The sequence below is a fragment of the Poecilia mexicana genome, unplaced genomic scaffold (assembly GCF_051168715.1).
Source record: "Poecilia mexicana isolate PSO_F unplaced genomic scaffold, ASM5116871v1 scaffold_17, whole genome shotgun sequence".
Taxonomy (NCBI): Eukaryota; Metazoa; Chordata; class Actinopteri; order Cyprinodontiformes; family Poeciliidae; genus Poecilia; species Poecilia mexicana.
In genome coordinates, this window is record NW_028263386.1 from 2,054,151 (window position 1) to 2,126,239 (window position 72,089).

General features: G+C 42.4%; 1 protein-coding gene across 1 annotated transcript; it reads left to right on the plus strand.

The window, feature by feature from the left end:
* Positions 1 to 22,185: 22,185 nt before the first annotated feature.
* adcy8 (adenylate cyclase 8 (brain)) lies at positions 22,186 to 58,498 on the plus strand. Its single transcript, XM_088014775.1, has 13 exons — positions 22,186 to 22,310; positions 24,408 to 24,678; positions 32,045 to 32,242; positions 34,875 to 34,975; positions 36,348 to 36,549; positions 37,738 to 37,827; positions 40,015 to 40,187; positions 42,657 to 42,735; positions 50,363 to 50,521; positions 53,431 to 53,577; positions 54,648 to 54,740; positions 55,458 to 55,572; positions 56,768 to 58,498. Exons 1-13 carry the CDS (start codon positions 22,186 to 22,188, stop codon positions 57,265 to 57,267), a joined length of 2,253 nt encoding a protein of 750 aa, XP_087870901.1. The 3' UTR covers positions 57,268 to 58,498.
* Positions 58,499 to 72,089: the final 13,591 nt, after the last annotated feature.

A 72,089-nucleotide genomic window follows, 5' to 3' on the forward strand; every position in this document is an offset into this window, starting at 1 on the left:
CTGGTATCAGGAGACCCGTTCTTTCATAAAGGTCTGTAGGTGCTGGATGTGATCACCTCTCTGCATGGAAGGCATCCTAACACTTGATTCAGCCACCAGACTCATTGGATCTGGATCTGTTGGAGCGTAAAATAAAACTGACCCATTAAAAACAGCTCATCTTCTGATTAGCTGAGAGGTCTTTAATTACATTTTTAAGAATAATAAGAAGGATTCTGTGGAAGTAAAGCTGAGTGTTTTTATTAAATTAGGACCATAGTGGCGCCATGATGACTGTTTTGTGCTGAATATGACGTTTACTGTTGGTGAGGTATTTGTGTGATTTCTGTCCTGTGATGTTTCGGACCGGGACGCAGGGCTGAAATGAGCGAGGCGTTGTTCACGATTGGCTGCGCTGCGTTCACATTCTGTAAATCTGATTTATGATCTGATCTAATCTGCAGCAGTCATCATCACACCGTGCCGGTCTGCTAATCACCGCGTTGCTCCTGACAACACATTGAGAACATATTGCTGAACATGTCACCTCTGATGGACGGCGATCTGAAGCTGCAGCCGCAGCCAGGCGGCCGTCCTGGCAGCGCCGGCCGCGCAGAAAACTGTCAGACTGGGGGAGAAAAGTGTGACGGTTCTCCTGCCAAGTGGCTCCGTGTGTCAGGAACGCCGCTTCCTCTGAACAGATTACTGTAGCAAACATATAGAACAGATTTCTGATCTGGTTCCGTTTCTGCTGACAGCGCTGAAATGGTTTCTGGTTATGCCGTAAAAATCGCTGATCGATACCAGAGATTTAAAATGAAATAATACTGAATAAATCAGGTTCCACATTCACACAGAAGTTAAATCCAACCCATATGTGATGAATATCCGTCAAACTGGTCTAACTCTGATCTGTTCCACTTTCCATATAGAACTAAATAATACCGACATGTCGCATTTTATCCGACTTTTACGTCATTGGCGTGAGACATGCATCATAATTCTGCACCATCAGAAGCCAGACGGTAAATCTGACTGTAGAAATGGCTGGAAATGATAATAATGGGGTGATGAAAGCAGTTTGAGTCAGTGAACCTCCCCAGTCTTAGCTGCTCTCCTTCTGCGCGTCGCTTTGGGGCCGCAAACCGTTCACACTGAAGTCTGGTTGCGGTTGTATTTAATTATTAATATTAACGATCACATAGACGTATTTAGATCCTCCATTATTCTAATACATTGTCTGGGAGCGCTCTCTTCAATAATATGGAAAACGTTTAAAGGGCTTTAATACTTTGTCAGCGGACTGCAGGATATTTTAAAGCAGATTATTGAATGTTTGTCACGTCTTCTGCTCACTAATTAAAGTTTTTTTTTGTTTTTTGCTGAGGATGGGATGTGAGACTAACGAGCGTTAATCGGGCTGATAACAGGAAGTGGATCTGATGCTCTGTGTGTTTCTGGCTGCTGGAACATTTTGTTTTAACGCCGCTAATTACTGAAACCCGATGCTGTGTAAAGCTCGTCCTGGCAGCAGCCCGCTGGTTCTGCATGTCACTGGACCCGTTCAGAGGCGGACCGGGTCGGGATGGAAAACAAAAACCAACAAGTAAAAACTGAAGACAGCAAACAACTCGATGAGCTTCAGCCGCTTCAAAGTGTCTGCAAACATCCCAGGTGATGAGGTACTGTCGTCATGTTGGGTTCCAGCAGCGGCCCGGTCCGCTGAGGTCCAGTTAATCAGTCCCTGTCCTCTGCTGCTCCGAGCCGCAGAACAAATCCTCCGTTTGGCAGCGCAGAGGCTTCCTGCTCCTCCCGGCCTCACATGTTTCTATAGAGCTGTAATCAGACTCTAACCGCAGCTTCAGCCGGCGGCCTCGGCCTCTTCCTCCGGAGTTCATCCATAAAACATGGGAACAGCCGCCGAGCAGAAGGGTCACTGATAGAGATGAAATATTTACTGAACTCACCCAGCGCCTGTTTCACACCAGATCTCTGATTCTTGATCTCATTATCCTGCAGGTGTGACTTCACACCTTTAAATCATTATGACACAATAACAAATAATCTGAACGTGGAGGAAATTTCTGGATTAATTTCTCATATTTACGAGAAAAACATTGGATATTCTCTGCTGCCGAAAGTTGAAAATAAAGAAGATAAATAATTTTTCATGGTTAAAGGCATAAATGTACTAAATTACCACAAAGTTTTTCTGAGAGTCAGATGATGGCAACTCTGCTGCCTTGTAGCAGGAAGGTCCAGGGTTCAAATCCCAGCCTGAGGTCTTTCTGTTCTCCTGTTCATGCATTGGATCTCTCCTGGTACTCCAACTTCCTCCCATGTTCAACTACTAGTTTGGAGCTGCAGGGATGAGCGGGTTTAGACGATTAATGGAGGGACGTTCTCTGACAGTAAAAGTCAGAAATTTCCATGAAAAAAACATTTTATTTGTTACTAAAAACACTAGAAGTCTTCTCAGACTGAAGTGGTAGATTTACTTTGTTTCCACAAGGCAACAGTGCTAACCACTGCACCTCTTTAAATCCTAGTTTTAAAACAGTAACTCAACCCCAAATCATTTCCTGCATATAAAAATTTAAATTATTTTTATGAACAAATTGTGACATTTTCATCTAAAGTTTAATTGTGAATTATTTGTCTCAAAACTGTCTCAGGGCTGCCCCCTTTGGGTTGAAAGCAGCTAATGCAGCTGAATTTTCCTGTTTACAGCGATACGGTTAGCGTTTATTCTCCCCTTCAGGAATAAAACCTTCTCACTCAGTTAGTTACTCTTTAAGAAGAGTGATGGTGGATCTGCTTTCATTTCCAAACCACAGCTGCTTTTTCCCAATCAGGAACCGGCAGAATGGTGCGCAGCATTGAGCCGCAGCAACAGGTGTGGGAGGGGAAATGCTGTGCTACCTTATGTGAAGTCACTCTTGTGCTTTCTGTTGTCTTAACGGGAGTTTAAACCTCAGGACCTATGAATCTGGAAACCAAAGAAGAAGAAGTGCAACCATTGCTCTGAGAGGCTTTCGTCAGACTTCATGTCCAGTGCAAAGCAGCTCCAGATGCTGCAGCTGCGTCTGCATGCAGCCATGGAGGATGACGATGCTCCTCCTGGGTTTTCCTTTCACAGGCGGCCATCTTCCCCTGAGCCCGGAGCGCTGCATTACGGTGTGCTACTGTGTCGTTGTGGCTCCCTGGACGCCGTCAGCGCTGACTTAATTTCTGAGGCCCCCCTCCTCCCCTGAAGGCCTGCGCTCCTCCCACGGCGACAGAAATGAAAGCCTCTAAGCTGCGGCAGCTGTGGCGGCATCCGTGATGTTTTGGAAAAGATCAGCGGCGGTTGGCCATAAAGGGCATCAGCATGGAGACCGCCGGTGCGCTCATTAGGGGAAATGCCAGTGATGTGAATGTTTTTAACAAGGCCTCATTAAAGGCGCTAAGCCAGGAAGAGGCTTGTCAACAGCTGCATGGAAAATAATTAGCAAGGGTTAATAATAGTAATTATTATGCTGCTGCTTTCAATTCAAACCAGGCTCGCTTAGCGGCACACTGCGGGACAGAATATAGCAGCTTTATTCGTTTGGTGACGTCATTTTCAAAGTTAAAATACAACTGATTGGTACTTTATTTTGATGAATATAGAATATATGTGCAAATCATGAATAACTTAGTTTCTATAACAATCATTTCTAAATAACTACCTATATCAAGAAAAATGATAGAAAACAAGGGAATAAGCATAAAAAACACTAAATGAAAAGTTTTAAATGAAAAACTATATTTATATTTCAAAAAAGTCTTAAGTTCATGTATCTAAAAGTAAAGCCTTAAAGTGGTTTACATCCATTAAAAAATGTAAGTTGGCCTTAAATATGTTAATGATATATTTATTTAATGGACTTTTGTCAGGCAAACATCTGAGTTGCACTCGGACATCTTCATTCTGTTCTGTTCCATTGAGGCTACCCCTAACTAGCTGCTAATAGACCCTCACTAGCTAGCTAGCTTTTTCTGTCTGTCATGGATCAATGTAAATTTATCAACAGTTGGCTCACTTTTGTAGCTTTATGCAGTTTTCTTTTGTACATTTCTGTCGTCAAACAAGCTGCAGAAATCCTGCATTATCCACATTTGTTAATTTCTGGGATTTTCTCCCCATAAAGTGATTTGTTGCAGGATCAGGAATCTCCTCCTTCAGAGAGTTTTACTGACTTCTGATTACTTCAACTGGAAAAATGTTCCCTGATTTCAAAACTTTGACTGAAGTTGCTTGTAAGTCCTGTATCCAGTGTGATAACTGAGTAAAATCAAAACTTTGAGATTTAATCACAAGCAGGTGAACATTTCAGTGCATTTCAGGAGGAAGTTGAGGCTTTAGGCCGCTGCAGGTGAATCATTTGATTTTATTGTTTATTTGTTGGGTTCACAGCCAGGGGTTTTTGTCAATGCAGAGAAAAAGTTACATGTATTCTCTGTTCAGCTTGTTGAATATGAATTAAACTAAACGAATATTAAATGCAATTAAATATATAATTGATATCATTTTAATAACTGATGGGTAAAAACTGATTATCATGGGATTTTTTGACTTTCAGTCAAAAGTCTGGAATTTCTGATACAAACGCAATAAAGTTGAACCAATCAGACATTCAGAATTACAGGCTGACCAATCAGAATCCAAGGAGATGATGTTTGCTGATTGGTTCAACCAATAACCTCTGGACTGAACTATTTACATTTAAATAGGAGATGATGTCGTATGTAACAGCGATAGGGATAAAGAGGTTTAATTAATTATACTAAAGGAAGGTCATTAATTAAAAGACGACATGAAATGTGTCTGATGTGAACTGAAGATTTCTAGTTTGTTTTGTTTGTGCAGTGAAAACACCAGACTCTGTTATTAACGTGGTATTTTCATATCTACCGCTGTGCTGCTGATCGGGTCTCAGTCGGTGTTTCTGGATGTTTGTGTCCAGCAGGTACCTTTGTGTGCTGCGCTGCAACCAGCTGCGGGAAAAGCCGGTAATAAAATGTCAACCCGCGCTCCGTGAAGCATCATCATGCTGTTGAGAGCAGCAGAAATCAGAGAATCCCTCTTCATGCTCCATTTTTCCCACTCCAAATGTGCTCTTAGTGCGGCGGTTTGACTGCAGAGGAAAACACTGGAGAGCTCCTCGCTCTCTGATGGAGGACACGACTGTCTGTTTGAGGTTTTTATCTGCTGTGACACCATTCTGCCTCCAGTCCAAAAGCACTTTCTCCTTCCTGGAAAAAAACAGAAAATAAAATCAGAGAGCGCCAGCAGGGGAGCAACGAAACCCTGTTTGATCAACATCACTTTGATCTGATTCATGCTAATCAGCCTCATGTAGGAAACACCCAGCCTGGAATCTCACCGTTAGCAGATTGATTTTGATGGGATAAATAAAATCCGCCTCTCATATTCAAGGTGATTAAACTCAGATAATAACTTGTTTATGATGTTGTAGCTTGCCTTATATTTTGCCTTGTTACATGCATGTTTTAGAAATCCTTTAATCTCCATGGCAACCATTCAGCTGTGCAAAACGCCTGGGTGGACATAGCCCCGCCTTTGAGGCGCAGCTCCTCCCCCATGACTTCAGCCTCTCAGCTCCTTCAGACTAGCCAGCAGCAATTAGCAAACAGCTGGTGGAACTGCTGAGCTCATTATAGGAGCTGCTACTTTTAGAGCATCGCTGGTAAAAACGTTAAAGGGTTAATAGAGGAGCCATGTTGGGATGACTTCCTGGAGGCGGAGCTTCAGGAAGAGCAGGAGCTTTTAAAGAGGCAGAGGCCCAATTTCAATTAAATGATTATTTTAATTATTAAATTACAAAGTCAAATTTATTTTAAGTCATATTTGTTATATAGCATTTTTACAACTGAAGGTAACATAGTTCCTTGACTGTGTTATAAAACGGCACTTTGTGCCTGGAAAACACATAACTAATGTGTGCAGCCATTAGAAAATATTTTATGCATAGTATTATCTGTAACTAATAATGTAAACTATGAAGCAATAACTCTGTGTTGGTGGTTGGAGCATCCACCACAGTTTTCACCCCGTTCACAACTCAATTCGCTTTGCACTAATTGATAAAAGTTATCTTTACTTTTCTGGCATTAAATAACTATTTTAGCTCATTGGAGCAGAAAGAAATAACAGATATGTGGTCCAGTTCTGAACCTTCTTACAGCACCAGCAGCCCCATCAGAACCACCAGCAGTCCCATCAGAACCCTGATTGGTCCAAACGTTTCCTCCTGGGTTCCTGCGCTTCGTGCAGAAAAATAAAAACAATCCTTTTATAGAAACAAACGGAGGGCAGATGCTCTGGACCTGTTCAGACTCGTCCCTGACTCCTTGCCCTCCCCTGAACAGGGACGTTGTTCCTCAGGGTGGGGCGTTTCGGTGCTGCAGGTCATCTGAGCGCCGCGGTGTGTGACTGAAGCGCCAACTCACCTGCTCTAAGGTTTGCATCATGTGAAGCTGCGGCAGGCAGGAAGTCCCTCCTGTTGCAGGGCGTTGCATCATCTCGCCTCCCTCTGGAGGCTGCTCCTCACTGAGCGCGCTCAGATGAAAGCCCTCCGTCATGTTTCAAAGCAGCGAGGCGTGCGGCCTTGCTTTCTGACTCACTCTGTGTTTTATTTAAATGTGACACACGCGTTTCCTTCAGAGGTATCTGACAGTCACATCTCACTTCTTATTTACACAAGAAAACAAGTTTCACATCCTTTGATTCAGCGACATATTGTTCCACTTCTGCTGCTCTATTAGACTCATTTCCATCACCCTCAGTCAACAAGAAGGTTTAACTCAAACACAAATCATAAAACAGCATTTGTTGGAACGCTCCTTTCTCCTCTGACCTGCTTGTTCTTCCTGACGTCAGATCTGCTTTCAGGCCGCATTCCCGACGCGGCTCGGCTGGCCGCTGGCGTTTTATTACCACCTGTTGGCCCAACGGACACGCGTTCAGGTCTACAACTGCAATGGGGATCTCTCTCTCCACCTGAAGCCAACTGTTGAACCACAGAACCGGCCCGAGGTTCTGCTCCTGCTCCCAGAACAGAATCACATCATGAGTCTCTGAATAATTCAGATTTAGCTGCAGGAAGTCGGACAGATGAGTCGTTGTGGAGTAAAACCAGAGCTGACAGTTAGCAGGACGTCAGAGTGATGAGTCCTGTCCACCTGACAGAATGTCTGACGGAGCGCTGCCGAACAGGGGTGCGTTCACACTGCAGCCTGAAGTGACCCAATTCCGATTCTTTTGCCGGGCCGTTCACACTGCAGGTAAATGCGACCTATATGCGTTCTGCAGTCTGAACAGGCAAAAGACCTGAAAGTGTTCCGCATGCGCACTAGAGGGCGCAATAGCATCAGCGTTCTCAGTGTTCTGTCAACTGCCATAAAAAGAAGAAGTGCTCAGTGTTTGTGGAAGTAAATATGGAGGCTAACGGTGGAGCTTAGCTTACATATTTGAAGTTGTTGTCCAACCGGAGCAGCATATTAACAACTTAATCCTCATATATTCCGTCATGGTTGTTGTTTTTCTTCCCACTTGCGCGTATCAGGACGCAGAATAGTGAGATTTGTTGAGAATCAGTGACGTTCAGTTCGGATGAATGCGACCTGAACGTTAGGTCACATTTGAATCGGATACGTATCGGATATGGGTCACAGTCGAAAAAGAATCCGACCTGTGCTGTTCACACTGCCGTGAAAAAGTCGGATACAGGTCACATTACGCCAAAAAAAATCGGAATTGGGTCACTTCAGGCTGCAGTGTGAACGCAGCCTAAATACGCTAAATACAGAAGATTCAGCAGCTGTGATACAACCTGGATGAACTCTAAGTGATTCTCTTCATACTGCAGAATGACAGATATTATTTTGTTCCACATCTGGAAGTGGAACAAATCTGATTTTTGGGTTGAAAAGATTAGAATGGCTGTGAAAAAGATTCAGGTCGGATTTCACTGCTACGTGAACGTAGCTTCACATCCTCTGGTCACTTTAAGGACTCCGCTGCTTCTCCGCTGTTGCTATGAATTTGAAAAATGGCGGCGATTACTTCCTGCTTGCTCAGCTCATACCTCCGACCGCACAGCCAATCAGAGAACAGCAAAGGAAACGCTGAGCGCTACAACACACCTGAATCAAATGAATGAATGAATGAATTACCTGAGCTGAGTGACTGAATGATGAGTGGCTGAATGATGATGAGTGGCTGAATGATGATGAGTGGCTGAATGATGATGAGTGGCTGAATGATGATGAGTAGCTGAACAATGAGTGACTGAATGATGATGAGTGGCTGAATGATGATGAATGGCTGAATGCAGATGAGTAGCTGAACAATGAGTGGCTGAATGCAGATGAGTAGCTGAACAACGAGTGGCTGAATGATGAATGGCTGAATGGGACGGGATGGCCTTAACAGTCCTGGTGTTTGGCGCTCCGTCCTGTACGATGATAACATTGCAGAAGCGTTTTTAACGTGACTTCCTGTGTTTCAGGTGGCGGCTCAGGCCGTGCTCTTCATGTGCATGAACACCGCTGGCATCTTCATCAGCTACCTGTCCGACCGGGCCCAGCGCCAGGCTTTCCTCGAGACGCGGCGCTGCATCGAAGCTCGCCTCAGACTCGAGACTGAGAACCAGAGACAGGTCAGTGTGTGTGGACGCTTCGACTGAAACCTGCTGACACGACGCTGAAACCGCCTCTGAGGTGAAAACATGAAATAAATCAGTCCTGAACATCCAGAACCAGCGTGAAGGAATGAAACTCCCAATGAGAAGAGAAGCAGAGCAGAGGAACCTGCACAGAAACGCAGACTGGATCACAAAGCTAAATGCAGGAAGTCAGATTGAATCCAGACAGGAAGTCAGACTGAATCCAGGCAGGAAGTCAGACTGAATCCAGGCAGGAAGTCAGACTGAATCCAGGCAGGAAGTCAGAGTGAATCCAGACAGGAAGTCAGAGTGAATCCAGGCAGGAAGTCAGACTGAATCCAGGCAGGAAGTCAGACTGAATCCAGGCAGGAAGTCAGACTGAATCCAGGCAGGAAGTCAGAGTGAATCCAGACAGGAAGTCAGACTGAATCCAGACAGGAAGTCAGACTGAATCCAGGCAGGAAGTCAGACTGAATCCAGGCAGGAAGTCAGAGTGAATCCAGACAGGAAGTCAGACTGAATCCAGGCAGGAAGTCAGACTGAATCCAGGCAGGAAGTCAGACTGAATCCAGGCAGGAAGTCAGACTGAATCCAGGCAGGAAGTCAGACTGAATCCAGGCAGGAAGTCAGACTGAATCCAGGCAGGAAGTCAGAGTGAATCCAGACAGGAAGTCAGACTGAATCCAGGCAGGAAGTCAGACTGAATCCAGGCAGGAAGTCAGACTGAATCCAGACAGGAAGTCAGACTGAATCCAGGCAGGAAGTCAGACTGAATCCAGGCAGGAAGTCAGACTGAATCCAGGCAGGAAGTCAGACTGAATCCAGACAGGAAGTCAGACTGAATCCAGGCAGGAAGTCAGACTGAATCCAGACAGGAAGTCAGACTGAATCCAGGCAGGAAGTCAGACTGAATCCAGGCAGGAAGTCAGACTGAATCCAGGCAGGAAGTCAGACTGAATCCAGACAGGAAGTCAGACTGAATCTAGATCATACAGAGTTTACCAGCACTGACTGGGTCCAGTTAGAATAAACTGGCAATGAGTGAAAGTCAGGAAAACCAGAATAACCAGTATAACCAGATAAAGGTACTCCAACCCTCACACCTCATCCCTGGTGCTCCTCATAAACTCACCAACGGACTGAAATACCTTTGATTTTTACTAATAAGGTATATAATAGTCTATACTGAGATCTGCTCATGAAAAAGCTTTTTGGTAAATGAGAAACATTCATATTCAGATTTATTCACGTGACTTTGTGTTGCTTTATGTCAGCGCCGGTTCTGGACACTTTCATGAAATCATTTCACCTCCCAGAAGTCTGAATTCACTTCCAGAACTAAATCATATCTGATCGTTTTCAAAGCATCTGCAGTCTGAACGGTCATGTCACATTTATCCAACTTTTACATGGTTGGTGTCAAACGTGCCTCATAAGTCTGGAACAGAAGAATCCAGACGGTGAACCTGGATATGAGCAATGGCTGAGAGTTGTAATTATGGGCTGATGAAGGCAGTCTGAATGCATCACAGCCCTGAGTCCTGATTTGACTCCACTTCTAATCAGACTCTTCTGATTGGATGTGAACAATCACAAACAAAACATCAAAGAATCTGAGCTGATCATGAAGAGCGGCTGAGTGAACGCAGCCTGATGAGCTGCTGGAGTCGTTTCGGTAGATCAGTCATTTCTCTGCAGGTTCATCTCTTCTGATTCCTCTCTGTGGTTTTCTGGAGCTCAGAAGTTTCAGAAATGGTTCAGTTCCGTTTCCAAATTGATCGATGTTATTGAGTATTTGAATTTCTTTTGATCTGGACATGAAATGTTGCTGTTTGAGTTTCTCAGTGTTTTATTTTGCTGTTTGACTTGTTTGCTAATTTGATCAAATTGCTGAATTTGCCTGAATTGATGATTTTTACCACTGTGGCTCATTACAGCAGAGCAGACTGAAAACTGAAAGTCTAGATGCTAACCAGTTTAACATGCTAGGCTACATGAGGCATTTTTTCCTCCATGGTTATTAATCATTAGGCTATTAGCTTCTCCATAATTAAATATTTGATTGGGTCTTATTAATCTTATTTATGAAGTATATCACCGTTAATCTTCTTCTTGTAAAAAGGTAAGCTGCAAACTCGTGAATACACCAGTGCCAGTCCTTACGATTAATGGCTGCTATCCGTCACCGTCTGCTTTCCAGATTAGATCTTTGGTTTGCATTCTTGCCCTTTTTTCAGGAAAATCAATTAAATAAAAGTGACATGAGGCAACAAACTGTTTTTAGCAGGTCTGCAGGCGTTAATGGGCTTGTTGGTTGGTTTGACATCCGTCATGGCGGAGTGCGGCGCTTTCTGAAGAGCAAAGAGACAAAGATTGGATGTGCCTCCAAAATGGTTTTTAATGGGACTGTATTTATCCCTGTCTGACTGGAAGAAACGGTAAACACTGGCCTCCGTGTACCGGACATGTTTCTACTTCCTGTTGTTGTGTGTGAGGGTCGGTTTGGGCGTTAAAAGAAGCAAAGCGGCTGGAGTGTTTCAGCGGCAGGACGGAGAGACTTCCAGGAGGAGAAAAACACGAACGCATCATCGATACGAAGCTGTCAGGGACACTTAGCATCTGACCAATAACACCACACACACACACACACACACACACACACACACACACACACACACACACACAGTCTGAGTGACACCAGCAAACACACACACACGGCTAATAGTGAGCTTTGTTTACCGCGGCTGTGAGGCGGCGGCGCAGAAAGCTTTTAGCGGCCTCATGTTTCCTGGAAGGCCGGGCTGTGATGAGCCGGGGCGCCGCCTGCAGCACAACACCTCCACATGGACCAATCAGAGCCCAGCATCCCTGACTGCCAGCGGCTTGTTTTCAGGCCAGATCTGAGGTCTGACTGAGCTCCTCTTCTTTGTTTTTCTTCTTCTGCTTTGTTTTCTTCTTCTTTGTTTTCTTCTTCTTTGTTTTTTTCCCTCTTCTTTGTTTTTTCTTCTTTGTTTTTCTTCTTTGTTTTTCTTCTTCTTCTTTGTTTTTCTTTGTTTTTCTTCTTCTTTGTTTTTCTTTGTTTTTCTTCTTTGTTTTTCTTCTTTGTTTTTCTTCTTCTGCTTTGATTTTCTTCTTCTTCTTTGTTTTTCTTCTTTGTTTTTCTTCTTCTTCTTTGTTTTTCTTCTTCTTTGTTTTTCTTCTTTGTTTTTCTGGCGCTGTGGGAGCTTACTGAGCTTCAGGAGGAGGAAACGCCGCAGCTTTACCGGATCATCTGCTAAATCAGCTTCCTGTCAGCGCTGTCATGGCTTTACATTCACTTTGTTAGCAGAGTTTTACTTTTTATCTTCATGTCACCAGCTCAGAGTGAAAACTTACAGTTAATAAAAATAAATGCAGAAGAAAAAGACCAGATGCCATGAAGAGAGCAGGTTGACTTCTCCTACTGCTTACAGGTTGCTATGGCAATAGACATCCGTCCGTCCGTCCGTCCATCCATCCATCGTGGATGTTATCTTATATTATTTTGGGAGGAGTCAGAGGTAAAAGTTCAAAGCAAAAAAACAAACAAACAAAAAAAACAACAAAACTTTTCCTAGCTTGTGAAGCACGGTGGTAGCAGCATCATTCTGTGGGATTTTACTTACCTGAGAACGGCCTAATCAAAGCTCTGATCTGAACCTGATTGGTTGTTTTTCACTGGATCTGCACCAGGCTGGTACATTAAGAGCACTGCAAAGCAGTGGCAGCATCATGCTGTGGATTCCCAGTTTTAGTTTTATTCAGAGCAAACAGGTTTTCATTTAAGCAGATATTAGTGAGGATATACAGTTTATATTTGAGCCTAAAGCCACAATAAATTAAACTTATGCACATAACCCCTGTTTATAATAACGATAATCATTCCACCCTCATTTAATAACAAAGTCGGTTTAAAACTCAAAGTCGGTTTAAAGCTCGGCCTGCTGCGTTCCCCAGCAGCCAGACGTCCAGCGGTCAGCGATCTGCTGGAGTTAATGCTGCCATGATTTGTTTTGTTTATAGAAATAGATTTAGATTCTGCAGCAGCTCAGCTCCTCCATCTGTGTGAAATAAAAAACTGTAAATTAAAGTGCCAGAGACTCAGCGGGTCCATAGAAATAAGAAACGCAAATAAAATTTAAATGAGCCTGGAAAACACAGTGAGTGTGAATAATGCAGCGCCGGGCCCAGATTTGATCAGAGACGATATCTATGATTTATTCCATCATGGTCAAAGTTTATGCAAAGCCATATTCAGACCTCTAGTTCACTGCAGGAGCTGCCAATATAACCTCTGCTGAGTCATAACAGTATATTATAAAAATATACAGTTTCACACTTTCTTAATTAATAAAACATATCTGAATTCAATCAAAATGAAAGACAAACACAGTGAGACTGACGTTACACAGGAGCCAGGATGTTTTGTTGAGAAGGAAACCGATGAACTGAACTCTTTAAAGGTCAAATGTTAAAGGTTAAATGTTGACTGTAATGTGTAGCTCAGTAAAAATGGCAGAAATAATTCTTAGGGAGTTTTAACTGTTAGTTGTGCCATTCTGTGCTTAGCCTTCAGTCTTCCAGGGATTGTTAGAAAAGAAAAGAAATAAAGCTGCAGATTTTAAACTCTGTGATGAAACAAAAGTCCTTATTGATGGTTTTCAGTACGAGAAAAAGAGTAACTGGTGTAATCAAATCACGATATCCAGACACAGCAGATGTGTTTCCATTAACCACAGAAATGTACAAATTGATTTTATGAAAATCAATTTGCTTAATGGGAACAGATGTATTTTCCAAAACTGCAGAGGAGACACTTTTATTGCATCAAACGAGTCACATGATCATAAGCTGGATATTACTACTGGTGGAAACGTCGAAGAAGACGACAGGAAGTGGTCAGATGATGGTTTGTTTTTGATGTTTCTGCCTCCATCAGAAAAATCACAGCATCTCAGTTCAGAAAAAGATGTTTCACTCCAACATGTGGAACCCAAAGCTCTAAAATAAAATGGCCAACTACAGTTTCCCCAAACCGCAGCATACGTAGCCGCTCCCAAGTAGGCGGGGCTTGTAACTCCAACGCCTGAATAAGACGCCAGCGTCTCCTCTGATTGGCTGACAGATGAGCGCCACCATGACTGAAATATTAATATATCTCAAACTGTTTACATCTGTCACTGCCATGATTTTAAAGATTTACTGCGTGAACAAACTTATTCACGTGGGATTTTAATCCAATCTCTTATTTAATGGAAATACAACAATTTTGGAATTGTGTTTGCAGAATAAAATCAAAAACTTGCTCACATTTGCAATGGAAATGCAGCTACTGTAATGAAGATATGTCCATCACAAAAAGACAACATTACCTTCAGGATCTTAAAGTTTTTAATATGAAACATTCACTTACTGCTTTGAATCCTCAGCAGTGCCGGATGTTTTGTGCTGCACCTCCTGCACAGCGGGAGGGAAATGTGTGCTGTCAGAGATGTGCTGCAGGCCTTCATCCCTCAGCTAAAATCAAGCTGCGCTAATGATCATCTGAGCTAATCTGACACTGAGTCCGCTGGCTCTCAGCTGTCCAAACCGGGGACAGCGTCCGCTGGAGCAAACACGCCATTAAGGCTCCACACTGCAAGAAGTGACCAGCTGGGAAAGTCAAGTCCTCTACTGGCAAAAAACCAGCAAAGTTCCTGCAGCGGGTTCAGACCTGCTCAGTTTTCATGTGGAAACCTACAGATTTACCAAAACTCTCATCCAAAAGGATCCAGATCTTCACTGCAAAAACACAAAGTCTCACCAAGTACTTTTATTTATAATCAAATATCTTATTTTACTTCAAATAAGACAAAACTGACTTACAGGGAACTTTTCAGCAATAAATAAGAGACTGTTTTAGGTAAATAATTCATTCTAGTTCCAATGGCAGATTATTAATGTACAACATGACATTTTTCCCATGTTGTAATAGAAATAATGTAGTTTTTAAAATATTCTTCTAAAGTTTAGTTAGCTTTTCATTTATGTCTGAACTTTGGGCTACATTTTGATTAGCCTGAAATTAAAGTAAATGTTGCCGTTTCCTTTAACCCAGATGTTCTCGGTTCTGATAAACCAGGATAATAATGTAGATATTTGGTTAGCTGTGCGCCGTAAACCTGGGCGGCGGCTGGACGTCTCCTGTGGGTCGGCTTCAGGAGGAATCCTCATTTCTTGCAGTGAAGCCGGGCCGGCCCCGAGGCGTCGGGTTGTGATTCAGCAGCCGAGGCGTTATTAACGCTCCGCTGGAATATCTGACTGTCTGAGCCTTCGTCTGAGGATTCTTCACTGTTTTCAGCTCAGAAGAAAACCAGGAACCTGCTCTTCCTCTGATGGTTGAACATTCAGGCCTTTGCAGCTTCCACATTTTCAGCTGAATTACTCCTTTAGAAGATAAACTGAGGAAAATGTTTGTGTTTGGTAACAACAGGAGCTTTGCTAATTCTTTCTTTAGGGCTTCTGTCACTTTTTTGGATTTGTAAAATTTTACAGTAAAATGCAGAAAATTTAAAATAAATCTGAATGGGGCAACATGCAGATAATATCATAATGATGGGAAAAGTAAATCATCCTTCAGTTTATGGAACCATCTTGTTTTTTGTTCTCATCACTCAGATGAGAACAGATTGAGGTCTGGACTTTGACTGGACCGTTTCCTGTCCTGCTTCCTTTCAGCCTCTGTGTTGTAGGTTTGCTGCTGGGTTTGGGGTCGTTGTCCCGGTGATGACCCGGTTTGGTTCAGGCTTCATCTGTCCCAACCAATCCAGACATTTTTCTACTGCACCATCCAGCCAGATGAGACTTTTACAGTCTGAAGTTAAAGTTTCGGTTTCTTAGTGTTAGACATCCACTCTTTGGAAGACTGACACTAATGTATTTCATTTGCTAATAATCTTTTTATGCCTGATTTATTAATATGAATTAATTTCAAATGATTCTTTTATTAAACACAGACATAAATGTACTAAATTACTAATTTATTTGATGACTCTACACAAGAACAGCACAATTAAATACGCCTATAGCTTCACAAGCTAAAAACAACCTTCATTTGTTCAGTAGGTGTAATTAGGAAAAAAGAAACCGAAGCTGACTAAAACACAAGGTTGACTAAATGTGGAAGTAAACAGCAGCAAACATTTCAAATGCTTCAGAAAGTCCATTTAAATAAATATAAATAAAAATAAAGCTCAGACTACAAAACAGAATTAGACTGAATAGATCTGCCCTGATGGATCAGTCACTGATGGCAGATCTAGAATCTTTTTCAATATCGGCACCAATACAGATATTAATATCTGTATTAAGTTCCAGGAAGTTTGAATTTGAAGACTTCCTGAGAGATTTCAGGAAAGTTTGGAAGGAAAAACTCAAGACTTTTGCACATTACTGTTTGTTGGATGTTGAGAGAAGTAAAGTAGTTCAGAGTTTCTTCTCTAGTAGAATATATCTGAAAATCACCCAGACTAGCCGTAGAACAGAACTAAAATATTCCCACTTCTTGAACTGCTAAATGAAATAAAGCTGATGGGACAGAATAAGAAATATTTTCAGTTTGTTTCGTGTGTTAAGAGTCGGGGGGGAATCTGATAATCTTCTTCTAAATTTCTCTTTTTTAAGTGACAGAAGCAGAGAAGCGCTCTGAAATGGAGGCAGCGTCTGGAGATGAGTTATAAAACTAGTTTATTAGGGACTAATCTGTCCCAACGCTGCAGCAGAATATTAAAGGAAGGAATCATTCTGGCTGTAAAAGCGAAGCTGGCCCGTTTGGATCTTTATGTTTCATATTGAGTATTTTAGGAGAGCGGTGGCTTGGATTTGATGCAGATCTCCTGAGAGATGCTCCCACACTAAATCTGTTCCTGGATCTGCAGAGCGGCGCTGCCTCGTTTAGACCAATAAAAGCAAATCTTGTTTTCCTGCTTTTTATTTTTTCTCTGCAGGCCTTGAGGCTTTTTTTAGGATGCTGCTTGCGGCCCCGGGCTGGCAGAGTTAATGTCGTTTATTTGTTTTTACGGGCTTCATCTCTGCCATGCTGTCCTGTTTCTTGTTTTCGTGTCGCGTCAGGACAAAAGCAGAGCTTGTTTTTTGACGTTGTCTTAACTTGATGTTCGGTTAGGAAGAAATATGCAGAAACTATCAAGATAAATTTGGCAGATGGTTGTTGGGAAGGCAGCAGCCTGGGGAGAGGAACCAGCTCACAGTTACTGGGTTTGGACTACGCGCTTCCCAGAACTCCACTTTTCATTTGTTCGTCCATTTAAATTCATTTTCATATCTATTACTCTACATATGGCACAGTCAGTTTTCCTTGCTCCATTAATCATCTGAATCTGATGCTTTCTGTGTATGTTGGCATATTGTGGTCATTTTGATAAAATATTTATTTTCTAATCAACAAAGAGTCATAATTATACATACTAGCTCAAATTTGGTTAGATGTCCATAAAGTAGTTGGACCTGAACTTGATTGTTGATTGTTTGTATCAACTATATAATGGCCTCAGTCAAACTGGAGTTTGACTCATGTCCAGTTCAGTCCGCTTCGGTCCGACTCCAGTCCGGTTCGTTGGTTCAGGTGTGAATGCTAACCGAACCTGGTCTGGGTTCGTTTGAAGTGAACTCTGGTTTGGTTTTAATGCCTCTGTGAATGCCAAGCAGACCGGAGACCGCTCCAAAAACAGGAAGTAGACTACAGCGCAGGGCATTCTGGGTAAATTCAACCAAAACAAAGAGCTAGCCTTGTGCTAGCTGAAGAAATAGCTCATGGTTTTTAGCCAGAGACAAAACAGAAAAGACTTATTCACCTGATTTAGTTTATTGTCAAACTTATTGATCCATTTCTTGCTTTTACGAAGCAAAGAAAGTTTGAAGCTCAGTAACTTTGTGGACCACGTCACCGTCCCGAACCGCAGTCAGGTTCTGCTCATCGCGCCTCTTTTCCTGCCTCTCTCCAGGAACGGCTGGTGTTATCCGTGCTGCCACGTTTTGTAGTTTTGGAAATGATCAACGACATGACAAATGTAGAGGACGAACACCTCCAGCATCAGTTCCACAGAATTTACATCCACCGCTACGAGAATGTCAGGTGAGCCGCTTCCGCGTTCGGTTCAGGATTCAGGAATCCTCATCAGATCAGCGTCTCTTACTGAGACACATTTCCTTTCAGTTTGATGATCCTCACAGTCAGAGAAACACAGCTTAGAGCATGATCAGTATTTCTATCTAACCTGGATCTGAAAGTGACATTTCCGTATTTTATTCAGCATTCTTTTCGCAGATGTTAAAGGATTCACGAACCTTTCCACCACGCTGTCCGCCCAGGAGCTGGTACGAATGTTGAATGAACTCTTTGCACGTTTCGACCGCCTGGCTCACGTAAGTACACAAACAGGGAAATATTAGGAGATAATTGGGTAAAGGTAACATAAAAATCTGCTAAAAACGGAGATTATTCTCAGAGTTTTGTAAAGTTTCACATGTATTCCTTTCTCTCTGTGTTTGGGTTCAGTGGTCTGGTTTTGTAAAAATAATCTGTTTTTCTGTCCCAGGAGCATCACTGTCTGCGAATCAAGATCCTGGGAGACTGTTACTACTGCGTGTCTGGTCTACCTGAGCCCAGACCGGACCACGCCCACTGCTGCGTGGAGATGGGACTGAGCATGCTCAAAACCATCAGGTGAGCCGTACCTGAGATCAGCTGTTCAGCCTGACTGGTTCTGGATTCACTGTTTATGATGGGATGGAGGAAGACGCTGCAGATCTGAGGAGGATGACGATGAAGGGTTTAGGATGGAGCAGATAAAAAAGAGAAGTGGATTTTTTACCTGAAGGACAAAATACTAAACGACCAAAGGTTTGAAGGATTTCCTAAAACGTTGATCCAATTTCTGCATTTCTGGAAAAACTAGAAGTTCTTCAAATAGTGTCTTACATTCTGAGTCTTCAAGGTCTTCAGTTTAAGAGAAAAATTCTTTAACCATGAAAAGTTTGTTCAACTGTATGGCACAGCAGCTCAATGGGATTTAAATCTGGACTTTAACTAGGTCGTTTCAAAACTTTGATTTTTGTTTTACAGAACCATTTGGTTAAAATCCTGAAGAAATGTGATTGAAGTGTTTAACCTGAGATTAAATTACTGCCATTTTTATAAAGTCTTCCTTAAAGTAAACAAATCACTCATCTAATAATCTACATCAAACAGAAACTTTTCAATCAAAGCTCATTTGTTGTTGCTAAGCTTTCATTTCTTTCATTTAAATAATTTTCTTAAAATAGGAAAAAAAAAATCTACATTTTCCATTTCTGTCTCACTTCAGCTAAAACCTTGAATGTCCTGAAAGTCGCAGCTGCAAAAAATAGATTGTTTAAAATATTTACTGAGATAAATTAACGGTTAAAAATGAAACACTTTGGGGCACAAATAGAAAATAAACAGTTAATTTAAAGAGTGTGCAGCAGCAGTGGGAAAACCTGAGCCAAATTCAGCTGAAAACAATAAAACAGGAACTTGTCCCTGAAATGCTCCAAACAAATATTAGTGCTGGTGAAAACAAACTCTACTTTACATGCAAATATTTCTGCATAATTCATGCAAATAATTGTGAGCCTGAATGTGGAGCCATTTATAAGCAAAATGTTTTAACCTCGTCCGGTCTGGCCCCGAGCCGCTGGTTAATGATACACCAGCAGATTATAATAACCACCTTCCTGTTGTCTGGAAAAAACACGTTTGGAAAAAACACGTGTGCCTTTCAGCCACCAGGCGCGCGTACACACACACACACACACACACACACACACACACACACACACACACACACACACACACACACACACACACACACACACACACCTCACCCCCAGCACCACGGCCTTCTGCACATTTCCATGTAAATGGGTGGAATGAGAGTGTTGGTTTCAGATTGTTAACCTTTTGCAGATATTGTTCAGATTTTAACTTGTACTGGGAGTTAAAAGTTTTAATTGTTTTAATTGACTAATTAAAATTAGTCACATTTAGAGAAATGTGGACGCTGACATTAGCGTTAGCTGCTACATGTTTAGTATTGACGTGCTATTTTAGGCTAACTCCTTTTAGCACAGCAATGGGCTTTTCCAGCGACCAATCAGATCGGTTTAGAAGCAGAAATTAACCCCTAGTGCGCCGAGAGAAGCAGCTTTGTCGTCCATCGCTGCTGTTAGCGGATGTAACTTGTGCGTCAAATTTATGGGTGCACCAGAAACACATCAATACAAAACGTTCCGGACGGAACATTTTCATGTAGAGAAAAAGTGATTTACTCTGTTAAAGATGATTAATTAATCAAAATTACCACCTTAAAGTCCCAGGACTACTTCAGTCTAATTTAAAACTATTTCTGACGACAGAAGCAGATTTAAACAGAATCTCTTGTTCTGATCTGAAGATTTCAGTTCCAATCACTGAATTAGAGAATCGGGACATCCAGTGTTTCACTGCAGCTCATCTTCATTAAAGGTGACCATGGTTTCTTGAGCAGGTGAGGATGGGTCAATGGCCTATACAAAACCTGTTCATTAAACAGGTTTAGATAACGAGACTTTAGGCTGTTTTAGGGCCTCTGTCACTTTAAATCCAAACAGTCTGCTTCTGGCCACGCCCACCCAACTCAGCATTTACACTGGCTGCAAACTGATGCGTAGTTATACAACCATAAACCTTTGAAAAACAGAAGTGGAGCCTCCTGCACAACCAACAAGAATGCAGCAAGTGGTTTCTGGAGGGCGAGTCAACAGCAGACACCAGAAAACATAAACTTATAGCCAAAAACCAGCTGATTGGTTTTTTAAGCCTTGGTTGGTTTTTAGCAGAAGTAGAAACTCAATAAAAGAACAAAAATGTGCAAAATGTGAGGTTTGCATCATTTGTCCCCTCTAACAGTTAATTTCTTTACTTTGTTGCATTCCCAGTCTGCCTCTTGTTCCACCTGAAGGAAAGCTTTTTGTAATTTAGACGGTAGAAAAAACTCGACTTTTTGAAGTGAGTTTTGCTTTAGAAATGCTTCTGCCCTCTGGTCAGGAGAAGAATGCACGCAGCAGAAGTAACATCCCAGCATGCTTTTACTCCTCCCATCCTCGGAAAACGCTTGCTGACTCTGGACTCTGAGCTTCTGAGTCCGCTGCCGGCTCTAATTCAATAATCGACTTTATTGCTGCTGGATTTCGACCTCTTGCTTCTCTTTCTGCGTGACATTGAGGGCAGAGAGGAGAATGTATATTGGCCGGGAAAAGAGGGATTAGTGATGCATAAGCTGTGAGATTGGTGCGTCTTGTTGCTCCAGCAGCAGGATGAGTGAAGCCAGTAAGGACGCAGCTGATTGGTCGGGTTTGTGTCGCGTCAGTCACACCGTCTCCTCCTCTCCGTCCTCGCCTGCGTCATCTTCCCATCAAACTGCAGATTGCTGCTGATGATATGCTGCAGCTGCCATTAGGCACCTGTCTCACCTTCCCAGGATGCATTTCACCTGCCGCTGCAGCGATGAGGCGTGGAGTGACGGCATCAGCCTTCAGTCCTGCTTTCTTTCTCTTCACAGATAATAAACTATGAAATGAGACGCAAATTTATGACCATTTTTTCAGCCGTTTTATTGAAGAGCTGCAGATATGCGTGAAATTTGTTGTTTGTTTCTGAACAGCGTGTGGCAGCGGCGCCGTCGGCATCCACTCCCACCAAAGGTCACATTCATGTTTATTAATTTGCTGCATTAATGCAAAGGCTTATGCATTTCATCGTGTTACTAAAAATAACGATATATTATGGAAACATTATTCACTGCAGGTCAATCATATTTATTTATACAATGTACAGTGTATAATCTATGCATAGTTTAAAATGGATTTCTGACACTGATGTGTATCTGATAAAAAATACCAGCAGGTTTAGAAAAGCAGGAAAAACTCAAATTTCTTGATTTTGCTTTAATTTTCATTCACACAGATGCGTTAGGAACGTCTACCACGACAAAATGTGATGAGGAACTGATTACATTTGTCTCAACTCTGCAGAAAGTGAAGAAAATATTAATTTTATACTGATTAGTTGTGTCCTGACCATCCTGGGAAGTTCTTCAGCTGCGGTTTGCTTGGACTAGACCAATGTTTGGACATTTCATCCATCCAGGATGATCCAACAGCAGCTCCTCTGCTGTTTTCAGTTTAGATCCAGAAACATGTTGGATCAGAACCATTATTCTGCAAATATCTTTGTTGTTGAGTTCATATGTTTATTTAGTCAATAATTTAGTTTTTTCGTTTGAAAATGGGGCTCATTTTGTGGATCTGTGGTTCTGAATGTAGGTACAGGAGGGTGAAGACGTGAGGCTGGAGAGTCGGACCGTAATGAAACTTTTTCTCGTCCAGATACGTCCGATCTCGTACGAAACACGACATCGACATGCGGATCGGGATCCACTCCGGATCGGTGCTGTGCGGCGTTCTGGGACTCAGGAAGTGGCAGTTTGACGTCTGGTCCTGGGACGTGGACATCGCCAACAAGCTGGAGTCCGGAGGCATCCCGGGGTGAGGGAGCAGCGCGCGCGTGTGTGTGTGTGTGTGTGTGCACGTGTGTGTGTGTGTGTGTGTGCACGTGTGTGCGTTTGTTTTTAATACCTTGTGGGGACGATTTTCCTGACATATACTACGTTGTGGGGACCAATTGCTCCTCGTGGGGACCGGAGCCTGGTCCCCACGAGGAGAAACCCTGTTTTTGGGTCAGGGGTCAGATTTAGGGCTAAGGTATGAAATGAGTTTTGGTTGGTTAGGGTTAGGGTTAGGTATGGGATGGTTAGGGTTAGGAAAAGGGTAAAGGTGGGTTAGGGTTAGGGTTAGGTATGGGATGGTTAGGGTTAGGGAAAGGGTAAAGGTGGGTTAGGGTTAGGGTTAGGTATGGGATGGTTAGGGTTAGGAAAAGGGTAAAGGTAAGGTTTAGGCTGTAGAAATGAATGGAAGTCAATGGGAAGTCCCCACAAAGATAGCAACACAAACATGCGTGTGTGTGTGTGTGTGTGTGTGTGTGTGCGTGTGTGTGTGTGTGTGGATCGAACCCAAAACACAATAACAGGGAGTTTTACTGCCGCCATCGTCCAGCCTCTTCGTCTTTCCTTCTGGCCTAAAGACAGAGAGAGGTTTTAGTTTCTGGTTCTGATCGTCCTGCAGCGTCTGCCACTGAGCTGGATTGTGACCTCTGACCTTTGCTCTTCAGTGAAATCTGTTGCATAATATGAATGAAAGTATGAATGTTTTCATCACATCCGACACTTCAGACGCGGCTGTAACCGTCGAAGCGACGCAGCAGACCTGACCTTTGGCTGCAGCAACATTCAGCCACTGACCTGACACGGCTTCCTTCACACCTGTACAGGTCACTGATTGGCTGCTTCCTTCACACCTGTACAGGTCACTGATTGGCTGCTTCCTTCACACCTGTACAGGTCACTGATTGGCTGCTTTGGGTGGAAACTCGTTAAAATCTGTCGTATTTTCTTAGTGTGACTTTAAACTATTGAAGAGCTTATTGTTTGCTCCCTGGTTATTCTGTATGGAATGCCAGTAGTGCGAAATTACAACAAATAATAATAATAAAAAATATATATTTAAAGTGTTATTTATGTGTTTATATTTGTTTAATCTCAAAATAAATATAGAAATAATTTATTTAATATAGGATTATATAAATGTTTTCATGTTTCACTTTAAAAACTAGTTATAATTATGTAATAAATTAATGAATTATTTTATGTTCCTGTGCTGAAACACATCATGAATTCACTTAAATTAACTTCACCATCAAACTCAGTGGGCGGGACTAAAGGGAGACCCTGATGTCTGATTGGCTGCTTGCTACGACTCGATCAGTATTTTCACTGGAAATGTGGAATTTCACTAAATTAATAATTTATTTACCACAAACTTTTGGTGAGCAAATCCAGTCTCTGTTTTTTAGTTTGGTCTGAAATATCTCAGAGCTGCTTTAGCCGCTAGCTAACACCGGCTAACGCTCTCCTGTGAACTTATTGGAGATATTTCAGACCAGTACATAGACTTTAATTAAATTATTGAAGTTTCCCTGTACATTGCAGTGATATTACTGAACTCAGGGTTATAACTAACGTAGAAGAAGCAGCCAATCAGACGTCATGCTCTCATTTAGTCCCGCCCACTGAGTTTAAATTATTTCACAAAATTATTTGTTAAATCATGAAATATATAAATTATTTTTAAAATGAAATTTAAAAATGCTAATATTTAATAAAATATTTCAGTATTTTTTTCCAGTTTTAAAAATTAATGACATGTTTAGATAAATATTTAGTAAGTTATGTATATATTTAATTTATAACAAGACATTTTCACATGTTATAAGTGAACTAATCTGCCAGTGTAACCAGTATTATTGACTGGTTCCTGTCTCCTTCTGAAAAGTTACTGATAAGTTAGTTTTGTCTTATTTCAAATGTACAATTTGGAAAAATAAGATTTTATGTTTTTGCATCATTATAAATTGGCACTTAAAAAGGGATGAAATTAAAAGGAATGTGTTTTTATTTTGTATACTTTATACAAATAATCCAAACATATTGGCGTAACTGTTTGTTTGATATTTCTGTCGTGTTTCAGGCGAATCCACATCTCCAAAGCTGCTCTGGATTGTCTGAACGGCGACTACGAGGTGGAGGAGGGTCACGGCAAGGACCGCAACGACTTCCTGCGGCGCCACAACATCGAGACGTACCTGATCAAGCAGCCGGAGGAGAGCCTGCTGACGCTGCCGGAGGACATCATGAAGGAGGCGGCGAGCTCGGCCGACCGCCGGGCCAGCAGCGCCACCTTCAACGAGGCGTCCTGGAGCCCCGAGCTGCCCTTCGACAACATCGTGGGAAACCAAAACGTAAGATCCGCCGGGGTCTGCCGGGTTCTGTTTCACACTGAGAAAGAACGCCCGTCCGGACCCACGGCCCGTCCTGCAGCCGAACCATTGGGCTTCAATCAGGTTGTCAAACTAAAGCAGAGAAATGCACCACGCTTCCTGCAGGGCGGCGCTGTTTGGGGAGACGGGCCGTTGTTTTGCAGTGCATGAGATCTTCTGGGTTGTCTCGCCTGTTGGTCGGTTGTTTTGTCCCTTTTAGTTCCTCAGATTGAGCAGACTGTGTGTGTGTGTGTGTGTGGTGTGTGTGTGTGTGTGGGGGTGTGGGGGTGTGTGTGTGTGTGTGTGTGTAGAAGGTGTAACATCGTGTGTGTGTCGACCTGCCTGTGTGAGGATGACGAACGTCATTTAACATCTTCCTGTTTCTGTTTGGTCTTCGTCGTCTGTGTGAAACAACAGATCTGCTGGTTCTGTAGCCTGAAAGGCTGCGGCGCCGAAACTCTGGGGTTGCAATACGTAACCAACGTTTTTACTGGAGGATCAAACTACTGGTGTAGTTCAGGCGTTCTTACTGTCATTAATAACAGTAATTTAATCACCTTAAACATCCTTAAAGTCAGACCTGCTTCACCAACTGAGCTTTAAAACACCAAACCATCGAGTCAGTCTGTGTTTCTTCACAGTTGTGTGAACGGTTGGAGCCGCCTGGTTCATGTCGGAGTAAATCTGAAGCTGCAGCTCTGGCTGCCTTCACACAGCAGCTCTTGATGCTAAATTCAGATTATTTTAAAATGTTTTTGTGTGTGTGTGTTCATACTGCTGAATGATGCAGAGGAATAACCTTTACATACAGACTCACAGCATCTGGCTTCTTCTGGTGCAGAATTATGATGTTTGTCTATTTTACTGCTATTGCACAACTTTCCTCTGTTACTAAGCAACAAAATGCAGCCGATACTTATTGATTGCGTACGTGAAATTTCCAATAGTGAAGGGATGTCTTGTCTCATGTTTATTGGCACCAGACATACGAGTTGGCGCACTACTGCCACCGAGTGGCTTGGAGTCCAACTGCATGTGTGTTTGTTTTGTTCAGCCCCGTTCACTGGGAAAAGCCCAGTACTCCCAAAGGAATTGATGTAAAATTTGAATGAAATGCAGACACTTTGAAAACAATCAGACTTGTATCTGATTTTGTCCCGTTAGCGTTAAACTAAAGGTTGTAATATTTTATCATTGTTGATCATCATTGCGTTTCATCATTTGGAGTTTCTTTAGTTTCGTAGATTCTTCATATCTGCGTTAGCTTTCTGATTTTATCTCACATCGTTGTGTTTTTCTTTTGGTTACTGAGGTTTGCAGGTTTGACTTTCATTCATTCCTCCATAAGAAGTCGCATTTATTTACAGTTCAGTCATGAAACTCAGCAAACTGATGCCTGCAGAGTCTCAGACGGGGCTGTTTTTGTGATTTCTCTGTGATTATCCACTGGGATTCTGACTGTTTGCAGCCAGTTGAAATGTTTTCCAGGTGTAATGAGTAAATACATCCTGGCTTTAAAGCATCGGTTGCAGTAAACCTGAACCTGTTGTGTTCAGGTTTGTGTCGTTTCCAGCCTGTCAGGCTCCAGCTGCAGAGGAATGTTGTTTCTGCTGTTGGTGGCCTGATGAAGCGCCTGTTGGATCAAAAGCCTGACTTGTGCATATCAAAGCTTCCTCTGAGGAGTTGTGCAGCGTCGTGTCTGGCTCTCCTGCGGCTTCCCGTCTCCTGCAGGTTCCTCCCCCCGCGCTGTCCGTGTGATTCACGTCTCTGCATCAGAGCGTGCAGCGCGGAGCGGCGTGCAGGGTGTGCGTTTCTGTCCGGGTCAGGCCAGGTGAGCCATCAGCGCTGGCCAGCAAGCTGGAAAATCTGAGCACAGCAGCAGGAAACTCTGGAGACGGAACAGCAAAATAAATCCTTACGTTGTGGTAAAAACAAGCAAGGCTCTGAGTCAGGGGTGTCCAAAGTGTGGCCCGGGGGCCAGTTGAGGCCTTGGACTGAACTTGTGAGCGGTCCGAAGTTCTTTTGGTCCAGTTTACAGAGTAAATGACTTAGTACACTTCAAAACTAACTTATAAATAACTTTTTAGTATAAGAGCTTCTTCTAGGTCAACAGTTCATCAATATTAATGAAAAAGTTTTGATTCCACTGGTAGATTATTTCTGATATGAGAAAAATGTCTTTTAATCTGTCAGTAGAGCTGGTTCAGACAAAACTGATCCCACCTACAAAGATTATACGTATAATGTGAGCATAAATATTTTTATGTTTAATGACAGCATTGATATCGGTGATAGCAGTGGTAGCGTTGGTAGCATTGGTAGCATTGTTAGCTGTGGTAGCGCTTTTAGCATTGATATCAGTCGTAGCATTGGTAGCGTTGTTAGCATTGGTAGCATTGTTAGCATTGTTAGCATTGTTAACTGTGGTAGCGCTTTTAGCTTTGATATCAGTTGTAGCATTGTTAGCATTGGTAGCGTTGTTAGCATTGGTAGCATTGTTAGCTGTGGTAGCGCTTTTAGCTTTGATATCAGTCGTAGCATTGTTAGCATTGGTAGCATTGTTAGCATTGGTAGCATTGATATCAGTCGTAGCATTGTTAGCATTGTTAGCTGTGGTAACACTTTTAGCATTGATATCAGTCGTAGCATTGTTAGCATTGTTAGCTGCGGTAACACTTTTAGCTTTGATATCAGTTGTAGCATTGTTAGCATTGTTAGCTGTGGTAGCTGGTCCCTGTGGGGCTGACTGCACATCCAGAGGATTCTTTCAGAAACGGACTAAGGAGTCTGGCAGCCTTCATCCCTGCAGCTCGGCGCCGCTCCGCGGCTCTGCTGCTGGCAGCCATGATGCTCATCACTGCCATGGAGCTTCAGCTCATCAGCAGAACCTCTGCAGCTCTGCAGGGAGACGCTGGTCCTCAGGGTTTCATCTGTGGACGGAGCTCAGCTGATTGTTTGGACGTCAGGAGAGTCCATCAGGACATGTTTGGAAATCCGTATGTCAAAAGGCAATCTGCCTAATAAATGTCAAGACGGTTCACTTTATGCGACATTGTTCCTGCTGCGCCTGCGGCGGTTCGTGCCTTATGTAACTGCTTGCCTGCGATCCTTTAAAGAGCACCACAGGAGACCTGTTGCAGCTGCAGACTGGAAACTAATCACATTCTAACCTTCGTGGTCACGTTTTTAGACATCTTCATCTCCACGTCCAACGCTGCTGTTTCCCACAGATGGAGGTTATTTCTGCGTCACACAGATCAGCAGTAGATCTGAACTCAGAGCTCAGCAGTCTGGCTTTGATCAGGCCTGCTGGGATCGGTGGCCTTTCTGCTCCGCGCTCTCTCAGGGACCTTCACGCCAAACACGATCAGGCCGGCCGGACTCGGAGCGCCGCTCCCTCCGTGTCCCTGCGGCGGCGTCTCCGGGCCGAGGCCAGGCGTCTTCCTGAGGTCACATCCTCCGCTTCACTGGATGTTTGGATTCTGAGCGTCCAGATGATGGTCAGAAAGCAGATGGTGGATCCTCTGACGGAAACGTCGCAGCGGGCGTGAACACTTTAGCTCGATGAAACAAACGGTTTCATGTTTGATCCGGGTTGCTCCTCTGAGCAGAAGCTGAAAGGTTCAGTTAGCGGTGTGGATGTTCAGGGATCGGCTGCAGATGTTTTCAGATTCTGCTTCAAGGCGGGGATTCCCCTCCTTCGTTTCTGAAACACTCCAGATGAAGCGGCGGTTTCTTTTCCTGAGGAACGCAGGGAAGAACTCTATACCAGTTCATATCACAACAGACATGTAATCAATATCAATAGGGATATAGATACGTATGATAGAATAGTCAGTAATTTTACTGAACTCCGATCCAGAACTGCAAAGCATTCTGGGTAATGTAGGTAGAGCGGTTGGTGGCTTCTGTTGTCAATAAAAACAACTTTGGTTTTATTTTTGAAACGAGGAGTTGGGCCAAGCGGCCGGCGGATGGGAGTCCTGATAGATGGACAAGGAAACATCCGAGACCCAAAGTTTTTAGCTGAGGTTACTAAATGTTTCCTTTTTTCCTCCACGCTGAAATTTTTCTGTGATGTTCAGTTTTCCTTTGAGATCGTGGAGTAAAACGGACATAAACGCTTCTGATCTGGTAACCAACAGCAACCGAACAAACATTTGTGGAAAAAATGGACCAAAATGAAACTTTTGTATTTATTCTTTAATATTTACAAATGAAAACTGAGGAAACGGGATTCCCGAAGACATTTCAAAGCAAAACACAGACGACCCAAACCTTTTCTAATGTTTCCAGATAGAAGCAGCAGCTGTGCGGCGGCCCGGTTCTGACCCGGGCTGCATGTTCGGTCAGATGTGGCTTGGCGCTGCTGTGAGATGAAGCCGTGATGAGGCTGACGCGTCATGGCGGCTCCTCTGGCGGCCTCCATTATGACCCGGCTCATGTGTTTGCTGACTGGGTTCCAGATATGCTAATCATCGAACACATGGGCCACTTGATCTTCATTCATATGCATGAGAGCTTCGCTCCGGTTCGGCTCATCTTCCTCCCCTGGAGCCGCTCGATGCTCACAGATCGGCTACAATCATCTGTTCATTCAAAAAACCCTGAAAATGGATTTAATTCAGCTGCAACTCAACATAGAGATCAATTATTCTGAAGGTTAATCAATAACAGTAGTCCTTCAGTGAACGGTTGATCGTTTATAGGATCTGCAGATAAAAGGCTCAGCGCTCTGCTGGACTGTACTAATTAGCAGTGGCTAATTAGCATATGTTAGCTAGCTATTTTTTCATTTGTTTTTACTTATTTTGCTTCTTTTACCTTCTGTGAGTAATATTGTAGTTCATCACATTTAGACCCTGAGACGAATATAAATTAGAAAATGTATTTTTATCAAGTTTATCAAGATTTCCACTTAGTTGTTTTTGCTAACTAGCCTGACGATAAGCTAACAAAATGATGTGATACTTAGACAAATGTAGCTAAATTGATCAAATTCTGAAAACTAAATCTGAATCTATATGTAGAAAATGGTTGTTTCTCTTCATTATAATACTGTGTGACAAATTACAACTAATACTGAAGGAATAACTATGAAAATATCAATTAAAACCCGTCTTTGGATTAACCGATTATTCAAAAGATTCTTAAGATTTTCTTACAGAATCTGAACCAGATGAAGTTAAAACTTTTTTAGAGACGTTCTAAGAAGGTTTTTTTTTTATCTTAAATAATAAATGTTTGTATTTCTGTACAGTTTTGGGTTAATTTCTGTTCTGAATCTGTTATTCTGTGACTTTTTAGAGTCTGTAGTTAACAATTAATCAACTAAATAAACTGATGTTTGTTTCACTAATCAATTAATCATTATTAATTATCTGAGCCCTGGCATTTATTTAACATTTTCTATCCTTTTAGTGATCTTTTTAAATAGTTTGTCAGACTTTATGAAAGTTTGGTCTATTTTCTGAGTAACGAACCAATTAATTCACTCAGCCATAAAAAGGTTCCTAAACTCAAAGGATGAGCAAATGAATGACTAACTCACTGATTAACTGACCAGTTTCTCCAGTTAAATCTGTAAACTGGCGGCACAGAGATGCTGCAGCAGTGAGAATCTTCTGTCTCGTTGCTCCCTGTTGAACACCTGGATCGTGTCGATGTGAGGGAATCTCCCTGCAGTCGTGATAAATGCGGCTCCAGGTCTTGCGGCTCTGAGTGATAAGTGTCTGAATCGTGGCCGTTTATTATCTGCAGGTAGTTTCCATTAGCGTGTAATTCTGGCGATAGCGGAGCCGGCCGGTAACAAAGGGCCGAAAGCATCCATTAATCAGGACTGATGGGGGACGGCCATGCATGTGGAGCCTGAAAATGAATTTTTAATGATCTATCTGAGCGTGATGGATCTCATGTGTTAACGTGTCGCATTAGGCGAGCTGAGGTGAGGCGCCGCTTTGTTCTGAGATATTGAATCTCCAAACATCTCCATCTCCGCTCCCAGCTTATGGCCGGCTGCTCTGCCGCTCTCCGACTCTCCAGACGGTAACCTGATGCTGCAGCGGCCGGCGGTTTGGAGGAAATGGCTGCTGTCGCCCTGTGACCTGCAGAGCTTCTCATCAGGGATGATCTGTTTTCATTTCAAAGCAGAAAAACCACCAGCTGCAGATCTGACCCATGCTAGGAATAATCTACGATTCCTTATGAAAATATTCTCATATTCAGCCATTTTCTTTACACTTGGTCACTTTACAACAAATTTCAGTAGATATTATGTTGTAGAAAGATTTTTTTGTATCATTTATTGTAAAAACAAAGTAAACAATGAAAACTTATAGCTGAAAAACATGAGCCGTGTTTCAATGTTTCAATGTTCGTATTTTGAAGTGTTGCTTTAGAAACGGCAAAATTTCTTAACTTTGTTTAGCTTTTCTGTTAAAGCGCTAAAGAGGAGACGGAAATGCTTTTGCTAAATAAGCTCTGATGTCGCGAACGCTGCCATCTGCTGGTGGATCTGTGCCTTACCAGAGGCATGAAGACGAGCAAAGACCAAGCTTCAGTTAGCTTAGCTTAGCTTATAGAATATAAAAAACATGCAGAGTTTGGTCACAAAATGTAAACAACTTCAAGTGGTATTAATGATTGGTGCAGATTTCTTCTTCACGTTGTTTGGTCATAATTAAAATCATTTTAACTCAGTTGGTGAAGCACTGTTTCTGAAAAGGTTATCAGTCCTGAGGAATCACTGATTCATTCACCTGAATTTTACCTGGTAACTTACATTTAGTGACACTGGCTGCTGTAATTGGACAGCTAGTAATCAGTCTAAATCTTTACCAACATCGTGGTTTTCCTCTTATGTTTACATTGATGTTTTTGTTTAAAGCTTGTGAAAATATTTTTATTTTGTTTATAATAGAGGAAAAGTTAAAGCTACTTGTTGCATTTTCTTAGTTTCCAAAAGTTTGATGGGATTAAAGTAAACCAGATGAACCTGAAAATCTTACATTTGTTTCTGTGTTTGTTAGAGTTTAATTTGTGCGTCTGAACTCTTTTCTGAGCTGTTTTTCCTGCCTGATGAACTGTGTTTTAATCTTTCTGGCGGTGTGTGCGTTACTGTCTCCACTAACATGGCCGCCGCGGCGCGAATGGGTCTGCATGTTTTGCTCTGAGCTGTCGCTCTGACAGCTGATGTTGCATTTTGGTCTCCCCTCTTTCCTCCTTTTTGATTTAATTTTGTGTTTGTAACAAACTGTGTGTCTGTTGTTTCTTTTTTCATTTGTAACCTGAATGAAACGAAAACGGGGGACAAGCAGGTTCATTCTATGTGCATGTGCTTTCCCTCTAGACTCTGGCTGCCCTAACGAGAAATTCGATAAATCTGCTTCCAAACCATCTTGCACAAGCTTTGCATGTCCACTCTGGTCCTGAGGAAATTAACAAGCGAATAGAGAGTGCCATCGACTTACGGAGTGGCGATAAGTTGAGAAGAGAGCATATCAAGCCTTTCTCACTGATGTTTAAAGACTCCAGCCTGGAAGAGAAGGTAGCTGGGGTTTGAGATAGATCCATGTTTTCTCCTCTCTCTCCCTCCTCACACCTACTTTTGAGATTTCTAAAAACCAAAAAATGACACCAATTGTATTAAATCATGAGTAAGCTAAAGGCACTTCCATTGGGTTTCTGCCTTTATTAGTGTCTCCATTTTTACACGAATCCCTGAATAAATACAGGCTAACGAAACGAGGACAGCCGTCACATTTTGTAGTTTAAAAATTGGGATTAAAATAAATAAATCTGTCGTCTGAGGTGTGCCATCAGTAATCTTTGTTCTGTTATTGAAAGTGGTCGATTTTTTAGTAAAAAAGAACAAATTAAGTATTTGACTAATGACTAAACAAATTCAATCATCTTTTACTGAACTTTGAGAACCACTAACAAATATTAATCTGTAAAAATAAAATTAAATTGTTTCTTTATTCCAAGTAAATCGAAAGAAAAACAAAAAGCTGGAGAAGTTTCTTTTTAGGGAAGTTATTTCCAAACTAAGATATTTTAGCTTAAATTTAGTTTTGTTTAGGTCAGAATTTGTTAGAATAAAATAATAAATTTGCAGGTTAGTGGCACACTTTGGACTCCATACAGAAAAATTGGTCTGTAAAAATTCACCCCAATAAAATCCAGATTTTCTGAGTTTTCCTTTTTATTTTAGGGTCACCTAAAAATGATGACTCATGTTTTAACTTTAATAATTAGACAAGTTTTATTTTGTTGACCACAGCACAGTGACCCCCTTCAGTTTACTCATGACCAAACACTCGCCCCATGGAACTATGGGAAATTTTACCGTTCTGTGGAATAAATTGACCAGCTCAGCTTCATTTTTATATTTTTATTTTTTCTCCTGTTTTATCTTTTGATCACTGCATTCAGTAAAAAAAATAAAAAACCATCATCCTTGTCTAAAACAATCTTTATATTCAAATCCTGAACGTTTGAAACTGATTTTTATTAAAAGTGTGATTAATAACCAGTCTGTGGATGGTGATTTAAAAAAATAATAAATTTCTGAATATCTTCAGCAATAAGCTATTGGTAATTTGCAGTTATTCTGACTTGAGTAAATTTTTCATTTGTAATAAGAAAATTCAGGACATTAATGGTTAAAATGCTAATAGATTATAATCAGTTTGTTTATTGTACAGTTTTTAAATAGACAGCTGTTTTATCAGGAAAATCATCATATATTGATTATCTAACGTTGTCATTGTGATTTTGTGCTCATAAATCGTTATCATGAAGAATTAAAGTGTAAATAAAAAGTATGAATGCTCTTTTCTTTGCTGAATGCAGTCTCCTTTTGCACATCTTTTTTTATATCTTCCCTTTTTGTTTTTGTTGCTGTTGAGTTCATATTGGCTTCCATACTTGTGTTTTATCACCATCCCCCAAAACGACCTTAATTTAAATACTTTTATTTTGTTTATCTGATTAACTGTAAACCTCAGTAAATGTGCAGTGATTTGGTGTTGGCCTCCCTTCATCCTTCTTTATAATTTATTTATTTATTTTTTCTTTAATTTTGTTTATTTGCCAAAGTTGTGACCGAACGTGAAGCATCCTCTTGCTAATTTCCCAGCACCCTTAAAGAAAGAGACGGAGAGGTTCGGGGCAGCAGGCGTCCCTGGGGTGGAATGGGGCAAATAATCTTAGCCACACTGTGCTAGCTACCTAGCTTCGCTCAGCAACGGCTAACGGACAGATTTACCTTCCTCAATGTTTACACATTTGTCTGAAGTTTAAAACAGGCATTTTTTGTTTTAGCAGAAAAATTAAGTATATTATTATTTGACAGTTTTGCAAAGAAATAAGTTTTTTTTTTAGTTAGATTTTCTTTGCTAAAGTTTAGCTGTGGCTAATTAGCTTAGCTAGCGATTTTTAAAAAAAAATGTTCCTCTTAGGGTTTTTTTTTGCTACTTTTATCTACATTTAGTAAGATTATATTTATCAGTCATCATATTTAGGCCCTTGTAGCAAAATAAATGCATTATTTTTAGATTTAGTAAATGTATAGATCCATGTAGTTGTTTCTGCTAACTAGCTTAAAGAAAAATGTTTGACTCTTATATACAGAAATATATATTTATATTTACATTTATCAAATACTGAATACAAAATCTGAATCAACAGAAAATAAATGTTCTGTTCCTGTTTAGTTTATTACTGTTTGACAAAATACAACAAGTAAAGAAGGCAAAACATAAAAGGCATCAAATTAATGTCTTTGCTTTTTTAGCTCTTTAATTTTTAGTTGCTAATTAGAAGGGCAGTAGAAACACGTAATAAACATATTTCTGTGAATCTATCTTTAGTTTCAGGTTGAGGGTTTATTTTCGCCCAGCACTCTCTGTTGGCGTCTCGGCTAACATCTGAATGCTCACAGCTAGCGTCGTGTTTGTCAGCTTCGCACCTTCCCCAGGACCCCGGCTAACCCACCGGCTCCTGTCTCTCTCTAACGCTTGTGGTCGACCGGGTCGCATGCGTCTGTGGCAGTGCATCCGTGCGTTTGGCGCATTTTGACTCGTCCAGTCCTCTCTGTGTGTCTGAAACCTGTTTCTCCCCTCACCTCCTCTTCCTCCTCCTTTTCTCTTGGTCTTCGTCTCTCTGTCCCTGTGCAGTACTCACAGATGAGGGACGAGGTTTTCAAGTCCAACCTGGTCTGCGCCTTCATCGTGCTCATCTTCATCACAGCTATTCAAAGCCTGCTTCCCTCTGCCAGGTAAGGGATGTCAACAAACCAGCAGTTTCCACAAAAACAAACAAATGACGCCGATAAACCGATAAGACTCAGAAACAACAACACCGTAAAAATCAAACTGGATAATTATCCTACCCTGATAAAAAAAACTGTCAAATTTATCTTAAAAATTGTAAAATCTGCAACGCCGAATTAGGGACAGTAAATTTCCACCATAAAATCATGGAAACTTATGAGTTTCAAAAGTAAAACATTTTCAACTTTTGGAAGTCAGAAATTTTGACATTTTTTGTCGAAAATTTCAGAGATTAACCTAAACAATTTAGCAAATTTTCAACTTTTCAAGCTCAAATTAAGCGTTGGAGTTTTCAATCATGCAAAAAAAAAAAAATCAGATTTCAGTCTTCAGGTATTTTTCCGTGTCATTTCCAGACAGAGCAGCTCATTTAGCAGCTCAGGACACCTGCAGGAAATGGGTTGTGATTCTGGAAAGTGGTTTTATTTCCCCGTTTTTATCTGACCCTCAGAGGGATTCTCATGTTCTGACCCTCACAGGGATTCTCATGTTCTGACCCTTAGAGGGATTCTCATGTTCTGACCCTCACAGGGATTCTCATGTTCTGACCCTCACAGGGATTCTCATGTTCTGACCCTCAGAGGGATTCTCATGTTCTGACCCTCAGAGGGATTCTCATGTTCTGACCCTCACAGGGATTCTCATGTTCTGACCCTCACAGGGATTCTCATGTTCTGACCCTCACAGGGATTCTCATGTTCTGACCCTCAGAGGGATTCTCATGTTCTGACCCTCACAGGGATTCTCATGTTCTGACCCTCACAGGGATTCTCATGTTCTGACCCTCACAGGGATTCTCATGTTCTGACCCTCACAGGGATTCTCATGTTCTGACCCTCACAGGGATTCTCATGTTCTGACCCTCACAGGGATTCTCATGTTCTGACCCTCACAGGGATTCTCATGTTCTGACCCTCAGAGGGATTCTCATGTTCTGACCCTCACAGGGATTCTCATGTTCTGACCCTTAGAGGGATTCTCATGTTCTGACCCTCACAGGGATTCTCATGTTCTGACCCTCACAGGGATTCTCATGTTCTGACCCTCACAGGGATTCTCATGTTCTGACCCTCACAGGGATTCTCATGTTCTGACCCTCAGAGGGATTCTCATGTTCTGACCCTTAGAGGGATTCTCATGTTCTGACCCTCACAGGGATTCTCATGTTCTGACCCTCACAGGGATTCTCATGTTCTGACCCTCAGAGGGATTCTCATGTTCTGACCCATGTTCTGAAGTTAAAACTTGTAGGAGTTTTAACTCTTAAAGGGTTTGAAATAACCAGTATTTATTTTAGTTACATCTGTTTCCGTGCAGAATGGTGACGATGGTGATCCAGTTCTCCGTCCTCATCGTCCTCCACTCCTGCCTGGTTCTGGTCACGACGGCGGAGGACTACAAATGTCTGCCTCTGGTTCTGAGGAAGGCTTGCTGCTGGATCAACGAGACGTACGCAGCGCGAAACGTCATCGTCTTCGTCTCCATCCTGATCAACTTCCTCGCTGCGATGATCAACATCGTAAGAGTCACTAAGAAGAAAAAGGAAATGTTTATTTCTTCCGCTCTAGCTTTGAGATTTTCCACGTCTGACGAAGATTTTATTTCCATCGACTGTTTGCCTGTAAGACACAAATTGTGTCTTTTGATATAAAAGGTTTTCTGGGTTTTCTGCAGTCAAATGTCTGCAGGTTGCAACTTTTCATCCAAACACTGTTATTATAATGAACAAATGATAAAACTCATGTTTAAAGATGGTTACTTTATTCTATTCTTAGTAGAAATATAAATCCTAGATTAGCCATTCTATGTCTGTAAATGATATTTAACTTAATTTTTCAGCACAATAATTAACATAAAAACTGTTTTGTTTTTTTAAACAACTTTTTTAGTGTTTTAATTGAAACATTAATGAATTTTAAATTCATACAGATTTGGCCAGAATTTGACATTTTTAAATAATATGGAAAATTCTGCTGAATTTAGACGTAGTCAAAGTCTCAGAAAGAGAAGGACTGCAGGATTTACAAGTCGCCGTTTGTTTTCTCCTGGATGTTTGACACAAATATTCAGTGATTTCTGTAGCTGAAGGAGGCGGACGGCAGCGGAAACTAAAACGATTTGTTTGGATTTAAACCAGTATGTTTAATAAAAGAGTGTTAGCAACATTCTGGCAATTTATGGAATAAAATCTCAAGTTCTCACTGTCTGAGAACGAGACAAGAACAAGTCCAAAGGTCGGTCAAAAAATTATCCAGAACCAAAACCAGTCCACAGTTCAACATGCAGCATTAAGATATTAGTTTATACATTATGTATCCAAATTAGCTTCATTACTGAAAACTAGATGATGGAAAAGTGCTTCCAGTGTGATTCCTGGTATGTGTTAAATATGCATCAGCAGGCATTAGTGGTAGACATTCAACACCTTGATTTTAAAAACAAGACTCACATTGGAAAGTAGAAACACCATCATGACTCAAAAACACACAGACCTGAATTAAGCAGGTAGATGTGGAAATAAATTTATGGTTGGAAATCAGAACCATCGATCTGTTCTGATCAACGGTTCATCTGCAAGTGAATCAAAAACATTAATCAAGTAAATATCGACCCTAATGAGCAGAATGACTGAGATTTCTCCTCGTTTTCAGCTGATCTGAGTAATTTTGCTCGCTGAAATGATCCGTCCTGTTTGTGTCTCTGCCAGCTGTGGTGCGACTTCGACAAGTCCAACACCTTCAGGAACCAGACGTACAACGAGTCTGCCTCCATCCCGGACATCTGCTTCTACCCAGAGGTACCAACGAGATGAGCTGTCGGTTTGCGGCCCGGTCCGTCTGTTGCGCTTTCTCACCTCTGCCTCAGCGATGAATTAAACATGGCGGACAGCCGCCGCGTCCCACAGGGAGGTCCCGCCTGGGACGCGGCGGCGGCGGCGCCATCAGGGCGTCACGTGGAAAACATCCGTCATGTTGTTTTGCCCTCACAGTTTGCAGCTGATTGATGGAGCCAATAAGGAGGCTGGTTTTTACCGCCGCAGGCTCGGCTGAGTCATGTTGTTGCATGTATACATCATAAACTTATTTCCTCCTCAGGCTCCGCAGGTAAGACCTGCTCTGTGCACACACTGCGTCTATTTTTAGCTGCAGACAAATAAGAAAATACTGGATATTGGATTTAATATTTCATAAGCAGGCAAAGCAGAAACTTCTCCAATAAAGGGCAGTTTAGTAGTTTTGGTTTATTACGGCTCAGCAGGGGTTGTGCTGTGTGGCCAGAGGAGCTGGGGATTCGATCCGGAGCTCATAAAAGTTATTTTAGTTTGTGCCCAGAGTTCACATTAATAACAGAAAACTTATGAGACAAACTGGGAGGTTTAGTTTATATGCAGAAAGTTTAAAATGATCTTCAGTCCAATTTTAGGTTCAGGAATCTGAAGACCTAAAAACAAAAAAAACCTCCAGAGGATTGTGTCTGCATTATAATCCTCACAGCAGTAATCTGGATTATTTGTGTAATGTTGTTTTGACTCCTAGTGGCTGCCTGTGGTATTACAGTTTTCCTGCTAAAACTACAGATAAACTAAAACCTAATGAACTATTATGAACCAATTATTATTAAATGGTTTGTTTTTAGGTGAGAAATGAAGATATTTAAATAAAACCTCTTTATAATTGATCAACTGTACGCTGATAAACTGTAAATATTCTCCAGTCTGTTATATTTGGTCATTAAAAATGTTTTGAAAAATGCTCAGAAATAAAACATTAATTATTAACAGAAACCTTAATTTTTTATATATTTTAAACACAAAAGACCATTCATAAATAATTTATCCACAAATCTTCCAGGATGTTAGATAAACTGTTGGTTGTTGGGTTAATAATTAATTGTCTAATTAGTCATGCTGATCTAATTATTAGCTGGTTATTAAAGTATTATTAGCTGTAATAAATGTTAATTGAGGAGGAATAATTTAATTCATAACTAACTAATAACTACTCATAATTACAAGATATTCCTCATTAATAGTTATTAATTATCAGGGTAAACAGTTTATAGTTTGGTAAAGAATAATGATTCTATGTTACATAAATAACCATTAATTCAGGTCCAGTTTTAGTTTTCCCCTCATCATGTAACTAAAATATGTCATGATTTCATGCATGTTTTAAATTTCATGCATAATGTTTTAAATTTCATGCATAATGTTTTAAATTTCATGCATAATGTTTTAAATTTCATGCATGTTTTAAATTTCATGCATGTTTTAAATTTCATGCATAATGTTTTAAATTTCATGCATGTTTTAAATTTCATGCATAATGTTTTAAAGTTTGTCTCCTACAGTAAATAAAGTCCATGTTTGATTTATATTGTGATTGAAATTATAAAACCAAATATTCTGTATTTTTCTAGTATTTTTATTCAGAGGAGTAACAAACTTGCTTAATTCTGGTTAATGTTTAGTTTGTGATTATGAAGTGATGACCTGATCAGGTGTTTCCTCGTTCGTTTTACTTTATTTATTAACATATGATTAATATTTTATTAGTTTTCTCCTTTGTTCCTGATAATCTCATTAACTGAAACAAAATGATGAAGAAACGTGTAATTATTATGAGTATTTAGCAAATCCAGATTAGTTTTTTTTCCTTATTATTTTTACTTAATTATTACATAAATCTGATAATTAGCTGCTTAGAGGATTAAATTATTTATAGTAATTAGTTTAGTCTGTAATTCATCTGAAACCAGCTGTTAGCTAGTTAATATTTACATTAAATCAACTATGAATTGAATGATAATCTGAACTTCACCAGTTTATTTCCTCTCATATTTCAGGTAAACAGTTTTTGCCCTCAGTGCTGTGACTCTCTGCATCCTGGCTGAATTTGGTCGGATGTTTGCGTTGGCGCCCCCTGCTGTCCCGCCTGCTGGGATCATGGATGTGCATCTAATCGCTGGTTTGTTTGGTTGGCAGTACTTCGTGTTCACGGGCGTCCTGGCCATGGTCACCTGCGCCGTGTTCCTGCGGCTCAACTCGGTGCTGAAGCTGGCCGTGCTGCTGCTGATGATCGCCATCTACTCCCTGCTGACCGAGGCCTTCTACACCTCGCTGTTTGTGCGCTACGACACGGTGCACCACAACACGGAGTGAGTCGTCTGCACAGCCGGAGCGTTTTCTCGTCGCATGGCGGCCATGTTGGATGCCTCACTTCACTTGGTTCTGAATTTACATTTCGTCTTCACATCCACCTGAAAGATCCACATGTCTGCAAATGTACAAAATATGAATCTCTCAGGGTTTTTATTGATCATATTTGATATTTACTGTAATAAAATTACAGCAGAAACGTAAAAAACCAGCAGAGTTTGAAGTTTCTAGGCTGATGATAACTCAGGAGCTGGATTAAATTCCTGGAGTCGTTTTTACGTGAAAAGTGAAAAACAAAGGCAGCCTGGATTAATGTCCTGTAAAATCTGTACATTTCTGATATTTAAAGGTTTATTTCTACCATTAGGTAGATTTAGTTTCAGTTAAATGAGTCGGATTTCTTGCCAAACAGGAAATTTGAATATAAATATGACATGATTAAAAGTGGACTTTAAGATATCAGAAACCATAAAACCAATTAAATAAAAACCCATTAACAGTTTCCTGATTAGTGTGGCCAGCTCCAGTCCTCATCACCTCGACCCAGAGTCGGGATAGTTTCTGTTAAATGTCCTTTAAATGTGTGACAGTGATTCTTGAGAATAGGGACAAAACAGGGCCTATGGATAAAGCATGAAATTTGAATAAAATATACACAAAATATATTTTTTTCAAATATCTGACTAAACTAACCTGGGTCATGTGAGCACAACAATGTATATTTTTCTTTTTTTTGCTGAATATTTTTTTATTTTAAACATTGTAGTCGGTGGATGATGCCTGTAAAAGCCCTTGTCCAGGAGCAGAACTCAATACATTCTTATAGTTTAAAACAATTAAAGAAATACTAAAATTATATATTATGACAATTAAGTATAAGTAGTCATATAAATAATTATAAAAGTATCGATAAATTGAATTAAAAATAATTTTTAGATATTTTCCAACTCCGTTGAAATTTGTCCTTAGTTTTTGTCAACACCGTCAGAAATGAAAAGAATGTAAAAAAATCAGGCATTATTGGGGGGCACCAAAACTTCTGAGGACCCCATGACGTTGTCTTTTCTCTTCCTTTGCTAGGAGGGCTAGTTAGCTCCGGTTAGCTTAAGTTATTCTTTAGTTTTTTCTTCTGTTTTATTCCTAAGTTGTTTGTCACAACCATGATGTGTCAACTCCATAACTGACAATTTACAAAACTTTGATGAAATTTTGCGAAATAAAAGCTTAATTTTGGTATAATGTGAAGATTTCATGGACCTGAAGAGCTACAATATGGCCTCCTTCAGAATAACATCATATAAATTGAGGTAGTTTGGCATTTCGTCAACTCCGTCAGATGTCAACTCCGTCAGAGTTTTTCTGACCCTTTCAGTGAAATTGTTGTCAAATCTCACTTAATTGTGCAACTAATTCATTTTAATGTATTTTACATGAATTGCATTACTTCACATGTACCAAGTTTTTCATTTTACTCACTAGTTTGTCAGCACCTTCAGTTCTGTGTCAACTCCGTCATGCACTGTCAACTCCATCAGATGGACTTTTTCTTGTTTTTTGTTTTAAATAATATTTATTTTATTTCTTGAGAAGCATTTGTCTGTAAATTGAGTAAAAATATCACTAATGGGGTATTTTAAAAATCATTTTAGATTTATTTTTGTCAGATGGTGATGACAAAGTTTTGGGTCAGGTCGATTAAAAATGTAATTTTTTAAAAAAAATTCGCAACTGGGAGCCTGTACCTTAGCATCTTCATATTTTCTAAACATTATTTGTCATATTTGCATACATAAGGTTGAGAAATAATAAAAAAAAAATATGGGAAAATTAAAACCCATTTTGTCCCTATTCTCAAGAATCACTGGTGAAACGTCTCCAGGCAGAAACATGAAGACAATTTCTGCAGAAATGTTTTCACATCTGAAACAAAAAGCACAGAAGAGGATCATGAATTTAATTTGATTCCTTTTGTTTTCTTATCTGGTCTCCAGGACCAGAGGAGCGTTCTGCTCTCTATCAGCTTCGGCTGTTTTGTTTTTGCAGATGTTTTCTTGTCATTTGTGTGGCAGCTGAAGCGTGACGTTAAAACCTCCACGGATTCAACGATGCATAAAAACTCAGAGTCTCAGACCTGATTCCTGCTTTTACCCAGTAAAACGGGTTAAAAACTCTCTATTAGTTTGAGAGTTTGCGTTTCTGAGCTGATGATCCTCAGAGGGAAACAAACATGTCGTCTCAGGTTTTTTCATAAGATCAGATTCCTCTCCTGTGCGTATCAGTTTATAACTTTACATAAAGTGAGTGGTTTCTCTTCCAAAGTTTTTCTTTGATGGGACTTTGTTGCATGACTTTAATCTTTTAGTAGATTAAACTACGACGTGACATTTTAATGTCTTCTGCCTGATATTTCCTGCAGAGTGTAATGAAATCAGAATAAGCATCTTATTTTTTTCTTCTCCTCCCATCAGAAACTTCCTGGGAACCAAAGAGACGTCTCTGCTGCTGATGGCCATGTTCCTCCTCGCCGTGTTTTACCACGGCCAGCAGGTAAAACCATCACTTCCAAAACACAACTCTGCTCTTTTTCAGTTCAGTTTGTTTTATGACAGGAATCTGAAACTAGTTATCTCAGTTTATTTAATCAAAGTGAACTAAGTTCAGCTTATTATTCAGATTAGATTAAAAGGTTTCTTTCTAAGGAAGCCCAGCAGGCTCATTCCTCCTGACGAAGCGACAGGAGACAGTCGGTTGTGTCGAGTTCTTGACTTGACAGAAACCCTCATATCAAACATGCATGAAGCGACAGTGGAGAGGAAAACCAGGAGGGAACCTGCATCATGTCAGCTGATGGCGTCCTGCAGGAGGAGCCTCAGCCAATCAGAACGCCAGACCAGGTGCATCTGAGAAAACAGAAAGTTAGCAGTTTAATTCACTAAATCGGAGAGCAGCAGGAGAAGTTGTGAGTCGAGCCGATGGCAGCAGAACTCCAGAAACCGATCAGGACGACCTGAACGGTTTCGCTCACCGCGATGGAAATGAAACAGGAAGTCATGTTTACGCTTCTTAAAAAGAGTTTAAGGAACAAAGATTCACTTCATCCAGTGGAACAAAATGAAAGCCTGAAGCGACGCTGAAGCAGTTAAAGACTTGATTCCCTCAGCAGGAGGCCTGAAGAAGTGATTACACTTATGAAGCTTTAATGAAGCTGCAGAGCAGAATCGGTCCATCGGGTTCCTTCGGTTCCTGGTGGTTCTGCTGCTTCGTTTCAGGTCCAGCTTCCAGGTGCCGCCAACCAAATTAAAGTCAGTCGATTCATTTCCCTTTCAGACAAACATCTCCTGCTGCGCTGCAGCTAATTGGAAAGAGGAAAAAGCTTCATCATGCCACAAATTAGCAGATCTACCAGACCATTAAATTAAAAAGCATAAAGTAATCCAACACACTTTTCTCACAATTAAAAGTTGGAACGTTGTATCAGAAAAGATTTATTCCTCCTGGATGTGGCAGTAGAGTTTAACCGCAGGCCTCAGTCTGAGCACATGTAGCGTTATTACATGATTATTACACAATTATTACATAATTATTACATAATTACATGTGATTAGAAAATAACTGAACATTTAGTTTGGTTAGAAATGAAAGAGAAACTAATCAGGTGAATAAATCCACTAATCAATGATGACGGCTAACAGCCAATAAAAACATAGATATTTGCTATAGAATTACTTATAATCGTTATTATCGTTACAATCGTTAACCACAGAAATGTCTGCCATCTAAATCATCACATTTTGTTCAGACGTTGATGTCGTTCTGGTCTGGAGAAATCACCACATTTTAGCCTCAGGATCATTTCATAACTATGAATAATAGTAAATGTTTCCAGCTTCTTTCCTCTGATTGAGTCGTGCTGCGATTTCTGCGTTTTAGTTTTACTTGAGTAAAACATGTTTTTGTATTTCTGCCCTCCGGTTTTTGGTTTTCTGTCTCTGGTTCACTGATCACATTTTCTGAAGCATGTTTTGTTTCCCGGTTTGTAAGTTGAACCGTTTCCCTGAGCAGCAGTTTGTCTGTAAATCGTTCAGGTTCAGAAACGTCTTCCTGGATATTTTGGTGTAACCGTGACGACGGCGTTTTATCTTATCCGGCTCATTTCGCCGGCCCGATGCGCTCCATGATCCACTCTGCGCTGATGGAGTCCGGCTCCGCGGCCGGGAGGAAACGGTCGTCGCCCCGCTGCTTTCATGCCCTCTCTATGGCAACCTTTGATCATGCAGCGGGGCGGCTCAGCGCCGGCTGCAGGACTGGACCCGGACACGAAATTGAAGGTCTTTTGTGGCCTCATGAAAGTAGAAAGCAGCCGCATTTGAAGTCATACAGCATCGATTTTCTCTGGGTCAATTTGATCACTTGTTTGGGAAGCAGGAGACAATGACAGCTCTCAGCGCCAGCCTGCAACTCGCCGCTCGGAAACGGCGCCGCATCAGGAGGAGACGCTCTGAGACGGAGCCGCATCAGGAGGAGACGCTCTGAGACGCCACATCAGGAGGAGACGCTCTGAGACGCCACATCAGGAGGAGACGCTCTGAGACGCCACATCAGGAGGAGACGCTCTGAGACGCCGCCTCATCAGGAGGAGACGCTCTGAGACGCCACATCAGGAGGAGACGCTCTGAGACGCCGCCTCATCAGGAGGAGACGCTCTGAGACGCCACATCAGGAGGAGACGCTCTGAGACGCCGCCTCATCAGGAGGAGACGCTCTGAGACGCCGCATCAGGAGGAGACGCTCTGAGACGCCACATCAGGAGGAGACGCTCTGAGACGCCGCCTCATCAGGAGGAGACGCTCTGAGACGCCGCCTCATCAGGAGGAGACGCTCTGAGACGCCACATCAGGAGGAGACGCTCTGAGACGCCGCCTCATCAGGAGGAGATGCTCTGAGACGCCGCCTCATCAGGAGGAGACGCTCTGAGACAGCACCGCATCAGGAGGAGACGCTCTGAGACGGCGCCGCATCAGGAGGAGACTCTCTGAGACGGCACCGCATCAGGAGGAGACTCTCTGAGACGGCACCGCATCAGGAGGAGACGCTCTGAGACGCCACATCAGGAGGAGACGCTCTGAGACGCCGCCTCATCAGGAGGAGACGCTCTGAGACGCCGCCTCATCAGGAGGAGACGCTCTGAGACAGCACCGCATCAGGAGGAGACGCTCTGAGACGGCGCCGCATCAGGAGGAGACTCTCTGAGACGGCGCCTCATCAGGAGGAGACTCTCTGAGACGGCACCGCATCAGGAGGAGACGCTCTGAGACGCCACATCAGGAGGAGACGCTCTGAGACGCCGCCGCCGCATCAGGAGGAGACGCTCTGAGACAGCACCGCATCAGGAGGAGACGCTCTGAGACAGCACCGCATCAGGAGGAGACGCTCTGAGACGGAGCCGCATCAGGAGGAGACGCTCTGAGACGCCACATCAGGAGGAGACGCTCTGAGACGGAGCCGCATCAGGAGGAGACGCTCTGAGACGCCGCCTCATCAGGAGGAGACGCTCTCAGACGGCGCCGCATCAGGAGGAGACGCTCTGAGACGCCGCACCAGGAGGAGACGCTCTGAGACGCCGCACCAGGAGGAGACGCTCTGAGACGCCGCCTCATCAGGAGGAGACGCTCTGAGACGCCGCCTCATCAGGAGGAGACGCTCTGAGACGCCGCCTCATCAGGAGGAGACGCTCTGAGACGCCGCCTCATCAGGAGGAGACGCTCTGAGACGCCGCCTCATCAGGAGGAGACGCTCTGAGACGCCGCATCAGGAGGAGACGCTCTGAGACGCCGCATCAGGAGGAGACGCTCTGAGACGGAGCCGCATCAGGAGGAGACGCTCTGAGACGGAGCCGCATCAGGAGGAGACGCTCTGAGACGCCGCATCAGGAGGAGACGCTCTGAGACGCCGCATCAGGAGGAGACGCTCTGAGACGCCGCATCAGGAGGAGACGCTCTGAGACGCCGCATCAGGAGGAGACGCTCTGAGACGCCGCATCAGGAGGAGACGCTCTGAGACGGAGCCGCATCAGGAGGAGACGCTCTGAGACGCCGCATCAGGAGGAGACGCTCTGAGACGCCGCCTGAGGAGGAGACGCTCTGAGACGGAGCCGCATCAGGAGGAGACGCTCTGAGACGCCGCATCAGGAGGAGACGCTCTGAGACGCCGCATCAGGAGGAGACGCTCTGAGACGGAGCCGCATCAGGAGGAGACGCTCTGAGACGCCGCATCAGGAGGAGACGCTCTGAGACGCCGCATCAGGAGGAGACGCTCTGAGACGGAGCCGCATCAGGAGGAGACGCTCTGAGACGGAGCCGCATCAGGAGGAGACGCTCTGAGACGGAGCCGCATCAGGAGGAGACGCTCTGAGACGCCGCATCAGGAGGAGACGCTCTGAGACGCCGCATCAGGAGGAGACGCTCTGAGACGCCGCATCAGGAGGAGACGCTCTGAGACGCCGCATCAGGAGGAGACGCTCTGAGACGCCGCATCAGGAGGAGACGCTCTGAGACGCCGCATCAGGAGGAGACGCTCTGAGACGGAGCCGCATCAGGAGGAGACGCTCTGAGACGGCGCCTCATCAGGAGGAGACGCTCTGAGACGCCGCATCAGGAGGAGACGCTCTGAGACGCCGCCTCAGGAGGAGACGCTCTGAGACGCCGCATCAGGAGGAGACGCTCTGAGACGGAGCCGCATCAGGAGGAGACGCTCTGAGACGCCGCATCAGGAGGAGACGCTCGGCTGAAAGCAGGAAGCTTCGTGAGCAGTCTGCCTCAACCTGTTCAGTCCTGACGGTTTAATGGAGCGAACTGGTCTGGTAGAGTAACATCTTCCTAACAGAGGCTGGAGAAACGTGTTTGTTTTTCACAGACTTTAACAGAAACATCTGCAGGTTTTCTGTTCATCATGAACATCCAGTTGGAGCATCAACCTGTCGGACACATGCAGAGCTACTGTCCTAAAACTCTACATGTTTTCTTCGCAGGACTCTGCAGAGCTGAGCTTAGGGTTAACCTCTGACCTCTAACTAGTGTCTATCACTAAATTACAACCCAAGATCTAAAATTCATGAATGAACGGTTTTACAGCCAAAAATTAACTTAAATCCATTCAAACTGAGAAAAATGTCAATTTAGTTACAAATTAACAACAAACTAAACATTTGACTGGGATTAAATCCAGTTGGTTCTAATCTGAGTTCTTTGGAAATGCAGAATTTGACTTTCAGCCAATCAGATTAAAATTATTTCAAATAAAAGTAAATCAGTAATAGTGCATCTTATTCTGCATGAAGGATTTTTTCCAAACATCCAAGAGACTCTTATGACTTCATTTGGATTAATGACATTTACAGTCAGTTTCACTGTTGACAGTGTGGAGTGAATTTTACTCTGTTAAATTAAAAGGAGCTCTGAGGTCCGCCGCCGCCGCCGCCGTCTGCAGAAGCATCGTTGCTGCTCTGTAATTAGTTTGATGATTTTTGTGTTTTTGTTGCTGGAAACGCGCCGTACTGCTGCTGATTGTGGAAAAGCTGCTCCGCCTCTCAGGGCCGTGTTGAAGGGACACTCGAGTGATTCTGTTTGTGAGGAGAACAGGAGCCAATTAAAGCCTTTTCCTTCACAACCAGCTTCACTTACAGGCTCTTAACTTTGATTTGCTCCTTGAGAAATCTGAGACTTGCTGCTAATGTCTGAGGAGAACGGCTGTTTGCTGATCCTAGTGCAGGTAGAAATGTTTTTAAACTGATCCTCTTTCTGATGGAGGCAAACAAATGGAGAAATGTTGGAGATCCTGCTTGAAGATATTCCCACATCTTCTGGATGTTTCATTCGTTCTGGATTCTGCAGGTAGCTTTTATTTCCAGGCCGATAAAGACCCAATCAGCTGACTAACTGCCACTTTAAAGCATTTATTATTTATTTGCACAGCTGCTCCTGGAGTCTGTGGTCCAACAAATTAACTGGCAGTAAAGATTGTCTCCAACATGTCATCCTGTTCGCTCATTTGTCCTTCGTCTGAAATGAAGAGACGTTAGTCAGGCGGTGAACGTCTCTGGAGCAGCAGATGGTTGTGGCCAGATGGGAGATGGTTCTGCTGACGCCGTCCATCACACCAACTTATTTAAGACTGTTTATTTGTAACTTTAATAAACCACTGGCTACATTTTACATTAAAAAGCAAAAATGTGGATAGTAAATCAAGGCTTCCTTCTCTGTGAATATCGCTCAGCTAATCAGCAAAGTCACAGTTTAGAAATAAAGCGGCCATTTTGGGAAAAGAGTTTTCCTTACTGACGTCATTCCAGCTGAGACGGCCATGAAGGCTGAGCTTCATCAGCCTTTGATTTATAAATAATAATAGTTTTATATAGATTTTAACATGTTAAAGAAGAAGTTAATATTTTTTTTTTACATACAGAAGATCGGGCCGGAACCTTTATACTCGCTTGTTTCTGGTACGCCTGTAAAACTGACGCACATTTGATCGTTTCTCTGGTTTCTGCTTCCACTGATCTGATTGACACTGTTGTTGTGTTGAAGTTGTGCTAACAGGAGCAGCTAGCCTGTCAGTGAAGCTACGCTAACCTAAAATAGCATCTCAGTGCTAAACATGTAGCATCAGCACAAACGTCCAGTAACCGTAAGAACAGATTGAAAACAATAAATATCTTTACTATTGAGCTCAAATAGTCATTATAGTTAAATGTGATTAACTTGAATTTATGTATTTGTCGATGCTGAAATGTGGAACTTGATTTCCGGTGCAGGTTGCGTCAGCGGTTGGCTTCTCTTTCCAGTGGATGCAGCTTCACTCAGACTGGCTGAACGTTAATTGGACAGAAAACTGGAAGAAGTTTCTCTCCTGATTAGTCACTAATTGATTCCCTGATTAATCAGGCGCCTCAGAAGAAGAGCAGAAATCCTTCCAGGCTTATCGTCCTGCCCTGGAAATCATTTTTCAGCTTCACTGACGACTTTTCTCTTCCCTCTCTTCTGCAGGCGCACACCACTTGTTTGGCTCTAATTTATTCATGTGACTTTGTATTAATTGTTAATTCAGAAAAGCTAATTGAGTTGCCTCTTAAAATACTTCAGCTGCACAGCAGATTGATCAAATAGTCCTGCACTGCAAAGGTGATTAAATATTTTAATTTGCCTGCCTGTTGCTGTGAATTCAATCATCTCATTTATGTAACAGTTTGTCCTGAACTTCACTTCTAATCAGCTTTTTATGGAACAAATTCATCGGCTTTGGCGTCAGGAAGCTCAGGCCAACTTTGTTCTCTAAACTCCAGCAGCTGGAGGTTTATTTTTAACGGTCTGTAAAACATCTGCACACTGAAAAGAAGAAATCACTTTATTTTTCCGACATTAGCCTCGCATGAAGATTCCTTACTAATTAAAAGTTTTAGACTTGGATGAGAAAATAGATTAAATATTCGATGTTGACGCGCAGAAAGCAATCGGCAACGCAACTGTCAGTCTCAATAGTTGAGAACAAAGTTTAAGATGAGTTAGAATATCATTTAATGCTATAACTTCACATAAGTCATTATTTCACCTGGATGATGAGTGAAAATATAAAAATGTTGCTTTTTTAATAAGTGAGGACAGTTTTCAGTTTAATTTTAATTACAGTAAAAAATTAAAACAACTCAAATGAAGTTTAAGAACTTAAAAACAATCTTTGTCTCTCATTAAATTAACTTGATAAAATTTGATTTCTGACAAAAACCAAGATAATTATCCAGTAGACTTAAGTTAAGCCATGCTCTGTTTTACAGTGTAAAGCTGACCTGGTCTGAGGGGCCAAAGCAAAACCTAAAATAAAATAAAATAAAGCTTTTATTTTATTTTTTATTTCAGATTGTTAATACATCAGTAACATTTTTATTAATTTTTTTTCTAAAAACTGTTTTTCTGCTGTTTCTTATTGTCACTGTTTCTTTTCCAAATGTAATAAATGTATGAAAGTTCATTCACTGTAGAAAAAAGCTCTGAAGTTTCTTTAAAGTGACAGTTTTCCATGAGGATTCCTTCATTTTCCAGCCGTTTGTCACGCTGAGGTTTGTGCAGAGCAGTAGCACTCAGGCTGGATCTGCAGCGATTTCTGACCCGGTTTGTGGTTTCAGCTGGAGTACACGGCCCGGCTGGACTTCCTGTGGCGCGTCCAGGCCAAGGAGGAGATCAACGAGATGAAGGAGCTGCGGGAACACAACGAGAACATGCTGAGGAACATCCTGCCCAGCCACGTGGCGCGCCACTTCCTGGAGAAGGACCGCGACAACGAGGTCCGGCACACACCGACACGAGCAGACATAAACCGACATGAACCGACATGAACCGACGTAAACCGACATAAACCGACATAAACCGACATAAACCGACATGAACCGACGTAAACCGACGTAAACCGACATGAACCGACATAAACCGACATGAACCGACATGAACCGACATAAACCGACACGAACCGACACAAACCGACACGAACCAACATAAACCGACACGAACCGACATAAACCGACACGAACCGACATAAACCGACACGAACCGACATAAACCGACACAAACCGACATAAACCGACACGAACCGACACAAACCGACACGAACCGACATAAACCGACACGAACCGACATAAACCGACACGAACCGACATAAACCGACATGAACCGACACAAACCGACACGAACCGACATAAACCGACACGAACCGACATAAACCGACACGAACCGACATAAACCGACACGAACCGACACAAACCGACACGAACCGACATAAACCGACACGAACCGACATAAACCGACACAAACCGACACAAACCGACACGAACCGACATAAACCGACACGAACCGACATAAACCGACACGAACCGACATAAACCGACATGAACCGACACAAACCGACACGAACCGACATAAACCGACACGAACCGACATAAACCGACACGAACCGACATAAACCGACACGAACCGACACAAACCGACACGAACCGACATAAACCGACACGAACCGACATAAACCGACACGAACCGACATAAACCGACACGAACCGACATAAACCGACACGAACCGACATAAACCGACATGAACCGACACAAACCGACACGAACCGACATAAACCGACACGAACCGACATAAACCGACATGAACCGACATAAACCGACACGAACCGACACAAACCGACACGAACCGACATAAACCGACACGAACCGACATAAACCGACACGAACCGACATAAACCGACACGAACCGACATAAACCGACACGAACCGACATAAACCGACACGAACCGACATAAACCGACACGAGCCGACATAAACCGACACGAGCCGACATAAACCGACACGAGCCGACATAAACCGACACGAGCCGACATAAACCGACACGAGCCGACATAAACCGACACGAGCCGACATAAACCGACACGAGCCGACATAAACCGACACGAGCCGACATAAACCGACACGAGTCGACATAAACCGACACGAGCCGACATAAACCGACACGAGCCGACATAAACCGACACGAGCCGACATAAACCGACACGAGCCGACATAAACCGACACGAGCCGACATAAACCGACACGAGCCGACATAAACCGACATAAACGCAGCACAAGACCAAGAAATTCAATTTAGTTCAACTTTAACCAAGTTTCCCTTCTGAAGTTTGGACTTTTGCTGAGCTCATTAGCCGCGCACAAAGCCGCTGAGGAAGCTTCATTCAGGTCAGAGGCCCGTTTTCACAGCTGTGTAATTACATTAAGACCGGAGCAGCCTGTGGACAGACGGAGCTTCTGATGAATTATTAAGTTGAAATGTTGAACTGCGGCTGGACATTAATGTTTATCACCCTATTATTGCAATACCACCATAATGGCATGATGAATTACTGAATGTGACATTTGGGATGTAAGGATGTGCTGCTTCATGTCTGCAGACCTGCTGCCTGGTACGAGCTAACATTGCCCCCTGGTGGAGGGAAGGATGCACTGCACTTTCATTTATTAATCAGTGATTTTGAGGAGGATTTTCTGCTTGATGTGAGATCAGAGCAAATTATTTTATTCATGTGAGGATATAATGAAGCTCATCTGGTTTTTACTGGGTTTTAAAATGATTTACATCTCATTATAACAGAATACAAATGAAAACTAAATGGAAAATGTGTGACCACTGTTGTGTGTTGAAGAACGGCTGGGTGAAAACTTATCAGCAATTACTCTAGTTTGGTAATTGTTGCTGCCCATCAACCTGGGAAGATTTACCAAATTTATCAGGAAATTTACCCAAATCTCACTGAGGTGGAAAAAGATTTAGGGAAGCTGCTGATGTTCCCAGATGTGCATCTTAAAGGTTAAAACAGGTAAAGGAGTGAACAAGTCTGGGTTATTTGAGCAGGTGGAGGATTGAATACAGCAGCACCAATCATGAGGTTGGATCTGAATGAACCAGTGGATTTCTGCAGACCAACATAAAGAAATTCTCCTGTCATTCTGAACCAGTTTGGAGAAAACAAAACACATCATGGCAACGGTCAAGCACTGTGCCTTGACCTTACAGTAATCCAAACATTTCTGCAGAACTACATGTTATAACACCTCATGATCTGGGCCTCAGCATGTTGAAGTCTGTAAAAGTTTTTACGTTTGAGGCGTTTTGTGAAAAACAGTTAATGCTCTGAAGGGGAGACGGAAACAAACGGATAAATTCTGACGTAACAAACTTTTCATCCTGTGGTTGATTGGTGCCTTACCAGAGGCATGAAACTCCGAACTTCCAGTTTGGAGGGAAAAACTCTCCATTTTTCTGAGATGTGTGCTCCATGATAGTCTTTAACCTCTGCTTCCAGTTTACTGCAGCCGTACGTGGCCTCAACATGTGGTGAATTCAAGCTTTGTTTATCCTGGTTGATTTTTCTTTTTGTGCCATTTTGAAAGTTCATTACATGCAGACACAGCCATAGTGAAGCCGTGTAAGTCAATAACAGGACAATGATCCTGAACACAAAGTCTAGACTTCAAACTGACTGAAATACTAAGAAAAAATTGTAATACGTTCGTGCATTACTTATATTTGTCTGTTCTCAACCGGTAATCCTTTGGCAGTGGCTGTATTTTCTCTGACGGGGTTAACGTCTCGTCTCCGTGTTTTAACGTCTCCGTGTTTTAACGTCTCGTGTCGGTGTCTCCTCAGGAGCTGTACTCCCAGTCCTACGACTCGGTGGGCGTGATGTTCGCCTCCATCCCCGGCTTCGCCGACTTTTACTCCCAGACTGAGATGAACAACCAGGGAGTCGAGTGTCTGCGGCTGCTCAACGAAATCATCGCTGACTTCGACGAGGTGAGGCGCTGGAAGTTCAAACCATCTGTTAGGCTTAGTGAAACTTTCTAAGGCGTAAACACCATCACTCATTCAGGATAAAAAATAAAACATGCATCCTGTTTTAGAAAATACTTCAAAAGCCATTAATCTCTCTGCAGAAATGACTGATTCTGTTTGCAGGTAATCAAAAACTAATTATTGCAGGTGGCAAAGAACCACCACAGGGTTGTAGCGGTTACTGTGCTCCACTGCTTCCTGCTCTGCATCCACGCTGGAGATGCTAAAGTTTGGCAAAAGTCTCAAAACTAGTTTTAGACGTTTAGCCTTTCTCTCCTGAACGGATTGAATTTAAATGTTTACTCCTCAGCAGTTTGTCCAGTGGCTGTTCTGGGTGCAGCTCGGTGTTGGACATCTGTCTCAGTTTACAGGGTCGCTGATGGTTCTGATGGATATGATGGGTCTGATGAATCCTGATGGTTCTGATGAATCCTGATGGTTCTGATGTCTCTGATGAATCCTGATGGGTCTGATGGTTCTGATGGGTCTGATGGTTCTGATGGGTCTGATGGATCTGATGAATCCTGATGGTTCTGATGTCTCTGATGAATCCTGATGGGTCTGATGAATCCTGATGGTTCTGATGGTTCTGATGGGTCTGATGGATCTGATGAATCCTGATGGTTCTGATGTCTCTGATGAATCCTGATGGGTCTGATGAATCCTGATGGTTCTGATGGATCTGATGGGTCTGATGGTTCTGATGGGTCTGATGTCTCTGATGAATCCTGATGGTTCTGATGAATCCTGATGGTTCTGATGGATCTGATGGGTCTGATGAATCCTGATGGTTCTGATGGATCTGATGGGTCTGATGGGTCTGATGGATCTGATGGGTCTGATGGATCTGATGGATCAGTTCTTTAGCGATGCGGCTGCTGCTTCAGTCGGTCATGTTTCAGAAACGGTCCAGGCAGCCGGCAGAACTTTGGTTTTGTTCGGGTCAGCCGTAGATGAGACCAGCTGCTCAGTCTGACGTGTTTCTGTGTATCAGGCTGTTTTAAAGCTCAGTGAACCTTGTTTTGTTGCAGCTGCTCGGTGAAGACCGTTTCCAGGACATCGAGAAGATCAAGACGATCGGCAGCACCTACATGGCCGTCTCTGGCCTGTCGCCTGAGAAACAGGTGAAGGTCCGCAGGAAGCATCCGGACGTAGCAGCCGTTCGGATTGGCGGCCTGTGGTTTGGTCTGTTGAAATGCTTTCATTATTCACAGGGCGCTGAAATATTTCTGCTCATTCTGGTTTAAACATGTCCAACAGCTAAATGTTTTAGTCAGTTAAAGTCACCTGTCATGCTGTTTCTCCAACATAAAACCGAATCTTATTTTAGAAACTTTAAGGTTAGGAAGTGAGAGAGTGAAAAATCGCCTTCTGGAGGATTTTTAACTTTTTTGGAACAACAAGCTGGAGTTTCATGCTGTAACTTATGAGTTTACATGTTTTACTCATGGAGTTCTGAGTTTTTACCAGAACATACAAGGTGCTTTGTGTGGGATCACTGATTAAGAATTGGACATTATTATTTATATCTGTTTTATTCATGTAATTGATCATTTCTGACACGTTCAAAATAATCAAAATCCCCACAAACTAAATTTCAGTCCAACTATAATCAATTTATCAGGTTTGTTGGAGATTATGGGAAAACATAAACATGTTATATACACGATTACTGAAATTATTAATGTTTTTCTTTAATATGAGGTAAATTTAAGGTGGTTCTGACGTTCAAACTTTAAATTCCTGCTTTGGTTCTTCTCTGGCCCGGTTCGTCAGGCCGATCCGTGAAGCTTCCAGGCGTCTTCAGGTTATTTCAGCCGTTTTCTCTGATTCCTCCACAGCAATGTGAAGATAAATGGGGTCACCTGTGTGCGCTGGCCGACTTCGCCATCGCCCTGAACGAGAGCATCCAGGAGATCAACAAGCACTCGTTCAACAACTTCGAGCTGCGGATCGGTGAGCGCGTTCGCTCAGTCTGAAGATCTGCTTCTGTTACACTTGGTTATTACCTGCTTGATTTAACTGATCCTTCTGTTTTCAGAGAAAATTAAAAAATGATAAACTTCCAATCAAAGAAGCCAGAAATTATCAATGGAACCTGAATTAACTTTTCTATTTATGACAGATTATTTAGATTACTTTAAAATTCTCATTCTTGTTGGATTCAGTACATGTAGTTTTGTAATCTACATGTTGAACTTCTATGCCTTATATGGGAAACACTGATAATTACCATCCATAACCTAATATGGATTAATGAATCTAAAGTTGATTGATCTTATCGATTGACTATAGATTAATTAAAAGGTCATTTTAAAAAGAAATCTGAGTTTTCTTTCAAGAGGAGCATCTTTCCATGATACTGAATAACATAAAGTCTTTCCCCATTATATATTCATAATATACTGAATAATACTTCAGTATATTATTATTCATCATATAGTGAATTTAAAAAATGTAACATTATTGTATGTTAGCTAAATACTGACTGAATAATGTCAGTTTTCTCACATCGTTAAACTTCGTAGCTCATCAGTGACTTTTGGTCGAGGAGTTAAAGTTTCTGCAGCTGAATAAAAGCTGACGGTGAAGCTGAGAAGCTTGTTAAATGTTTATATTTCAAATCAGAACCGCATAAAATGCACTTAGCTTCTCACAGCGGACTCTGTTCGGACCGTTTATCTTCTCTCTGGAATATCTCCGCCATCTTTGTTTCTGGCTCCGCTAAAGGATGACCAGCGGCGCCCTCTGCTGGATGGCGGGACAAACTACAACTCTAAAGCGGACAATGTTAGTTAATCGATTGAAACACATTTTAATCTAACACCGTTAAAAGACAATTAAGTTGATTAATTGTTTGCGTCTCTATACCTAATGTAGCTTTATCTGATATCTGTAACATGGATTTACTCTAAATTAAAGGAATCTGTTCAGCAGTGTTTCATGTTAGTATTTCTAACATGCTGGGTAAACTTTAAGAAAACTGGAAAATATCCCTTTAAAATTTAAATTAATTGACTATTTGCTGTAATAACTTGTAGATGAATTTCCATAGCGTTTGCTTCCACAGCTGAAGGAATGAAACTTGTTAATTATTTTAAATGTTGGTGCATTTAAAACCAGATTCCACAGTGAGTTGTTTCTCTCCCAGGAATGGCTCACGGCTCGGTGGTGGCGGGCGTGATCGGCGCCAAGAAACCGCAGTACGACATCTGGGGGAAGACGGTGAACCTGGCCAGCCGGATGGACAGCACCGGCGTGAGCGGCAAGATCCAGGTTCCCGAGGAAACCTTCCTCATCCTGAAGGAGCGAGGCTTCGCCTTCGAGTACCGCGGCGAGATCTACGTCAAGGGCATCAGCGAGCAAGAGGGCAAAATCCGAACTCACTTCCTGCTGGGCCGGGTGCAGCCCAACCCGCTCATCCTGCAGCCACGCAAAATCACGGGCCAGTACTCTCTGGCGGCCGTGGTGCTGGGCCTGGTGCAGTCGCTCAACCGGCAGAAGCAGAAGCAGATTCTCAACGAGAACAACAACTCGGGCATCATGAAAGGCCACCACCACTACAACCGCAGGACGTTGTTGGCGGCCGGTGGGGCCGAGGTGGGCGGCGGCCATCACGCCGAAGCTCCGGATAAGACGGATCTGTCCTGAGGCGCCCGGCAGAGTTTTGGCTCCACGCTGATTCCTTACAGGCAGAACTGCTCCGAAGGCACAAACCCCGTCTGTGGTTGAGCTAAACCTTGGTGGGTGAAGCGTCCGACCATCGGTCTGAAACTCTGACCGACACTTGGAAACAATAAGACGCTAATTGTACGTTAAACTTTGGCTGATTTAGGGCTTTTCAGAGTCATGGGGAGAAAAAACGTTTCCATCAGAGTCAAATGGATTTGATCAGGTGGTTCTGATCAAATCCATTCATTTAATGATCATCAGGAGCAGAAATGCATCTAGAAAAACAACAACTGGCAGTTTGTTGATCTGGAGCTGTGAGTTAATGTTATGCCAGGTTGTTGATGCCCGTCAGTCTGGGAAGAGTTGTGAAGTCTGAACTCTGAGTCTGTCGTTCTTCAGAGCAGTCAGAGGGTAAAGCAGCAACATATAACAGGTTTGGTCGTACAGTTCATCCAGCAGCAGACAACATTCAGACGTCAGACGGGAAATTTCAGAAAACGTGAGTTCAGAGTAAACAAACAGAGATTATGGATCATATTTAGCAGAGAATAATAAAACCTCTCTGTCGTCCTCCGGGCGTTTTGGTGCATCATGGCAGGTATTTTATCTTCTGTGTTTCTGACCTGCCACAGCAGGCTGTGAACTCGTTTGACCTCTGGGAACGATACCGGGCCCTGGCGCGCCAACGTGTTGAATATCACCGTCTTTAGATCAGAGCGAACCAGATCACTCTGAACACATGGCAGGATTATCGCTTACATAAGAAAAACTTCTGAAGGGGAAATTATGATAAACATTCGGTGAACCAAGTATGAGTAAAGTTTAAAAATATTTAGGTCTACCGTCCAGCAGGTGGAGCCGCTGATGACTGGGACCTGGTGGCCTGGTCAGCCATTAAATGAACTTTGACCTCCTCTATGTACCAATGTATCAGTAGAATTAAACGTGAGGTCGGTTTGACCCAAACCGGGTCATCAACAGGGAAATGATCCGAACCCGCCTGACTATTCACAGCAGGATCGCTAAAAAAGAAAAGAATCGATGTGTAGTAATGGCCTAGTCAAAGTCCACAACCTTACAAGACAAATGTGTGCATGAGCTGCAGCTGTTGGAGCCAGACAGTTAAAGTCCTCTGAAGGTTTTCGCTGCTGAAATCGGTTCTGAATCAGAGCTTTACTTGGTTTTGTTACAATAAACTGTTTGAAACTTTTTTCTCCTCATGACTTTATTTAATGTTTTCAGTAAAAATGAATGTAAACTCATGTTTAGTTCTGGTTTATTAAAGTATTTCTGATGCAAAGGGCGGTTTGGACATCCAGGAGAAGAGACCTTTATTTTGAAGTTTTTATCATGAATGTCTGAAACTGAACGTTCCCTCCGGTGTTTACGTTCTCTACAAGCTCCGCCCACTTCGGTTTAATCCAGCCAATGAGGTTTGATCTTCGTCCTGAGCAGCTCTGCTTTCTGTGAATGTTTGTAGAACTGAAACTCATCTTTAGAGGAGGAGATGGTGACTGGGAGGACTGGGAGGACTGGGCGTCGCGCTCCGTCTCCGTCCTCCAGACTGATTATCCGGGACTTTCCCCAACGTTCCTGCTGTCCGTTCCCATTTTTATCTCACCTGCGTCGGACCCGTTCACACCTGACCCCTGCCCTTTGACCTTTGCCCGGTGTCGATGTTTCTTTTTTGTATTTCTTTTATATATGGAACACAATAAAAAGGGGTCTAATTTTTTATAGAAGCGACACGTCTGCTTGTTTTAATTCTTCAGTTCTTCCATTCAGACTCTAGATAGAGAAAATAAACTTTAATCTGAAGGAAATAAGGTGAGAAAAACTGAGTTCCCATATTTTATTTATTTATTTTACAAAATAAAGGTTTTACAAGCAACAAAGTTTTAAAGACTCTATAATCAGTGTTTAGATTATTAAAATGCTTTAATTATTCCTGTAGTGCTATAATTATTACTTCTTATTTTGGTTTTAAACATGTCCAACAGTTTAAAACCAATCGTTTTAATGTCACCTGTCAAGCTGTTTCTCCAACATAAAACTTTTATTTTAGAAACTTGACTTCCAAAAAGTAAACAGGAAGTTTGAAAGAGAAAATTCTAGTTTTTTGAAGCAACAAGTTAGAACTTTTATGTTTTTACTTTGGACAGATCAAATAAACTTTATTAACTTTTAGAGGTGATTCTGTCCAGGTTTGAATTTCTCCTGCTCCCTGAAGAAAATCGCCGGGTTAAGAAACATTTCAGCAGCTTTCTGTGTGCCAGAAAAGATGCGCTGCTAAAACTTTTCAATGTTTGTTAATCAGATGCGGGTTGTAGTTTGTACATCCATCCACTAGGTGGCAGCAGATATCCAGTCAGACTAACGCATCGCCTGGTTTCCAGAAAAGGTTCATGTTGCTGAAGAGTCTGAGGCTTTAAGCTTTTATTTCACCGTCTTTACACGAATAATGGTTTGAAAACAGATAGAAAGTGATTTTATTTTATTTTTACAAATCAGTGGTTTTTACTTCCTTTTCTTGAGACTGACGCTCCAAACAGAAACATCAGTGAGGAGTAAATCAGGAAATCAAAGCAGCCGTCTGAGTGTCGGGTGACGGCGGCAGAGACAAACACAAAGCCGGCTCTTCCAGGAGGAATTGATTCTTCCTCTCTTTCCTCCCCTCTGTATGGATTTTCTGTTAGACAAGAAGGAGGAGGAGGAAACAGCATGAAGGCAGATGTGGAGGATGGGGTTGCCATGGTGACGCCGGCCTGTTGAGCCTGCAGTGTTTGTGTCTTTATTACTGGCTTTATAAATGCTGGAATGGGGGGAAGAAACGCTGTTGGATCTGTGCAGGAGCATCAGAACCTGACGCCGAGCGGCACCAACAACCGACCAAGGATCCGGCAGGGATCTGGGATCTGTCCAGAGCTTCCCTAAAAGAAACATAAAGACGCTGAATGCAGCTGGAAAATGGACGAGGATAAAAAATGTTGCATGAAAGAGCTGAATATGACAAAAAATAAATAAATAAAAATAACGAGATGAGTCAAAACAAACATAAAAAAATCAGAATCAGGCAACAACTCATAAAGATCCTGCAGTCAGAAAACACATCAAAAAACATAAAGCTGAAAGGAAACTGTGGCAATATACATTTTCAAATCATTTTTCAGTCTCTACATTTATTATTTTGTGGTCTTTCTAAGCAAACTTTACATTTTATTGTGTTTTTCATCTTATTTTCTGTGTAAACTTCAGAAATAAACAGTAGATATGAAAAAGCTCTCACCCAGAAAACGTCAGCGATGGACGCTGCGACTCCAAACAAAGTTCTTATTCTGCTATATAAACATTCAAACTACTACAGGCATTAAAACCTGGAGAAAAACAATCCAAAATGGATGATAAAGTGAACGTGGAGTAAAAAGCTAATGTTGGATAAACTAATTTAGTCTTAATCCATCAGTTGAACTTTAAAAAGCGACTGTCTGTCATCTTGGATGATCAGAAATGTTTTGTCCACTCTGCAGTCTGACGTTCCCACAGTCAGTGGAAAATCTCTGCTGTGGATCCTCCACCTCGGATGCTTTGCAGAGTGGAAATCGCCTGCAGTAAATCCTCCCAGCCGTTGTTCTCTGTTTGACAAATTACCTCCTGCTGGCTGCTGTGAAGAGCAAAGAGTTCACCTCAAACATCCTCCGATCAGCGGACCTGCAGGTATTCTGCCCGGTTCCTGGAAAACATCAGATCTCCCTGTGTGGCTTCATTTACTTTAAATCTGGGAACAACTGCAAACTTAAACAACAACAAAAAAAACTCTTGGTGCCAATGGAGCAGCCATTACATTTGCTGTCAGGCCCCATCTGTCTTTCACACAACAGATTTTTTTATTAGCTGTTTTCAGTTTGGCTGCAGCGACTTCCCAGATCTTCTTCATTTGAGTTTAACTGAGATCCACAGCAAAAATATCTCTAAATGTCAGAAAGCAGATCTTAGAATAGAAACTGATTTAATGAGAAAGAAAAACTGTTTTGGAACAGATTTCACTGTGAGCAGGAAATTACAGTGAGAGGATGGAGTTAGTGAAGAATCTCCACATTTCAAAGACTGAATTTTACCCATTTGTAAGAAGAAATTCAGATTTTGAGGCACAAATGGAACGAAGTTACCAAGGATGAATATTTACGATGTCAAGCTCGATGGCTAGAGGCAGTAAACTGTGGTGTTCAACACATATTTGATCAATTGTCCTGTCCTTCATTAGAAGAAAACTAAAACATGCAGTTACTTTAGAAATGCTTTAGTAATAGATTGAACACTTAGAAGGCAATGAACTGATGACGTTGTAAAGTTTGTGGGTTTTGGTGGAGAAAAAACTGTCTGAATCTGCCATGCAGGTTCTTTCAAACTGTGTTTTATTCTGTTTTCCCTCCTGACAGTCCGGTAGACTCGGATCGGTTCGGGATCAAAACTGCAGCATTTGTTCTCTTTCTCACTGCCCTGAGTCAGAACAACCAATTTGAAAAACCTGTTCCCCTCCTGGCCTGTAGGGGCGCTGCGCCAAGAATCACTGAAGGAAACGACACAAAAACCTCTGAAGACACTAAGAGCAAGTTCCTTCTTCACCAAACGGAACCAAAATAAAGGCGTCAGATTTTAGCTGTTGGAGGATTTATCTTGTCTTTGGTAAAAGAGCTTTCTCCCGCTAACCCGAGACTTGCGTGTTTGTTTTGGCTGTATTTACCCAGAATGCCCCGCGCTGTAATCCACTTCCTGCTTTAGGAGCGGTTTTCGGTCTTCTATACATTCAGACTTTCTTAGTATGAATTTACACTAACTGTGTAGGAAACATGTCCATTTATTTCTGTATTTACTCGGCTTCCGTAGTTCGGAATACTTTTCAGTTGACTGGAACGTTTTGTCGTAAATAAGAAACGGCGTATCTGAGTGGATTACAAGCTAGCATTAGTGCTATCAATTCAGCAAATTTGTGTTTATCAAAGATATACCTTGATGAAATTTGGCCCAAAAATCCCAAGATTTAATCTTTTTTTCCGTTTATCTCTTTGTTTAGGTTGTTCAGCGAACTGAAAGGTTCATCTCTGATCGGTTCCCCCTCCGTCACCTGTGCAGGTAAAACATTAACAAAGTGATCTTAGTTTTCCTACAAATCATCCAACATAGTTTAAGGTATGGACTGCAGATTAAATTACAAAATGAGACTAAAAATGCCAGAAGCTATAAAATATTTTTTCTGTTTGATAAATTTCACCAAAGTTTAAATAATGACAAATATTTACTTTGCAGTAACGAATCACAAGTTTCTAGAAGCATCTTCAGACTAAACAGCCTTTTGATGCTTCAGGGTTAAAGCAAACGCATTTCGTTTGATAAACCTTGTAAAACCAAGACAAATTAATGTCTTTTTAAACTTTTATTACATGTTGCTAAACAAAAGATCAGCACAGATTTGACTTTAAATGGAAATACAGAATTTATTAGTAACCACAAATATATTTATTGACTAATTCTGCAGGGTTTTGGGTTGAGAATTAAGTCACAAATTTCTGTATCGCCTTTAAAAATGTAAAAAAAAAAAAAAAAGAGTTTTTAATTCCAGTGAATCTGAAATTTCCTTCCACGCTGAGGCAACAGAGCGGATCTAATTCAGTCTGACGGATGTAAAACCAGAAGAGGGAATGCAGTGAAAGTTGGTTCAGGACCGCCATCATGACAGGAAGCTAATTAACAGCAGCAGGGGGCCAAATCTTTACCTCTGGCGCTCATTCGTTATGCAAAACGTTCACTTCTGAGACAGAAAAAAGTGATTTGTTTACTTTGAAGCTGCATTTTTACTTCAGCAGTGCGCTTTACATCGCTGTGGGTTTTCCCAGAGATCAATGCCATTTCTGCTTTTCTTCAAAGTTAGCAGCAAATCTAATTTTATCTTGGGGTATAGCTGGCATTTATCTGAGGAAGCACAAAGATTATGCGCTTCCTGAACTCGGTTTGCATGTTTTTCAGAGTGACCTGCATTATTTACCTCCACAGGTTGGATTCAGGATCCACCTGCCTGGAGCTGAGCAAGTGAGGATGCTCGATTTATTTAGCACCTTTCTCAGACTGCAGAGCTTCATAATTCAAATACAGTTGAAGGAACATTTAATATAATAATGTTCATATCAGCCCAGGTAGAAGTAGCTGTGTTTCTATTATTAATGACAGATATTCTGCTAATGTCAAAAACAATTTAACAGTTGTAATGTTTCCATTAGATAAAAATCACAATTAAGATCACATGTGAATACAGTTTGTTCACATGATAAGTTGTTAAACATCATCCTCTACCACTTCCTGTCATCTTCTTTGTCGTTTCCACCTGTAGTAACATTCGGTTGTTGATCATGAAGTTTCCATTACAGTTTTTCTAAACACACTAATTTCAATGCCACCAAAATCCAACTTATCCAATCTCCAAAAGTTTTTGTCAAAAAACATTTTTTCTAAGTTGCTGTGTTTCCATTAAGTGAATTTATTTTCATAATTCCAGTTTGTGGATTTACATGGCCAATGGAAACGCAGATACTGAGACTAAATGTTTGTTTACAAAAGAATAATTTAAGTTACTTTTTAAAATCATTAGGATCCAACGATCACAAGTAGATTGGACTTTACTCCTCAGTCCACCAGCTTGGCAGGATTTGTCTCTGAATGTCAAAATTTAAATTTAATGGGATATTCTACAGAGAGTGAAGAGGTTTTAAGACGAGGTGACGGTCGGCTCTGGCTGCAGAGTCGTGTTTCAGCTGCAGGTCGTTTTGTTTAAACGTGAACCAGAAGAAGATCTTCAGAAGCTGTTTGGTTTGTTTTTCTGGAGACTTCATCAAAAATAACTCCCAGATTTTCTCTGTCTAAAACCTCAGGAATATTACTAAGCAATAGTAAGGAAACATGTAAACTTTGGAGTTTCAATAAATGATCTAAAAATGTCTCCCACTGTTCTGACCTTTAACAAGAAAACATTTTTATTTTTGAATTGAGTGTGTGTATCCGTCTGGTTCCAGCCGTATTTAAACACACGTTGCATGAAGGTCCTGTGGTGTTTATTGTTGGACGAAGGACACGTTGTCTCTGTCCTCTGCTGGAGGACGTCCCCTCACCCGCTGAGCTGCTGCCGTTCCCGCTGCCGCCTCGTTCCAGGAAAAGGTCAGCGGTGCTTTTAAATGAACTTTACGTTGTTAACTCAGCTCCTCTCGTCACGTCTGTCGGCCGGCGGCGGCGGCTGTTTCTGCTTGTTTCTGATGCTGCGGGTCGGCTCCGAAACGCACAAACCTCCGGCCGCCGCCGGCGCCACAGCTGAGCTCATGTTGTCTTCTGCTGCCCGGATCACAGCCAAGGAGAAACCGAGTCACTGCTACAGCAGCAGCCGCTGACCGGTCCCGTCCAGAGCCGGGCATGCTGGGAAATGATCAGAGAAACTCAAAACAATCAGATCAGAGCTGCTCCTCTGCATCAGCTGGTCAGACTCCAACCAAACATGAAGTAGACGTCACCATGGCAACCGTCTCCTTCCCGCCGGTGATGCCGCTGAGTCGACCACAACGGGTCGACCGCCATCTGGGCCGGCAGGGCGAGGACACACTGACACACACACAGAGAAGCACACACCTAAAAACACACACCTGCACACTGAGAGGAGCAGCATAAAATCTGACACAGACACATCAGAGCCTCAGAAACAGCAGAATATTTCCACCAAAAACTAACCCCAACCCCCAGATGTCAAACTTTAGTCCACATTTTAAATGAAATTCATTTAGAAGTGTGCTAAATGTTTTCAAAGCTAGCTAGCATGCTAAATTAGCAGAGCTAAACTAATTTAGCACCAGAGCTAATTGGTGCTAAATCTGCTATTAGCATATTAGCTGTTGAAGCCTTCAGATTAAGAACACGTTGCTGAGATGAAGTTTGTTTTAGAGCCTGATGACCTGAAGAAACGAAGGATTATAAAAGTTAAAATCTGGAAGCTTCACTGTCCGTCCGTATCTGTGTAGCATCATTAGCCTCCGTCTGGTTCTGGTTCTGGGACAAGAATACTAAAGTGGTTTTCTTTTTGTTTTTCTTATCAGAGTCATAGTGAATGGTTGGTGGATTTAACTCTTTAATGACATTTTTACTCATGGTTTTGGTTTTTTGTTCATATTTTTGTGTTTAGTTTTGTTTCTAGTTGTTCAGGGACACAGAAGGTGGTGTGTGTGTGTTTTGGTTCAGTGTGTGTGTGTGTGTGTTTTGGTTCTGTGCGTGTGTGTGTGTGTGTTTTGGTTCTGTGCGTGTGTGTGTGTGTGTGTGTGTGTGTGTGCGCGCGCGTTTGTTTGTAATTGTGGGGACGATTTTCCTGACATATACTACGTTGTGGGGACCAATTGTTCCTTGTGGGGACCGGAGCCTGGTCCCCACAAGGGGAAACCCTGTCTTTGGGTCAGGGGTCAGAGTTAGGGCTAAGGTATGAATTGAGTTTTGGTTGGTTAGGGTTAGGGAATGGAAGTCAATGGAAAGTCCCCACAAAGATAGCAACACAAACGTGTGTGTGTGTGTGTGTGTGTGTGTTTTGGTCCTGTGTGTGTGTGTGTTTTGGTCCTGTGTGTGTGTGTGTGTTTTGGTCCTGTGTGTGTGTGTGTGTGTGTGTGTGTGTTTTGGTCCTGTGTGTGTGTGTGTGTGTGTGTGCGTGTGTGTGTGTGTGTGTTTTGGTCCTGTGTGTGTGTGTGTTTTGGTCCTGTGTGTGTGTGTGTGTGTGTGTGTGTGTGTGTGTGTGTGTGTTTTGGTCCTGTGTGTGTGTGTGTGTGTGTGTGTGTGTGTGTGTTTTGGTCCTGTGTGTGTGTGTGTGTGTGTGTGTGTGTGTGTTTTGGTCCTGTGTGTGTGTGTGTGTGTGTGTTTTGGTCCTGTGTGTGTGTGTGTGTGTGTGTGTGTGTGTGTGTGTGTGTGTGTGTGTGTTTTGGTCCTGTGTGTGTGTGTGTGTGTGTGTGTGTGTGTGTTTTGGTTCTGTGTGTGTGTGTGTGTGTGTGTGTGTGTGTTTTGGTCCTGTGTGTGTGTGTGTGTGTGGGTGTGTGTGTGTGTTTTGGTCCTGTGTGTGTGTGTGTGTGTGTGTGTGTGTGTGTTTTGGTCCTGTGTGTGTGTGTGTGTGTGTGTGTGTTTTGGTCCTGTGTGTGTGTGTGTGTGTGGGTGTGTGTGTGTGTTTTGGTCCTGTGTGTGTGTGTGTGTGTGTGTGTGTTTTGGTCCTGTGTGTGTGTGTGTGTGTGTGTGTGTGTGTGTTTTGGTCCTGTGTGTGTGTGTGTGTGTGTCGTGGACACAGACTCTACCATCCCTTAACTCCCCCCTGAAGGCTGGGCGCCCTACATTCAGCCATCAAGCTCTCTGTTACATAAAGCCAGCGCTGCCACACACGCTGTTGCTAGGCAACAAGCCCCGGAGCCCCATCATGGAGTCTCGCTGGGCCGCGGCGGTACCTGAAAGTCTTCAAATGGGTCAGCGAGGACAAAAGAAACGAGACAAACCGCAGAGGAGGAGAGAAAAGCAACCCGAAGAGAAGAGTCTCTGGAGCTGGTCTGAACAATGAGGCGGCGACACCGGAGGTCCGAACGGCGGCGGCAACAGAACCAGGCAGAGCCGGGATATTAAAGAGACTCAAAACATTCAAATGCAGCTTCACTGCAGCAAAACGAGATGCAAAGAGTCAGTGATGAGCTTCTGCTTCATAAACCTTTCAGATTAAAATCCAACAGTTCAGATTGCAAAACGATTTACTGACTTATTAACAGACATTTTCTGTTAAAATAAATATATTTCAAGAGCCCAGAGTGGCTGAGTGTGCAGGTTCTGAACAGAGCGGACTCATTCATGATTTAATTGAATTTTGCATAAAGTTCTGAATTAAATGACTTCATGTTTTGCTGACAAAATGAGAAAAAGGATGAAGTCCAGATAAGTGCAGAGAGAGGAAGAGCATCTGGAGTTCACATCAATATTTAGCATTAGATGCCAAAACTAATTATTCTGGATATGAGAGACTCAACAGGAAGTCCAGCAGTGAGATCAGGCTTCATCTTCCTGCTACCTGACATGTTTGCAGATGTTTCTATGTTCTGGCACATCGCATACAAATGAGCAAACATGTATGACGAGACAAATGGAAAGGAGCAGAAAATCAGGCTGAGACTTTTAAAGTCAAAGTTTGATTAGCGCCCTGTTCCGATTACGACATTTCACAAAAGCAGTGAAATAAATGCCAACATGACTGAGGCAGGATGTAATCCTGTATGAATATGAGTATCAACTACATATGGCAAGACAGAAGTAGCAACAATGAAACCAAAACCTGATCAGAACACTGAGGACAGTTAGCATGTTAGCATGTTAGCATGTTCTGAAAAGTCACATGTTATATTTTAGAAATGTCTGGCACTCGTTACTAGTCGTTACCTGAAACGCAGCACAAATTGGAAGTAAAGTTTGTTTTTTGTCGTTTCTGTTACTTATTGGTTGAAACTCGCTAGAAGTGACAAGTTCAAAGTTTGTACTTGGTTGAGATAAATTTATGTTTTATATCAAAACTCATTGTAACAGAAAGAGCCTCAGAAATCTGGATGTTATGGACGGACGGTCCAGGTTTTAGTCCAACGTCCCAGATTAACTCTGACATTTTAAGATGAGCTAATTCAGATTAATAACTGGTTTTCTGAATGGATTAAGATGCTCCGTTTGGCTCCAGGCTGCTGTTCCTCTGAATGTTTTTGGACTTTAAGGCAGAAACCAGATGGAGGCTGAGCTTCAGTTTAATCAGTTTGTGTGAGCAGAACATCACCTCTGGAAGAGTCTGACTTATTCTCTGTGATGCAGCAGCAGCAACTCTTCTCTTTTGACTATTTTTACTTTCTTTGTTCCGTCGTTTCTTTGATCGGAAGTTTTTCTCCTCCAACTTGCAGGGAGACAAAAACAGAGCAGCATCCTCGCTAATTTTACACTAAAAATAAATTCCTCTTAAGATTTTCTGACAGCAGCCTCTCGTCCCAGAGGTCGAGCCGGAAAGCTGAAAATAGTTTTTCTGTTTTCCGTGTCGCCTGAGCCGTCTTAAACGTCTTTAGCAGCCGCGGTGGGGGACGAGCGCCGTCTGTCCCAGGAGACGAAGTCGAGGGAGACTCGGCGAATCTGGGACAGTCGATGGCGTTCTGGTTGACTGATGACAGCAATCTGCAGCAATCTGCAGCAATCTGCAGCAATCACCGAGCTTCACCATCGAAACTGAAACTGGGAGAGTTGGTGAGTAAAAAAAGGATTTTATGATGAAACATAATTCAGCAGAGTTTTGATGAGAACCAACAGTATTAAAAACCAATAAAGTAACAAAAACACGTTTGAGTCCCACTAGTAGATTTATAATATTTATTAGTTAATGCAAAGAATAAATTGAGCTCTTTTTAACGAGTTAAAGCCATTTCAGCCTCTTAGTGATCTAGACTCATTAGAGCTCAAAGTATTTACTTATTGACTAGTTTTATTATCACACAACTCAACAGACCTGGAACTGGTTGACTGGTTGGAACCAGTTTGTTCCATGTTGTTCATCACTGGTTTCTTTAAATCATAACCGTACATGTAAAGCTGCATTCATTAAGGTATTTAATGGATCTGCCTGATTGGCTGTAGAAAATGTACAAATGAATTGATTATTGAAGGTCTGTGGAAACAAAAGACGAATAAACCTGACAGATCTCTGAACGTTAAAATCCTGGATCAGGTGTAAATGCAGAGAAATGATCTCCAGTCTGTGGATCAGAGTCACATTCATGCTGCTGATCCTGCAGTCTGAACTTTTTTCCTCCAAGACATCTGGTATGTGTTTCTTCTGTTTGTGGAACTAAATCCTACCTGATAGTTTTTAAAGTGTCCAAACGATCATGATGCATTTTATCTTTTATGTCACTGATGCGAGACGTGCGTCATAATCTGGACATAAACGAAAAGCATTCGGCGGCGGCCATCTTAACACGCTGCTGGGTGACGCTTACGTTCTTCTTCTGCATATGCAGGTCGCTTTGGGAAACCGTTCACACTGAAATCTGATTACGGTCAGAATTAGATTATCAGTATTAGAATGATCAACGTAAAATAATCAGATTTCAGCGAAAAGTGGTGACTGAGGGGAGAGCGCTGCTGTGAGCCGCAGAGGTTTCCTGACTTCTCAGACCAGAATCTTTACTCGCCTTCATTAAATATGCATTTAGTAACAGAAATAATCAACATTCAATGTTTTTCATTTTCTGTCTTTTGTGTCAGCAAATCAAATAATCCATAAGAATCACATGTTTACCTTCAGACTCTGGTTTTTAAGCTCATAAGTTGTTTTATTCTTCACAGATATAAATGATTTCAGTTGATTTTACAGGATCAACTGGTTTAAGTCTGTGTGTGCACATGTGGAGGTGTGTGTGTGTGCACAGGTGGAGGTGTGTGTGTGTGTGTGTGTGCACAGGTGGATGTGTGTGTGTGTGTGTGTGTGTGTGTGTGTGTGTGTGTGTGTGTGCACAGGTGGAGGTGTGTGTGTGTGTGTGTGCACAGGTGGAGGTGTGTGTGTGTGTGTGTGCACAGGTGGATGTGTGTGTGTGTGTGTGTGTGCACAGGTGGAGGTGTGTGTGTGTGTGTGCACAGGTGGATGTGTGTGCGTGTGTTTGTGTGTGTGTGCACAGGTGGATGTGTGTGTGTGTGTGTGTGTGTGCACAGGTGGATGTGTGTGTGTGTGTGTGTGTGCACAGGTGGATGTGTGTGTGTGTGTGTGTGCACAGGTGGAGGTGTGTGTGTGCACAGGTGCACAGGTGGAGGTGTGTGTGTGCACAGGTGGAGGTGTGTGTGTGCACAGGTGGAGGTGTGTGTGTGTGTGTGTAGGTGTGCGTGTGTATGTGTGTGTGTGCGTGTGTGTGTGTGTGTGTGTGTGTGTAGGGGTGTGTGTGTGTGGGTGCGCGTGGGTGGGTGGGTGGGTGGGTGGGTGCGTGTGTGTGTGTGTAGGGGTGTGTGTGCGTGTGTGTGTGTGTGTGTGTGTGTGTGTGTGTGTGTGTGTGTGTAGGGGTGTGTGGGTGGGTGGGTGCGTGTGTGTGTGTAGGGGCGTGTGTGTGTGTGTGTGTAGGGGTGTGTGTGTGTGTGTGTGTAGGGGTGTGTGTATGTGTGTGTGTGTGTGCGCGCTCAGCTGACAGCTCCATGACGACACAAGCAGCTGCTATTATTAGCTTAACTTTGATCCAGCTTTGTTCACTAATAAAACTCTCTTCACCTTCGTGCTTCGAGTTTTCAGCTCCTGACAAGCTGAGCAAAAAAAAGATCAAACACGTCTTCTTCTTGTTCTTCTTCTGCTCCTCCTCCTCCTCCGCCGCCGCCATCGTTCCCGTCAGCGTGCCTCAGACTCAGAAACGCTGCTGTAGTTTCTTAGCAACCACTACACTCATGAAAAAATAATGAAGCAGAGGGAGAAGGTGCTGTAATCTGTGTGCTTCCTGCGGCGAGACTCACTGAAAATAACTGTGATTTATTGGACTCTGAGGGGTCAGAGGTCGAGCCTCAGCCGTTCCCACAGCATCCAGCGAGCGTCCGGCGCTGTGGCAGCGATCAGACGACTGGAACCGACAGCCTGAAGTTGCTTCTGACTCATTTTAGGAAAGAAGAGCATCGGAGAAATGACTGGAGTTATTAAGTCCAGATTTCCCAGAAGTCGCCGTTTTAAGAGACAGATGAGCTAAAAATACAGGGAAGTGGAGCAAACAGCCTGAAACGAGCTAAAAATACAACCTAACGAAGAAAAGAAACCAGCAAGAGCTGCGCTCAGTTTTCACCTAAACAAAGAGAAACACAGTCTCACAAATACCGCTGTGAATCAGGGCATTGCAGGAAAAAAGCCGTACATTTTAGATAAATCCTAGAAATTTTCCAGGAAACATTTTTTGAGATTTCTGAGTTACAAAAATCAAAAATGTTCAACTTTGGAAAATCAGAAATTTCCATGTTTTTTTCTAGACATTTTCAGAGTTTAATCTCAATATTTTGGAGGTTTTTTTCTTGCACATTTTTGACTCCAAAATTTTCTCTTTTTTTTCTAGATTAATTTTTAAAAATTCTGAGTGTGAAGCTGGTGGCAGCATGATGCTGTGGGGAAGCCGATCAAATGGAAAAAATCTGGAAGAAACGGACAGAAAGAGAGTTTAGACTGAAGCAGAGGTTCACCTCACCTTTTGAGTTGAGTGGCCTAGTCAAAGTCACACTTAAATGTATCCAATCTGATTTATTTGAGCTATTTCACAAACATATTATTTCTAAACATTTTAAAAGCATGTGTAATTTTCTTTATTTCCCAACAGGGCATGGCTTTCTGCAGGTCTGTCACATGAAAGCCCGACAGAACACTCTGAAGTTTCACTGTGAATGTTTCAAACACAAGTCAGAAAGTTGTGAAGGAGGAAGAACTCGGATCATTCCAGGAACAGATTGACTCTGAGGTTCAGCATCAGATATAAAACCGTTTTTTCCACGGCTGATGGGGAATTTTACCTCTTTAAAGTCAAATCTCCTGTTTGATTCGAACAGTTTGCAAAAAAAAACCCCAGAAATGAGCCGAGATGGAGAGCGGTATAGTCCAAGTCAGGATGAGACAACGATGCAGTGAGTGTCCAGATGTGGATTGACACGGCAGACATGGCGCCCTGAGGAGGGACAAGCTGCAGAGGGGTGAAAGGTCAGGATGATGGAGTCAAACATCTTCCTGCTCT

Bases quoted from the DNA above. Each gene is read 5' to 3' on its own strand.
- adcy8 (XM_088014775.1), top strand. From the start codon at position 22,186: ATGCGGATCGGGATCCACTCCGGATCGGTGCTGTGCGGCGTTCTGGGA. The intron at 37,828-40,014 runs GTACCAACGAGA...TTTGGTTGGCAG, and splicing joins ACATCTGCTTCTACCCAGAG to TACTTCGTGTTCACGGGCGT. The intron at 40,188-42,656 runs GTGAGTCGTCTG...TCCTCCCATCAG, and splicing joins ACGGTGCACCACAACACGGA to AAACTTCCTGGGAACCAAAG.